The sequence below is a fragment of the Chlorocebus sabaeus genome, chromosome 20, assembly GCF_047675955.1.
Source record: "Chlorocebus sabaeus isolate Y175 chromosome 20, mChlSab1.0.hap1, whole genome shotgun sequence".
NCBI lineage: Eukaryota > Metazoa > Chordata > Mammalia > Primates > Cercopithecidae > Chlorocebus > Chlorocebus sabaeus.
This window is the reverse complement of record NC_132923.1, coordinates 47,733,685-47,805,773: the sequence shown is the minus strand read 5'-3', so window position 1 is coordinate 47,805,773 and position 72,089 is coordinate 47,733,685. Positions and strand designations below refer to the sequence as shown.

Here is a 72,089-nt window from a genome sequence, read left to right as displayed (position 1 = left end):
CTCTGTTCATCTCCTTGGGACTGATTAGGCAGTGGGTGCAGCCCATGGAGAAGCAGGGTGGGGGCATTGACTCACCTGGGAAGTGAGAAGAGCCAGAGTCCTCCCTCCTTCAGCCAAGGGGAGCCCTGAAGGACTATGTTATCCAGTCCAGATACTATGCTTTTCCCATGGTTTTTGCAATCTGCAGACAAGGATATTCCTTGTTGTGCGTACATCATCAGGACCCGGGGTTTCAAGCACAAAACTGGGCAGTTGTTTGGGAAAACACCAAGCTAGCTGCAGGAATTTTTTTTCTTTGTACCCTAGTGGTGTCTGGAACCCTAGCAAGACAGAACCATTCACTCCCCTGGAAAGGAGGCTGAAGCCAGGGAGCTAAGTGGTCTCACTCAGCGGGTCCCACTCCTACAGAGCCCAGCAAGCTAAGAACCACTGGCTTGAAATTCTCACTGCCAGCACAGCAGTCTGAAGCTGACCTGGGAAAATGGAGCCCAGTGGGGACAGGGGCACATCCACCATTAGTGAGGCTTGAGTAGGTGGTTTTTCTCCTGATAGTTCTAAGGAGGCTGGGAATTTGGACTGGGTGTAACTCAACACAGCACTGCAAAGTAGCTATGGCCAGACTGCGTCTCTAGATTCCTCCTCACAGGACAGAGCATCTCTGAAAGAAAGGCAGCAGCCCCAGTCAGGAGTTTATAGATAAAAAACTGCCATCCCCCTGGGACAGAGCACCTGGGGCAAGGGGCAGATGTGGGCACAGCTTCAGCAGATTTAAATGTTCCTGCCTGCTGGCTCTGAAGAGAGCAGCAGATACTGACAAGGAGGGTTCTTCCAGCACAATGCTCAAGCTCTGCTAAGGAACAGACTGCCTCCTCAAGTGGGTCCCTGACTAGGAGAGACCTCCCAACAGGGATTGACAGACGCCTCATACTGGAGAGTTCTGGCAGGCATCAGACCGGTGCCCCCCTGGGGCATAGCTTTTGGAGGAAGGAGCAGGCAGCAATCCTTGCTGTTCTGCAGCCTCTGCTGGTGATACTGGGCAAACAGGGTCTGGAGTGGACCTCTAGCAAACTGCAACAGACTTGCAGAAGAGAGGCCTAATTGTGAGAAGAAAAACTAACAGAAAGCAGTAACATCAACATCAACAAAACCAACCCCCACCCCACAAAACCCAGTCCAAAGGTCACCAGTCTCAAAATCAAAGGTAGACAAATCCACAAAGATGAGGAAAAACCAGCACAAAAATGCTGAAAATTCCAAAAACCAGAATGCCTCTTCTCCTCTAAATGATCCCAACTCCTCTCCAGCAAGAGCACAAAATTGGACAGAGAATGAGTTTGACAAATTAACAGAAGTAGGCTTCAGAAGGTGGATAATAACAAACTCCTGTGGACTAAAGGAGCATGTTCTAACCCAATGCAAGGAAGCTAAGAACCTTGATAAAAGGTTATGGGAACTGCAAGCTAAAATAACCAGTTTAGAGAAGAACATAAATGACCTGATGAAGCTGAAAAACAAAGCACAAGAACTTCCTGAAGCTTACAAAAGTATCAATAGCCAAATCAATAGTGGAAGAAAGGATATCAGAGATTGAAGATTAACTTACTAAAATAAGGTCTGAAGACAAGATTAGAGAAAAAAAAAAGAATAAAAAAGAAGGAACAAAGCCTCCAAGAAATGTGGGACTGTGAAAAGACCAAACCTACGATTGATTGGTGTACCCAAAAGTGATGGGGAGAATGAAACCAAGTTGGAAAACGCACTTCAGGATATAATCCAGGAGAACAGCAAGACAGGCCAACATTCAAATTAAGGGAATATAGAGAACACCACTGCGTACTCCTCGAGAAGAATAACCCCAAGACACATAATCATCAGATTTTCCAAGGTTGAAACACAGAAACACACATTAAGGGCAGCCAGAGAAAAAGGTCAGGTAACCTACAAAGGGAAGCCCATCAGGCTAACAGTGGATCTTTCTACAGAAACCCTACAAGCCTGCAGAGAGTGGGTGCCAATATTCAATATTCTTAAAGAAAAGAATCTTCAACCCCGAATTTCATATCCAGCCAAACTAAGCTTCATATGTGAAGGAGAAATGAAATCCTTTCCAGACAAGCAAATGCTAAAGGATTTTGTCACCACCAGGCCTGCCTTACAAGAGCTCCTGAAGGAAGCACTAAATATGGAAAGGAAAAACTGTTATCAGCCACTGCAAAAACATACCAAAATATAGGGACCATCAACACCATGAAGAAACTGCATCAACTAATGTGCAAAATAACCAGGTAGCATCATAATGACAGGATCAAATTCACACAGAACAATATTAGCCTCAAATGTAAATGGGGTAAATGCCCCAATTAAAAGACACAGACTGGCAAATTGGATAAAGAGTCAAGACCCATTGGTGTGCTGTATTCAGGAGACCCATTGCACATGCAAAGATTCATAGAAGCTCAAAATAAAGGGATGGAGAAAAATTTGCCAAGCAAATGGAAAGAAAAAATAAAAAAGCAAAGATTGCAATCCTAGTCTCTGACCAAACAGACTTAAAACCAACAAAGATCAAAAAAGACAAATAAAGGGATTACATAATGGTAAAGAGATCAATGCAACGAGAAGAGCTAACTATCCTAATATATGTGCACCCAATACAGGAGCACCCAGATTCATAAAACAAGTTGTTACAGACCTAAAAAGAGACTTAGAGTCCCACACAATCATAGTTGGAGACTTTAACAGCCCACTGTCCATATTAGACAGATCAACGAGATTGAAAATTAACAAGAATATTCAGGACTTGAACTCAGCTCGTGACCAAGCAGACCTAATAGACATCTACAGAACTCTCTACTCTAAATCAACAGAATATACATTCTTCTCAGCACCACATAGTACTTATTCTGAAATCAACTACATAATTGGAAGTAAAACGCTCCTCAGCAAATGCAAAATATTGGGAGTCATAACAAACAGTCTCTCAGACCACAGTGCAATCAAATTAGAACTCAGGATTAAGAACCTCATTCAAAACTGCAGAACTACAGGGAAATTCAACAACACGCTCCTGAATAACTAGTGGGTAAATAATGAAATTAAAGCCAAAATAAAGAAGTTCTTTGAAACCAATGAGAATGAAGAGACAACATAGCAGAATCTCTGAGACACAGCTAAAGCAGTGTTAAGAGAGAAATTTATAGCACTAAATGGCCACGTCAGAAAGTGAGAAAGATATAAAATTGACACCCTAACATCATAATTAAAATAACTAGAGAAGCAAGGGCAAACAAATTCAAAAGCTAGCAGAAGGCAAGAAATAACTAATATCACAGCAGAACTGAAGGAGATAGAGACTCAAAAAACCCTTCAAAAATCAATGAATCCAGGAGCTGTTTTTTTCAAAAAGTTAACCAAATAGATAGAAACTAGCCAGATTAATAAAAGAAGAGAGAAGAATCAAAAAGACACAATAAAAAATGATAAAGGGGATATCACCACTGATCCCACAGAAATACAAACTACCATCAGAGAATACTATAAACACCTCTAGACAAATAAACCAGAAAATTTAGAAGAAATGGATACATTCCTGGACACATATACCCTCCCAAGACTAAACCAGGAAGAAGTCAAATCCTTGAATAGACCAATAACAACTTTTGAAATTGAGGCAATAATTAATAGCCTACCAACCAATAAAAGCCCAGGACCAGACAGATTCACAGCTGAATTCTACCAGAGGTACAAAGAGGAGCTGGTACCATTCCTTCTGAAACTATTCCAAACAATAGAAAAAGAGGGACTCCTCCCTAACTTATTTTATGAAGCCAACATCATCCTGATTCCAAAACTTGGCAGAGTCACAACAAAAAAAGAAAATTTCAGGCCAACATCCCTGATGAACATCGATGTGAAAATCTTCAATAAAATACTGGCAAACCAAATCCAGCAGCACATCAAAAAGCTTATCCGCCAAGATTAAGTTGGCTTCATCTCTGTGATGCAAGGCTGGTTCAGCATATGCAAATCAATAAACATAATCCATCACATTAACAGAACCACATAATTATCTCAATAGATGTGGAAAAGGCCTTCAATAAAATTCAACACCCTTTCATGCTAAAACTCTCAATAAACTAGGTATTGATGGAACATATGACAAAATAATAAGAGCTATTTATGACAAATCCATAGCCAACAGCATACTGAACAGGTAAAAGCTAGAAGCATTCCCTTTGCATACTGGCATAAGACAGGGATGCCCTCTCTCACCACTCCTAATTAACATAATATTAGAAGTTCTGGCCAGGGCAATCAGGCAAGAGAAATAAATAAACGGCATTCAAAGAGGAACAGAGGAGGTCAAATTGTCTCTATTTGCAGATGACATGATTGTGTATTTAGAAAACCCCAACATCTCAGCCCAAAATCTCTTTAAGCTGACAAGCAACTTCAGCAAATCTCAGGATACAAAATCATTGTGCAAAAATCACAAGCATTCCTATTCACCAATAATAGACAAGCAGAGCACCAAATCATGAGTGAACTCCCATTCGTAATTGCTACAAAGAGAATGAAGTACCTGGGAATCCAACTTACAAGGGATGTGAAGGACCTCTTCATGGAGAACTATAAACCACTGCTCAAGGAAATAAGAGAGTACACAAACAAATGGAAAAACATTCCATGCTTATGGATAGGAAGAATCAATATCATGAAAATGGCCATACTGCCCAAAGTAAAATTTCAGATTCAGTGCTATTCCCATGAAGCTACTACTGACTTTCTTCACAGAACTAGAAAGACTACTTTAAATTTCATACGGAACCAAAAAAGAGCCTGTATATCCAAGACAATACCAAGCAAAAAGAACAAAGCTGGAGGCATCGCGCTATCTGACTTCAAAGTATACTACAAGGCTATAGTAACTAAAACAGCATATTATGCTACCAAAACACATATATAGACCAATGGAAGAGAACAGAGGCCTCAGAAACAATACCCATAACTGCAACCATCTGATCTTCGACAAACCTGACAAAAGCAAGCAATGGGAAAAGGATTCCCTATTTAATAAATGGCGCTGGGAAAACTGGCTAGCCATATGCAGAAAACTGAAACTGGACCCCTTCCTCAAACCTTACACAAAAATCAACTCAAGATGGATTAATGACTTAAATGTAAAACCCAAAACCATAAAAACCCTAGAAGAAGACCTAGGCCATACCATTCAGGATATAGGCATGGGCAAAGACTTCATGACTAAAACACCAAAAGCAATGGCAACAAAGGCCAAAATTGACAAATGGGATCTAATTAAACTCAAGAGCTCCTGCACAGCTAAACAAACTATCATCAGATTGAACAGGCAACCTACAGAATGGGAGAAAATTTTTGCAACCTGTCCATCTGACAAAGGTCTAGTATCCAGGATCTACAAGGAACTTAAACAAATTTACAAGAAAAAAACAACCCCATCAAAAAGTGGGCAGAGGATATGAACACATACATCTCAAAAGAAGACATTTATGTGGCTAACAAACCTATGAGAAAAGACTCATCATCACTGGTCATTAGAAAAATGCAAATCAAAACCACAATGAGATACCATCTCACGCCAGTTAGAATGGCGATCATTAAAAAGTCAGGAAACAACAGATGCTGGAGAGGATGTAGAGAAATAGGATGCTTTTACACTGTTGGTGGGAGTGTAAATTAGTTCAACTATTGTGGAAGACAGTGTGGTTACTCCTCAAGGATCTAGAACCAGAAATATCATTTGACCCAGCAATTCCATTACTGGGTATATACCAAAAGGATTATAAATTATTCTACTATAAAGACACGTGCACACCTATGTTTACTGCAGCACTATTTACTATAGCAAAGACTTGTAAGCAATCCAAATGCCTATCAATAATAGACTGGATAAAGAAAATGTGGCACATACACATCCTGGAATACTATGCAGACATAAAAAAGCATGAGTTCTTGTTCTTTGCAGGGACATGAATGAAGCTGGAAACCATCATCCTTGGCAAACTAACACAGGAACAGAAAACCAAACACCACATGTTCTCACTCATAAGGGGAGTTGAACAATGAGAACACATGGACACAGGGAGGGGAACATCACACATTGGCCCCTGTTTGGGGGGTGGTAGGCAAGGGAGGGAGAGTATTAGAACAAATACCTAATGCATGCAGAGCTTAAAACCTAGATAATGGCTTGATAGGTGCAGTGAACCACCATGGCACATATATACCTATGTAACAAACTTGCATGTCCTGCACATGTATCCCAGAACTTAAAGTAAAATTTAAAGAAATGCTAAACCTCACTAATCATCAGTGAAATGCAAATCAAAACCACAATGGTATATCATTTCTCCTCAGTTAGAATGGCTATTATAAAAAATGCTAAATACTAATAAAGATGAGGAGAAAAGAGAACTCTTATTAGTGGGAAAGTAAATTAGTAAAGCCATATGAAAAACAGTGTGGACCTTTCTCAAAAAAACTAAAAAGATGGAACTACCATATGATTCAGTTTTTTCCACTATTAAGTCTTTATCCAAAGGGAAGAAGGAAACAATAGACATTGGGGACACCTTGAGGGTGGAGGTTGAGAGGAGGGAGAGGATTGAAAAACTACCTCTTGCGTACCATGCCTATTACCTGGGTGATGAAATAATCTGTACACTAAAATCCCATGACATGCAGTTTAGCTATATAAGAAAACTGCACATAACCTAAAAGAAACCTAAAATAAAAGGTAAAAAGGAAATTTGTATGCAGAAGAAATATATTCACTCCGTGTTTATTGCGGCACTAATCAAAATAGCTGATACTGCATCAACCTAAATATCCATCTGCAAATGAATGCATAAAGACAGTGTAGTGTAGCTATGCAATGGATTAGTATTCAGTCATAAAAAATGAAATCCCGTCATTCATGACAACACGGATGAGCCTACATTATCAAAATGAAATAAGCCAGGCACAGAAAGATAAATACTCATGCATATGAAAGCTAAAATAAATTGAGCTTATGGAAATAGAGATTAGAACTGTGATTATTAGAGGCTGGGAAAGCTAGAGGGGAGAGGACAGTAGGGAGAGGTTGGTTAACAGATACAATATTATAGCTAGATACGGGGAATAAGTTTTAGTGTGCTATATAGTACTGTAGGGTGAATATAGTTAACAATAATTTATTGTATATTTTCAAAATACTAGGAGAGAGGATTTTGAATCTATCTAACACAAAGAAATGATAAATGTTTGAGGTGATGAATGTGAGAAACACACTCACCCGTCCAAACCTAAAGAATGGACTTAGAGGCATGAAGAACAGCGAAAGTGAGACTTTTAATAATGGTGTTGCAAGATCAGGCACCTGGTAGACAGGCACACATGGGGCAGTTACAACAGGTAATTTATCTCCTAGCATGCAAGTCCCTTCCCCATTTCCTTGTTGGTTGAGTACTATGGGGTTAAAATCTTCCCAAACATCGCCTAAGTTTCATTATCCCCCTTATAAGGTTATACTCCTTCCCCTTTCCCACTTAAGTTTCGATTTCCGAATAACAAAACTTTCTTCCCTTTTATGTACTGATGCCTCATCTACATTCTGTTTGCTTATTGTGACCTTCTAGGTGCATGAGCCATGTGGTTTGTTCCATTTACCTGCCAGTACTTAGATTTATTGTGTCTTGAAAATGGGCCATTTAAAATGGTTTCTCACAATGAATATGCCAATTACCCTGATTTGATCATTACACATTATATATATGTGTCAAAATATCACTCTATGTCCCATAGATATGTACAATTATTATGTGTGAACTAAAAAAATACAGCCTGACAGTTGTTCTTATATACACTTAAATTTGTTTCTCAATAATCTATTCTGTTCTATTTTCTGTTTATTCTAGCAAACTCAGCACTACACTAAAATGACTCATTTATATTGTGTTTTAACACTGGAGCTAATTCTTTTCCAATACATTGTTTTGGCTCCTATTATTAACCAATTTTTCTGAGTGAAAATTAGGATCACTTTTTGAAGTTGCACCAGCACTGGATTTGGACTGGATGTGTGTCAAATATACACTGATTTATAGATGCCATTTTTAGTTGACTGTCTTCGTTTTCAATCATGACTTCTTGCTCTATGTATAAAACCCTCTTTTTTAGTCTCATTATTATTCGGTAGTTTTCTACATTTCAATTAAAATTTAAATTTCACAATCAATTTGTTGATGCTTTAACTTTTTTCCTTTAAAATTTTTCTCTAACGAACTTTACATATTACATACACTTTACCGTCATAACCAGTTTTAAGTGTACAGTTCAGTAGTGTTAAGTGTGTTCACATTGCTGTACAACAAACAGCCTAGGACTTTTCCATCTTGTGGAACTGAAACTGTGCACCCAGTAAATCCCCAGCTTCCTAAAATGACCAGCCTCTTTGTGAAAAGATTTCAAGAAGTGACTGCCTTAAACACTTGCTATTGAAAACAACTGCAAAAGAAAGGTGTTTCTCCTCTCTCCCCAGCAAGTTGCATGCACTTGCAGTCATTGTGTTTAAAACAGTATTGTATATGGTCTTGCATAAAGGGTTTCTGGACCAAAGAAAAGCTCTTTGGTCAATCCAAGGCAGCCAGAAATGTTTCCTGTGATTGTGATTGAGATTAAAACTGAAATCAATGAATAGCTACTTACATAATAGGCTTATTTCTAAGACCCACTCCTTTTCTGTTCTTGTAGAACAATAACTTTATCTTAATAAATCTATAGAACTCTTCATAAGAGCCATCTGCTGAGGATTAAATAAACCACTGTACCTGAAGTACCTGAAGTTGCCTTCAGACCCAACATTCTTCCACTGGGGCTACCTCTGTTTCAACTGCCAGGACATTTCATGGCATGTGCAGCTGATGCTCTGCTAAAAATTCACCTAAACCTCAGGGCTCTCAAAATGCCTACTTTGATTTACGCTCATGCCTCTGTTGTGACATATTTTGCCACAAAGTTTCCAAAACAATGGTGTCTGTGCACTATGTGGAACTCCCATAGGTTTTCTGTAGAATTTCCTTTTCACTTGTAGCAGAATGGCTATTTGGATAATGTATTATAAAAATGTAAAAAATAAGGTTCATTGTTTAATATTAATGTCAGGCTCCAAAATTCCTGTTACAGAGGGAAATGTATGTTTTTGGAAACAAACTTGAAATGCCTATTGGAGAAGAGGTATAGCTCCAAGAATTTAAGTATCAGCAGATACCTAAGCAAGAAAAAATGACTGTTAAATTGCTTTGTTAAAAAATTTTGTTGGTTTTGAAAAACAGGATAGTGAGTAGAGGGAAGGGGATAGAATATGGGAGAGGACAGATTGAAACTAGCAAGGTAGAAGTCGGCTGGGCTATTGTGGAGTGAAGGGTTGTGGTTACCCTCAAAATTATGATGGGCAGAGAAATCTTAGGAAGAAAACTTCCAGCACGTACATCTTTAACTAAATCTACTACACTTAAATGTGCTTTCTCAATTGTCTTACATTTGGAAGTGAGGGTAGATGAGGCACCATGTCCAATTCTATCTTATGTTAAACTGCCAACCCCAAACTGAGAGGTCTTCTTCATTATGGTTGGGAAAGTCCTATTGGAAAGGATTTGTCAGTGATGCAGCCTCATCTCAGCTGGCCCTGGAAAACCACCAAATGACATAGGAATATAATGGAAAACTCTGCGTAACCGCAGACACCAGAGTTAGACATAAAAGTGAAAGTACTCAAATGTTCATCAAGAGTTGAGTGATAAATAATTCATGATATATTCATATAATAAATACTATAGAGCAATGAGAATAATTGACCTACAGCTAAACACAAAACTATCTACCAATCTTACATGTTTACTATTGAGTAAAAGATACTGGATACTAAGAAATATGTACGCTAAGATTCCGTTTGCCTAAAGTACCAAAGCAGGATAGTAGTCTTGATGGGTGTAGGAGGAAGTGGTAGAGCATAAAGAGGACTTCATGGCAACTGTTATATTCTGAATTTTCTTTGGGTGCTGGCATTCTGAATATATTTAGTTTGTTCAAATCCACAAAGCTGTATATTTATGATGTGTCCACTTTTCTATATGTGTATTTATGCTTCAAAGTAATTTACTTATCTAACAAAATATAGAAATAAATATAACACAATATGCCAAGGACTATACACTGAAAACTATGCAATATTTCTGAGAGAATAAAAAGGGCTAATACATGATGGAACATGTCATGATTATGGATTGGAAGACTATTTTATGAGTCTAATTTTCCCACAAATATATCTATATATTCAATGTAATCGCCAGACTTTTACATATAGTGAGTTGGTTTATGGTAATGATAGTGAAAGGACAATCTTCTCAATAAATGGTGTTAGGCCTTCTATACACATGTTATAAAGAAATAAAACCTTGTTCTTACCCTCCTGACATTAAAAACAAGTCAATTCCAAGTGGATTATAGATCTAAATGTGAAAGATAAAACAATCAAAGTTTTAGGAAAAAAAAAAGTCAATGACATTATTTCTCCAGATTGGGAAACATGATACAGAACTATAATATTAGTGTAAACAAAAAAGTCAATATGTTTAACTACATTAAAATTGAGAACTGACAAAGACATAAAATTAAGAGATTGAAAAGGCAAATCAAAGATTAAAAACATATTATATACATATAATTAGCGTATGTAGTGCAGTCTTCAAATCAACAAAAAAATAGAAGTAAAAGTCTTAAATAAGTTCATCCAAAACAGGATATCCTAATGAACAGCAAACATGAACAGATGTTCAACTTCCGTAACTGTCTTTTATTCTCAAGGAAAATCAAATTAAACTGTGAATGAAATCTACATATACCCACTAGAATGACTATAATCCAAAAGGCTGACATACCTAAATGATGGCAAGAATATGGAGCATTGGGGAGTCTTAATATTGCTGATGAGAGTATAAATTGTGACAATCATATTAAAAATCTATTTGATATTGTGTACTATGAGGTGAAAAAAATGCATACTATATATTGAATACTTCCACTCCTAAGTATCTTTAGTGAAATATTATTACAGAACCCAAAAGTTTTCACATATATTTTAATATATATTAAGGAAGTCAATTATAAAGCAAAACATCGTGTATGTTTCAGTTTATGTAAAGACAAAAAGCAGACAATAGCCTGTAGTTCACGCCTGTAGTTCCAACACTTTGGGAGGCCGAGGCGGACGGATCACGCCATCATGAGTTTGAGACCAGCCTGGCCAACGTGGTGAAACCCCATCTCTACTAAAGATACAAAAAGTTAGCCAGTGTGGGGGCATGTGCCTATAATTCCAGCTACTCGGGAGGCTGAGGCAGGAGAATCGCTTGAATCTGGGAGGCGAAGGTTGCAGTGAGCCGAGATTGTATCATTGCATTCCAGCCTGGGTGACAGGGCGAGATTCCGTCTAAAAAAAAAAGCAGACCATAACAATCTATGCTCTTCCAAGTCAAGTAAAAGTTTCTATATTAATTTTCTTACATTGCATAAGAAATACCCTCCAAATGTAGTGAACGGAAACATTTATTGTCTCATAGTTTCTAAAGTTCACAAGAATCTAGGAAGATGGGGGATGATTATCTTTGTCATATTGCTGAGACATAAAATAAAATGAGAATGGAGAATTGACCATTCGACCTATCAGCATGGAGCAGGCTGTCATGAGAGGGACTGATTGTGTGGGACGCTTGATACTGAGATTATGGAAGAGGTTTAGTTACTGGTAAGGAAAAGTTTCAGGCTGAAGTGAGATGATAGAAAAGACTTTCAGCTATTAGGAGGTCAAGGAACTGACAGGCTGGGGAGAAGCTTGTCTACCATATCTGAAAGGGCCCAAAGATCAACAGGAGTAGTGGTAAGGAGAGAAAGGGTCAACTGTTAAAATATTCAGTGAATAAAGGGCTTGGGAGATCCAGGATGCCTGGTGCAAGGGAGTTTTGAGTAGTACAGCCTGATGACTTGTGCTTCACTTTATGTGTTTGTTTTGTTGTTGTTTTGTGGTTTTCTGGTTGAGGAGCTAAAGAAAGAGGGTAAGTTATCCAGGAAGCAACAATGAAGAGGAAGAAAGGCATCGAATCTGTCACTTCCAGCTCTGTCAAATTAGGAATATGGAGGAAAAGCATGGTGTCGACACTTGAGAAAGGTGCTGGCATATAGCATATGGAAAGCAACTCTGCCAGTCATCAGCTTTGTGAGTTCTCTATGCCTCATTTCATCATCTTCTCAATAAGCACATCAATACCTAATTCATATTGTTTTGTGAGGCTGAATTGGGATAATGTACATAAAAGTCTTAACACATTATTAAAGGCTCATTTTGAACTTTGAAAATTTAGTGACACTTTCAATTAAGTGTTAAAACATATTTCCCAAACTTAATATTTAAATGTATGCTTCTTCTGAAAATGTTTTCAGAGCACAAAATATGTAATAACGTTATCTTTTATGTTGGTATCATTAGTACTTTGCCTAATGTCTCTTTTGATATTTCACATATATCTATAAAATGTCTGTTCAGGATGAGAGGACATAAAATAAATTACATAGCATTTGGATCTGTATAAAATAAATATGGTCTAAATAAGTATTGTCAGAATACTATGCAGCCATAAAAAGATTGAGATTGTGTCTTTTGCAGCAACATAGATGGAGTTCATTATCCTAAACAAACACAGGAACATAAATCCAAATACCACAAGTTCTCGCTTATAAGTTGGAGCTAAATATTTATTACATAAGGACACAAAGAAAGTAACAACAGACACCAGGGCCTTCTTGAGGGTTGAGGGAGGAGAGTGAGGGTTGAAAACTACCTATCAAGTACTATGCTAATTACCTGGGTGATAAAATCATTTATACACCAAATCCCTGTGACATGAATTTACCTATACAATGCTTGCACATGTACCCCTGAACTTAAAAGTTGTAAAATAAATAAAAATAAATGTTGTCAGACCATGATTTATTGACACAATATACTATTCAAATGACTTAACTGTTTTTGTCTAGTGTTCATACTGTAAGAAAAAGCTAAAGGAAGAGGATAAATGATTTGGAAGCAAAAAATAAGAATAAAGGGCATAAAATCTGTGACTTTGAGCTTTGTCACATCAGGAATATGGAGGAAAAGCATGGTGTCACCACTAGAGGGAGGTGCTGTCATATCACAAATGGAAAGCAACTTTGCCACTCCTCAGCTTTGTGAGCACTCCATGACTTATTTCGTCGTCTTCTCATTGAGCACATCAATATCCAATTCATATAGTTTAGTGAGACTGATATAAGATAAGGTACATAAAAGTCTTAGCCTATTTTGAACATTGAAAATGTAACACTTTCAATTAATTATTTAATATCAAGACACATTTCCCAAACATAGGTAAATATATGCTCTTTCTAAAAATGTTTTCAGAGCATAAAATTTGTTATAATGTGTGAATGTGTGATCTTTTATGTTGTCATCATTAATACGTCACCTAATTTCTGTTTTCATTTTTTTTTTTTTTTGAGACAGGGTCTCACTCTGTTGCCCAGGCTAAAGTACAGTGGTGCAACCACGGCTCACTGCAGCTGGGCTCAAGTGATCCTCCTGCCTCAGTCTCCCTAGTAGCTGGGACCACAGCTGCGTGTTACTACACCCAGCTTTTTTTTGGTTTGTTTGTTTTTTGTATTTTTTTGTGGAGATGGAGTTTCACTACGTTGTCCAAGCTGGTCTCAAACTCCTGGACTCAAGCAATCTACCTGCCTCATCCTCCCAAACTGCTGGGATTACAGGTATGAGCACTGTGTCTGGCCTGTTTTGATATTTCATACACATTTATAAAATGTCTGTTCACGATGACAGGATATACAAAGAACTTACATAGTATTGTGTATCTATGTAGAATAAAAATGGTCTAAATCAATATTGTCAGACCATGGCTTTATAGACATCATCTTCTAGTCAAATGACTCATCTGTTTTTGTCCAGTGCTTGTACTGTTGGAAAAGTGTAGGGGCACAGAATAGTGAACACTTTCATAAATGTTGGAATCATTCTCTATTAGAATTTTATCCTTATATAATATTGGGAGATCAATCTGGATTTGGTCAGGGAAACAAAGCCACCATCAATCATTATGGAAAGAATGTGTTTCATGTAGGAATTTTGAGAATGTAAGACGAACACGACATGGAAGAACTGGAGTGTGAAGGTCTGATAAGGAGACATTTGGTGGGATAAACAGTCACTAAGCACCTCAGCCTGCAGCACCGCTGGGGGTAGGAAAGCTGGAGCTTGTGGAGAAGTCCAAAGGTCCATCTGACATCCCAAGTGGAACTGGATATGTCTATCTGCCGAGCTCCATATCTGAACCTAATGTGTATGAAGCCATAACTACCCAAGAATAATGCCATTGGCTCTGCTTCTGCCTTTCAAATCTCCTGAGAGTTCCCTTGCTCACTAAACTAACCTGTTTACATAGAAAGTATTGGAAGTGGGTTTCTGCAAACTGCCTAGCATTAGACTGGCATAGTGATGCCAAGATGATAACAGATCATGCTGAACAGCTGGTTTTGGTGGTTTCTGAAATAGGTTCAAGGACAAAATTTTCCATTTATTATGTAGAGATTAAGAAATTTATATTTATCATAGTAAATTATAAACTCCAAACTAAGTAAAAAAAATTTCAGGGTGTGGTATTGCTGTCACCTTGGTTATAGCCTGTGAGATGACCTGAAGCAGAGGACACAGCTAAACCACATCTGGACTTTTATGATCTTCAGAAACTTTGATTTGATATTTCAAGTGCCTAAGTTTTCAAATTTTCTGATTTGCAATTTTTCATGCAGCTCACAGATAACCAATGCAGAAACTTTTATCTGACCCTATGGTGTTAGCACCATTATCTGTTTTTTTTTTTTTTTTTGGTCTTTATATAAATTGAATTAAACAGGATATTTTATATTGAGCTTCTTTGGCTCAACATTCTGATTTAATTTCATCTAAGCTGTTGGGTTCTCTGATAATATTTTACTTCCTATACCTAGGACTGCAGTTATTCAAGTATACGATATGCATTTTTCATTTCATGTAGATTATATCAAATATCAACTTTTTGCCTTTTTTTTTTTTTTCAGAGACAAAGTCTCTGTCACCCAGACCCAGGCTGGAGTGCAGTGGCGTGATCATAGGTTACAGAAGATTGGGACTATTGGTTAATTATTTATTTTTTAGATTTTGTAGAGACAGGATCTCACGATGTTGCCCAGGCTGCTTATGAGTTTCTGGCCTTAAGCAATCCACTAGTCTTGGCTCCCCAAAGCATTGGGATTACAGACATGAGCCACTATACCTGGCCAGAATATTAAAAGTTTTTCAATATGATTGTCCCAATTTTTGCCTTTACCAGCAGTGCCATTCTGGTGTGTATCTAGTTTTAATTGTAGGCTTACTTTTAAAAGAATATTTCTAATCACTGATAATTAATGAGGGAGGGTAAGCACATTTTCATGTTATTTGCTTATTTAGATGTCCTGCCTTTGATTTGCCTATTTTGAGATTCTTGCTTGCTTTTCTAATGGGTTTTGTGTTTTCTTTGTTACTTTATTTGGAGATGGCTTCATATATTATGAATTTGAGATTATCTCTATGTAGCTAATGTATTTCTAATCTTTGGTATATCTTTTGATCTGTTAATAGTGTCTTTCCATAAACAGGAGATCTAATTTTAATGTAGTTAAATGGATCACCTTTTGTTTTTTATTAGTATCCTTTGTCCAATATCCTAATCTGAAAAGCATAAACATATGCTTTGATATTTTCATAACATAAACATAAACATTGATAATTTCCAAAAAATTATTTTGTTTTGCTATTGTGATCTACACTCCACCAGGAATTTATTTTTATGATTGCTGGGAAATAGGAATCAGTTTTTATTTCTTTCTCATATGAAAATTACATTGGCCCACCACCATTTATTGAGATTGTCTTTACTTGTAGTTGCAATTATCTCTCCATACATGCTTAAGTCTGTTTCCAGGCTCTCCAGTAAGTTGTTGCATTGACCTAATAGTCTATGTTTCCACTATTGCCATCCTATCTTAACTACTCTGGCTCTTCTGTTTCAAAATTTTCTTGATTATTTTTGGCCTTGCATTTCCGTATACATTTTAGAATGGGTGGCCAATTTCTCCAAAATCCTCACTGAACTTTTGTCTGGCATTGAATTGAATGGCTAACTAGAATAAACAGCATAGAGAAGACCTTAAATGACCTGATGGAGCTGCAAACCATGGCACAAGAACTACGTGACGCATGCACAAGTTTCAGTAACTGATTTGATCAAGTGAAAGAAAGGGTATCCGTGATTGAAGATCAAATGAATGAAATGAAGCAAGAAGAGAAGTTTAGAGAAAAAAGAGAAAAAAGAAACGAACAAAGCCTCCAAGAAATATGGGACTATGTGAAAAGACCAAATCTATGTCTGATTGGTATACCTGAAAGTGACAGGGAGAATGGAACCAAGTTGGAAAACACTATTCAGGATATTATCCACGAGAACTTCCCCAACCTAGCAAAGCAGGCCAACATTCAAATTCAGGAAATAAAGAGACCACCACAAAGGTACTACTCAAGAAGAGCAACTTCAAGACACATAATTGTCAGATTCACCAAAGTTGAAATGAAGGAAAAAATGTTAAGGGCAGCCAGAGAGAGGTCAGGTTACCCACAAAAGGAAGCCCATTAGACTAACAGCGGATCTCTCGGCAGAAGATCCAGAAGAGAGTGGGGGTCAATATTCAACATTCTTAAAGAAAAGATTTTGAACCCAGAATTTCATATTTGGCCAAACTAAGCTTCGTAAGTGTAGGAGAAATAAAATCCTTTACAGACAGACAAATGCTGAGGGATTTTGTCACCACCAGGCCTGCCTTACAAGAGCTTCTGAAGGAAGTACTAAACATGGAAAGAAACAACTGGTACCAGCCCCTGCAAAAACATGCCAAATTGTAAAGACCATCAATGCTAGGAAGAAACTGCATCAAATAATGAGCAAAATAACCAGCTAATATCATAACGACAGGATGAAATTCACACATAACAATATTAACCTTAAATGTAAATGGGCTAAATCCTCCAATTAAAAGACACAGACTGGCAAATTCGATAGAGTCAAGACTCATTAGTGTGCTGTATTCAGGAGACCCATCTCACATGCAGAGACACATATAGGCTTGAAATAAAGGGATGGAGGAAGATCTAGCAAGCAAATGGAAAGCGAAAAAAAAAAAAAAAAAAAAAAAAAAGCAGGGGTTGCAATCCTAGTCTCTGATAAAACAGACTTTAAACCAGTAAAGATCAAAAGAGACAAAGAAGGCCATTACATAATGGTAAAGGGATTAATTCAGCAAGAAGAGCTAACTATCCTAAATATATATGCACCTAATACAGGAGCACCCAGATTCATAAAGCAAGTCCTTAGAGACGTACAGAGAGACTTAGACTCCTACACAATAATAATGGGAGACATTAAAACCCCACTGTCAACATTAGACAGATCCACAAGACAGAAAGTTAACAAGGATATTCAAGAATTGAACTCAGCTCTGCACCAAGCGGACCTAATAGACACCTACAGAACTCTCCACCCCAAATCAACAGAATATACATTCTTCTTAGCACCACATCCCGCTTATTCCAAAATTGACCACATAATTGGAAGTAAAGCACTCCTCAGCAAATGTAAAAGAACAGGAATCACAACAAACTGTCTGTCAGACCACAGTGTAATCAAACTAGAACTCAGGATAAAGAAACTCACTCAAAACTGCTCAACTACAAGGAAACTGAACCACTTTCTCCTGAATAACTACTGGGTACATAAGGAAATGAAGGCAGAAATAAAGATGTTCTTTGAAACCAATGAGAAAAAAGATACAACATACTAGAATCTCTGGGACACATTTAAAGCAGTGTGTAGAGGGAAATTTGTGGCACTAAATGCCCACAAGAGAAAGCAGGAAAGATAAAAAATTGACACCCTAACATCACAATTGAAAGAACTAGAGAAGCAAGAGCAAACACATTCAAAAGCTAGCAGAAGGCAAGAAGTAGCTAAGATCAGAGCAGAACTGAAGGAGATAGAGGCACAAAAAACCCTTCAAAAAATCAGTTAATCCAGAAGCTGGTTTTTTGAAAAGATCAACAAAATTGATAGACTGCTAGCAAGATTCATAAAGAAGAAAAGAGAGAAGAATCAAATAAATGCAATAAAAAATGATAAAGGGGATAACACCACTGATTCCACAGAAATACAAACTACCATCAGAGAATACTATAAACACCCCTATGCAAATAAACTAGAAAATCTAGAAGAAATGGATAAAATCTTGGACACATACACCCTCCCGAGACTAAACCCAGAAGAAGTTAAATTCCTGAATAGACCAATAACAGGCTCTGAAATTGAGGCAATAATTAACAGCCTACCAACCAAAAAAAAAGTCCAGGACCAGATGGATTCACAACCAAACTCTACTAGAGGTACAAAGCAGAGCTGGTACCATTCCTTCTGAAACTATTCCAATCAATAGGAAAAGAGGGAATCCTCCTTAACTCATTTTATGAGGCCAGCATCATCCTGATACCAAAGCCTGGCAGAGATACAACAAAAAAAAAGAATTTTAGACCAATATTCCTGATGAACATTGATGCAAAAATCCTCAATAAAATAGAAGCAAACCAAATCCAGCAGCACATCAAAAAGTTTATCCGCCAAGATCAAGTCAGCTTCATCCCTGGGATGCAAGGCTGGTTCAACATACACAAATTGATAAACATAATCCAGCATATAAACAGAACCAATGACAAAAACCACATGATTATCTCAATAGATACAGAAAGGGCCTTCGACAAAATTCAACAGCCTTCATGCTAAAAACTCTCAATAAACTAGGTATTGATGGGATGTATCTCAAAATAGTAAGAGCTATGTATGACAAACCCACAGCCAATATCATACTGAATGGCCAAAAACTGGAAGCATTCCCCTAGAAAAGTGGCACAAGACAGGGATGCCCTCTCTCACCACTGCTATTCAACATGGTGTTGGAAGTTCTGGCTAGGGTAATCAGGCAGGAGAAAGAAATAAAGGGTATCCAATTAGGAAAAGAGGAAGTCAAATTGTGCCTGTTTGCAGATGACATGATTGTATATTTAGAAAACCCCATCATCTCAGCCCAAAATCTCCTTAAGCTGATAAGCAACTTCAGCAAAGTCTCAGGATACAAAATCAACATGCAAAAATCACAAGCATTCCTGTACACTAATAACAGATAAACAGTCAAATCATGAGTGAACTCCCATTCACAATTGCTTCACAGAGAATAAAATACCTAGGAATTGAACTTACAAGGGATGTGAAGGACCTCTTCAGGGAGAACTGCAAACCACTGATCAATGATGTAAAAGAAGACACAAACAAATGGAAGAACATTCCATGCTCATGGATAGGAAGAATCAATATTGCAAAAATGGCCCTACTGCCCAAGGTAATTTATAGAGTCAATGCCATCCCCATCAAGCTGTCAATGACTTTCTTCACAGAATTGGAAAAAATTACTTTAAAGTTCATATGGAACCAAAAAAGCTGGCATTGCCAAGACAATCCTAAGTCAAAAGAACAAAGCTGGAGACATCACACTACCTGACTTCAAACTATACCACAAGGCTACAGTAACCAAAACAGCATGGTACTGGTACCAAAACAGATATAGACCAATGGAACAGAACAGGGCCCTCAGAAATAATACCACCCATCTACAACCATCTGATCTTTGACAAACCCAACCAAAAAAAAGAAATGGGGAAAGGATTCCCTATTTAATAAGTGGTGCTGGGAAAATTGGCTAGCCATATGTGGAAAGCTGAAACTGGATCCCTTCCTTACACCCTACACAAAAATTAATTCAAGATGGATTAAAGACTTAAATGGTAGACCTAAAACCATAAAAACCCTAGAAGAAAACCTAGGCAATACCGTTCAGGACATAGGCATGGGCAAGGACTTCATGACTAAAACACCAAAAGCAATGGCAACAAAAGACAAAATTGACAAATGGGATCTAATTAAACTAAAGAGCTTCTGCACAGGAAAAGAAACTACCATCAGAGTGAACAGGCAACCTGCAGAATGGGAGAAAATTTTTGCAATCTGCTCATCTGCAAATGGCTAATATCCAGAATCTACAAAGAACTCAAACAGACTTACAAGAAAAAACAAACAACACCATCAAAAAGTAGGTGAAGGATATGAACAGACACTTCTCAAAAGAAGACATTTATGTAGCCAATAGACACATTAAAAAACAGCATGGTACTGGTACTAAAACAGAGATATAGACCAATGGAACAGAACAGAGTCCTCAGAAATAATACCACACATCTACAGCCATCTGATCTTTGACAAACCTGACAAAAACAAGAAATGGGGAAAGGATTCCCTATTTAATAAATGGTGCTGGGAAAATTGGCTAGCCATAAGTAGAAAGCTGAAACTGGATCCTTTCCTTACTCCTTATACGAAAATTAATTCAAGATGGATTAGAGACTTAAATGTTAGACCTAATACCATAAAAACCCTAGAGGAAACCCTAGGTAGTACCATTCAGGACATAGGCATGGGCAAAGACTTCATGTCTAAAACACCAAAAACAACGGCAGCAAAAGCCAAAATTGACAAATGGGATCTAAGTAAACTAAAGAGCTTCTGCACAGCAAAAGAAACTACCATCAGAGTGAACAGGCAACCTACAGAATGGGAGAAAATTTTTGCAATCTACTCATCTGACAAAGGGCTAATATCCAGAACCTACAAAGAACTCAAACAAATTTATGAGAAAAAAACAAACAACCCCATCAAAAAGTGGGCAAAGGATATGAACAGACATTTCTCAAAGGAAGACATTCATACAGTCAACAGACACATGAAAAAATGCTCATCATCACTGGCCATCAGAGAAATGCAAATCAAAACCACAATGAGATACCATCTCACACCAGTTAGAATGGCGATCATTAAAAAGTCAGGAAACAACAGGTGCTGGAGAGGATGTGGAGAAATAGGAACACTTTTACACTGTTGGTGGGATTGTAAACTAGTTCAACCATTATGGAAAACAGTATGGCGATTCCTCAAGGATCTAGAACTAGATGTACCATATGACCCAGCCATCCCATTACTGGGTATATACCCAAAGGATTATAAATCATGCTGCTATAAAGACACATGCACACGTATGTTTATTGCGGCACTATTCACAATAGCAAAGACTTGGAATCAACCCAAATGTCCATCAGTGACAGACTGGATTAAGAAAATGTGGCACATATACACCATGGAATACTATGCAGCCATAAAAAAGGATGAGTTTGTGTCCTTTGTAGGGACATGGATGCAGCTGAAAACCATCATTCTTAGCAAACTATCACAAGAACAGAAAACCAAACACCGCATGTTCTTACTCATAGGTGGGAACTGAACAATGAGATCACTTGGACTTGGGAAGGGGAACATCACACACCGGGGCCTATCATGGGGAGGGGGGAGGGCAGAGGGATGGCATTGGGAGTTATACCTGATGTAAATGACGAGTTGATGGGTGCTGACGAGTTGATGGGTGCAGCACAGCAACATGGCACAAGTATACATATGTAACAAACCTGCACGTTATGCACATGTACCCTAGAACTTAAAGTATAATAATAAAAAAAAATAAATTTAAAAAAATGCTCATTATCACTAGTCATCAGAGAAATGTGAATCAAAACCACAATGAGATACCATCTCACACCCGTTAGAATGGTGATCATTAGAAAGTCAGGAAACAACAGGTGCTGGAGAGGATGTGGAGAAATAGGAACACTTTTACACCGTTGGTGGGACTGTAAACTAGTTCAACCATTGTGGAAGACAGTGTGGTGATTCCTCAAGGATCTAGAACTAGAAGTACCATTTGACCCAGCCATCCCATTACTGGGTATATACCCAAAGGATTATAAATCGTGCTGCTATAAAGACACATGCACACGTATGTTCATTGTGGCACTATTCACAATAGCAAAGACTTGGAACCAACCCAAATGTCCATCAATGATAGACTGGATTAAGAAAACGTGGCACATATACACCATGGAATACTATGCAGCCATAAAAAATGATGAGTTCATGTCCTTTGTAGGGACATGGATGAAGCTGGAAATCATCATTCTGAGCAAACTATGGCAAGGACAGAAAACCAAACACATGTTTTCACTCATAGGTCGGAATTGAACAATGAGAACACTTGGACACAGCATAGGGAACATCACGCACTGGGGCCTGTTGTGCAGTGGGGGGAGGGGGAGGGGATAGCATTAGTAGATATACCTAAAGTATATGACGAGTTAACGGGTGCAGCACACCAACATGGCACATGTATACCTATGTAACAATCCTGCACATTGTGCACATGTACCCTAGAACTTAAAGTATAATTAAAATAAAATAAAAAAGGTTTTTAAGACCATCAGCAGTTTTCACGATTGCCTCAGTTCCTGGCACCAAATTTAAATGGGCTTTTGATGCCTCGCAAATTTGTTCTTTTAATTTTGAAATGTCTAAAATAAGATTATCTTCTCTTCCTTGTAGATGGCATCTAACCATGTCCCAGTGATGCTCAGACTCATTATAGGCTTGGAGTGTAATACAAAAATCTGTCATATTCCAGACATACTGTAACTGAAAAAGATATTCCAAGCTTGTGAGCCTAGCTCTCATCCAAATGATAGTTTAAGATCATTAATTTGGTTTGCCAATTTTTGAACTATTTTGACCTGAGAATTCCACAATTTTGAGGAATTTTTTTTTGCCAATCATGTACATATTCCGCAGTTTGAGCACAGGAGTGTAAAGCAATTCCAGCAGCCGCAGCAGTACCTTTGACTGTAATAAGGCCCATAATGACCGTTATAAGGGTAAAAATAAATCTTTTTGTTTTGGTAAACACTCCCTTAACATTTCTGTGATGATATGAATGGAAGGAGAGACTTCCCAAGGTCTATTGAAGGAAACTGGTATCCAAACTCCTTCTCTAGCCCTCACCAGCAACACAGATGTTTTTACACCAAATGTGCAACCAATACAGGTGAAAAGGTGACAGTTTTGACAGTAATGGTTTGATAATTAGGTCGAATATTAATATTTCTGACCATTAACATAAAAGGAGGCTTGACACAACTCTGAATGGGTATTGTTTGGTTGGAAGAAAACTGATACATAAATTGATGTCTCCCACCTTCTCATATAATATTGTTTTTCCAAACCTGAATATGAGATTGGGCCATCATTAACTTTCATGATTCGGGATGTTTAGGGTCTATGATTGGATTTATCATTTTTGGATGTGGGCTGGCCATACCAAAATTGGTCCAAATCACGGAAAAATGAGCAGGTTTTTCAGTGTAAATGGTGTCATCTCTTTGATAGTATAGTTCTTGGTTTAGTCCTGTCTTGCATCTATCATTCTGATTGGTACAATTAACTGCAAAGGTCCCCTTAGGGGCCCAATCAAAAACAGTTCCATAGGAGTTATTTTGCAGTACCACAGCGTGATCAGCGATGCAGTCCTTCCAAATCAATATTTCTAAATCCTTTGACCAATATTGAGGTTGTTGACACCTCTGTTTTCTGGGCTTACACTGTTCCAATTGAACCAAACTTTGTGAATGATCTGGGCTTCATCCAGAAAATAAATGACAGGATACTGGTCTTTGATTATGACCTGGAATCTTAGCTAGCCAATGTTGTCGGTAGCCTTTTAGGCAACTGATAGCTGGCCCTATGCAAAGAGCGAGGAACTGATAACCCATGGACACATTTATTAACATTCCTTCCTCCTCTGGATGAGAGGGCCCACGAGTATCTGTAGGCTCAGGCATCCAAACACTACTATTAACATAAACCTCAACCAGGGTTTCCAACCATGTGACAGGCCTAATTAAAGGTGGGAAGGGGACATATGCCTAACAGGTATAATTAGCTGCAGTTGCTCCCGCAGGTGGGGGGAGACTTACCACCATTGATACAATCATCAAGGCTGCAAGCAGCATATTATCTGGAGTTTGCATTAGCCTTGTATTCTTTAGGCTTTTTTCAGCTAACTGTGTCAGCTTCTTTAATTGGGCCCAAGTCGGTGGCTCTGCTTTCTTGGTGGTTGATAACTTTATCTGTAAGTTGTAGGTATCTAAACTGGAAGCTCTTTTTTTCCTGGGGAAATAAAAGCAAAACCTCTCCCCCATGTTATCACCTTCCCTATTTCCCATGTTTTATTTGTATTATCTTTCCACCAAATCAGTTTTCGTTCTTGTGGGCTGTTCGTTTTACCAGTAAGATGTTGTTCTGCAGGGGTGATGGTCTAATTTCTATAAATGTTTAAAAAGTTTAAAGTATAGAATACTAGATTAAGTTGCAACTGGGGAGTGTTATACTCCTTACTGTCTTTTCCTTTTTTTTGTTTAACCAATTGAGCTTTGAGTATTCTATTAGTTCTTTCAATTATGGCCTGTCTTTGGGAATTACAGGGAATTCCTGTTGTACGTGTAATTTTTCACTGATTTAAGAATTTTTGAAATGCTTTACTACAGTATTCTGGCCCATTGTCCATTTTAATTTTTTTTTTTTTTGAACTCCCATGACAGCAAAACAAGATAATAAATGTCTTTTAACACGGAAAGTACTTTCTCCTCTCTAGCAGGTTGCCCATATGAAATGTGAATAAGTATCAACTGTCACATGGACAAATGACAATTTTCCAAATGAAGGTACATGCATGGCATCCGTTTGCCATAACATATTAGGACTTAGACCTCTGGGATTAACTCCTGCCTCCTGAGTGGGCAGGTGTAGAATCTGACTGGGTGCAATGTTGTACAATACTTTTTGCCTGTTTTCGTGTGATATCAAATTTATTTTTTAATCCTGTTGCATTTACACAAGTCAAGGCATGAAGTTCTTGTGCTTCCATGAATGCAGATGATAGCAGCAAGTCAGCTTGTTCATTTGCTTTAGCTAAAGGTCATGGTAAATTAGGGTGTGCTAGAATATGAGTAATACAAAATGGGAAATTTCTTTTTCTTACAGTTTGTTGTAACAAATTAAACAGCTGGTTTAACTGATCATCGACACTATATTTGATTAGGGCTGTCACATGGTTGGAACCCCCGGTTGAGGTTTATGTTAATAATAGTGTTTGGATGCCTGAGCTTACAGATACTCGTGGGCCCTCTCATCCAGAGGAGGAAGGAATGTTAATAAATGTGTCCATGGGTTATCAGTTCCCCACTCTTTGCATAGTTCCCTTGGCTGCGGGTGGGAGGTCCCTGGCTTCTTGCACTTCCCAGGTGTGGCGATGCCCCACTCTTCTTCTGTTCGCCCTCAGTTGGTTGGATCCACTGCCTAACCAGTCCCAATGGGATGAACTCGGTACTTCAGTTGAAATGCAGAAATCACCTACCTTCTGCATAGGTCTGGCTGGGAGCTGCAGACCGGTGCTGTTACTATTCGGCCATCTTGGCGCCTCGCCTCAACTGGCACTCTTTAAATAATAAAAATCTTATGAGAATCATCAAACTGTTTGCTGAATTTGATCCATTCTCTCATGAGTACTTGGAAAAATGGCAATGTGTGAAAATAAATATGACAGTTGTATCCAAAATAAATTATGAAGACTTAATTGAAATAGAAATAGGCACATAGAAAGTGAAATGTTAAATAAATAAAGCAGGTTCTAAAAACTACTTCCTTATTAGATTTTATACCGAATTGGATAAATACTGATCATTGGTTCTTATAAGCTAATGTTATTACAAAAAAATCTTGAAATATTTTTTTCCTAACTAAAATTATTTTCCTGACTATATTCAACAAAGTGAAACAAATTCTAGTTGATCATAACATGCCACTGAACAGACTTTGTGGGATTAGTCTGACTCTGTACTATGACAATACAGCTATTATGAAAAGCAAGCATTAAAGATGTGTGCACTCTTTAAAAACATCAGTAAATAAACAGAACGTGCTATATGGAGCTTATTCCTCTTTTATAAGGGAATAAGCTGACCTCATAGTACTCAAAATGTTAAATACTAAGGTATTTTCAAGTTATATTTTCTTTTTAGGTTTGCCATGAAGAAGAGTGTATTATGCACACAGGTCAATGTGCATTTTCTTAATTTTTATTCTTTCTGGATACATAATAGTATGCATTTATGGGTTACATGTGATATTTTGATACAAAAATAAAATATGCAATGATCAAATCAGGATAATTGGGATATCCTTCACCTCAAACATTTATCATTTCTTTGTATTAGAAATATTCCAATTCCACTCTTTTAGTTTTTTGAAATATGGGTACAAAAATATAGTTAGAAGAAATAAGATTAATGTTGTTAAAATAGTTTAAATGAGATGTCTACTTCTTGTGATGATAAAGGGAAGGAAATATAAAATGAGTGGTAGGGGAGGGATATGATGAATGTCAATTCTGCCTTTGATTGAAGTTGCAGGAGCAAATTGTGGTATGTGCCACCAACTCCTGTGTATTAAGTTTTTTGTAGAACTGTAGCTGGTTATGAACTTCAGGACTTGGTAGACTGAATTTAATGTAGGGCGGGCACAGTGATCAGAGTGCTGAAGGGGTGAACTGTGTCAGATGCATCTGATACACTGACTCATCTTCTCAATATCTCCTCTCATCCCAGCTGCGACTGGAATGGAGAGTTCAAAGGAATTCAAGCTGATGGCATCTTGCTTTAGGACAGGTATTGCTTGTCTTTCTGTTCAATCCTAAGCCATTTCTATACCATGGACACTTCCTTTTTAAAATTCTGTATTAAGAGTCTGTTTATTTCAGTGTTAAGGTAAAAGAACCCAGTTATAATAAGTGTTTTTCATATATCTTTTCATCATTTTCACAACAAATATATGAGAAGAATGATGCTTAAAAGGTAAGTAACTTTCTCAGGTGAGGCAACTAGTAGGTTGTAGAATTGATTTTTGAATGCAGATTTCTGTCTTCTTTCTCCACTGTTCTTTCTCACCCTTGTTCCCACTAGTGATCCTACCTTCTTTCTACGGCAGCAATATTTGTTTTAACAAGCCTACATAATTTATAGACCACCCTAATTTTTTTTTTGTCTTTAAAGTAGTGACTTTGTGTGAATATTCCAATATTATTACTATTTACAAAAGAAATTTAGGGCAGCCTTCAGTGTTTGCCTTCCAAGGCAGGTTATGAGCCCTGGGAGAAGAGTTTTACTTCATGTCTTGTCACACTGTATACATCTAAAATTGATAGTGAATTGGTTACTGACAATTATCATAAAGTTTGGTATTGGATAACTAGTGGATAATTTAAAAATATCCTTAATGGATAAAAGATATGACATTTCCATTGACTTTAGGGGAAAAAAAAGTGTCTTAAGGCTATTTAAGGAAAAAGCTTGAAGTGTGATATCATAGAATTTCAGAACTGAAACAGATCTTTGTCTGTCTTCCTTTTTCAGCCCAAAGATACTTTAAGTGGTTTAAAGATAACATACAGATTATCACATTAGAAACACAAAGTTATTCAAGAAAATATTCACCAAAAATTTTTTTTCTGTCTTTACACATTCATAAGACATTTAATTCCAAGATGGAGACTTGATGTCTACCACCAGAGCTAATGAAACTGAAAACAGATTTCTACTTAATGCCCTTGAACTAAAGAAATCTATTTTTTTGTGTGTGTTTTCTTTCTTTTTACTTTAAGTTCTGGAATACATGTGCAGAACCTGCAGTTTTGTTACATAGGTATACATGTGCCATGGTGGTTTGCTGTACCTATCAAGTATTCCATGGTGTATATGTGCCACATTTTCTTTATCCAGTCTATCACTGATGGACATTTGGGTTGGTTCCAAGTCCTTGCTATTGTAAATAGTGCTGCAATAAATATATGTGTGCATGTGTCTTTATGGTAGATTGATTTATAATCCTTTGGGTATATACCCAGTAATCATGGAAACTTTTATTCATCAAGAATTTATTTTGAGAAATGAGATCAGGGAGATGATGAAATATATTTCAGGCTTCACTCTCCCCTTCAGAAATTTCAAGAAGCAACTAACCATAGACTGCAAGATGTTTGTGAAAGTCCCAGTACAGTACTTAGAAACAAGCCTAAAACACCTGAGGGTCGGTAAAACTGAATTAGAAGGGTAAGAAAAATGGCCTCACTTTGACCATGCTGCCCCTCCTATTCCCTCACGTCAGTAAGTACAATACCGCAAAGAGGGAATTCCTTGGGTCCCTTTTTTTTTTTTTTTTTTTTTTTTTTTTTTTTTTTTTTTTTGAGACGGGGTGTCTCTCTGTCGCCCAGGCTGTAGTGCAGTGGCGCGATCTCAGCTCACTGCAAGCTCCGCCTCCCGGGTTCACGCCATTCTCCTGCCTCAGCCTCCCGAGTAGCTGGGACCACAGCTGCCCACCACCTCGCCCCGCTAGTTTTTTGTGTTTTTGGTAGAGATGGGGTTTCACCATGTTAGCCAGGATGGTCTCGATGTCCTGACCTCGTCATCTGCCCACCTCGGCCTCCCAAAGTGCTGGTATTACAGGAGTGAGTTATCGCGTCCAGCCTGGGTCCATGGTTTTTACAGAGGAAAAAGAAAATTGGAGGTGGTCCGTCAGCTTCCCTAGCATTCCGAGAGTTTTTCCAAGAAGCTCACTCCAGTCTAACCACATGGAAAACACTGAGAGTAGCAGTCTTTGGTGGTACCTCTGTGTTCCTGCCAGCTGTGATGCCCAATTGGAGATATCAGCCACCAGCAGAGCCCATGCATAAAGCTGAGCTGCTTGCTTTCAGAAGCACGGTGGGAAGTTCACAGTGACCAGCTTGCAGTCTTTGGTGTACCTCTGTGTTTCTGCCAGCTGTGATGCCCAACTGGAGTTATCGGGAACCAGTGTAGCCCATGCACAAATCTGATTTGGTTGCTTTCAGAAGCCCAGTGGGAAGTTCAAACTGGCTCCAGTCCCTAGATGGCTCCTCTTCAAGCCTGTTATCAGAGCGGATCCTGAAGACCTGCCTAGGCAGGGAGACACCCTCTTCTGTGCATTTTGGTGAAGAATAACAGCTAGTTTTGCTTAACTCAGGAGGCCAAACAGTGGTTCCACTCAGCCAAAAAGCCTTCCCCATGGTCTCACACAAGAGAAAAGATGCCCACCTTCTTACTTAGGAGAAGTGTGTGAGCTATTTTTAAACAAAACTATTAATAGCATCTATAGCTAAAATAAATTATCAAGGGATACATATTACAAAATGATGGAAATTCGGACATCCAAAACAAAATGTGTGTATGGTGGGGTGAGTAAAATTAGAGTTGTTGCATGAAATCAAAGTTGTTATCAGCTTGAAATAGACTGTTATAAGTTAAATGTTTTATATTCATAGTAATCACAAAGCAAAAGTCTATAGTAGACGCACAAAACAAAAACAGAAATGATTCAATACATACCACTACATAAATTCATGAAGACTCAAAGAAAGACAGCAAGAGAGGAAGAAAGAAACAAAAAGTATTTCCAATAATGATGGAGATCTTTATGATTATCCACTTCTACTTAATGAACAGTAAATAAATTTTTTCTTCTTTATTATTTTCTTAAAAAGATTTAAGAGACAGGGTCTTACCATTCCCAAGGCTGGAGTACAGTGACATAATCAGCTTACTGCAGCCTTGAACTCCTGGACTCAAGTGATCCTCCTACCTCAGCCTCCCAAGTAGCTAGGACTACCGGCACACACCTTTGTATCCAGTTATTTTTTTTCTTTGTAGAGAAGGAGTCTTGCTTTGTTGGCCAGGCTAGTGTTGAACTCCTGGTTTCAAGAGATCCTCCCATCCTGGCTTCCCAAAGTATTAGAATAATAGGCATAAGCCACTATGTCCACCCTTCTTATGATTTTCTTAATAACACTTTGTTTTCTCTAGCTTACTTCATTATAAGTATACAGCATATAATACATATATAAAATATGTGTAAATCATTTGTCTATATTATTGGTAAGGCTTCTGGTCAATAGTAGGATATTAGTAGTTAAGTTTTTGGGGAAGTCAAAAGTTATACATAGATTTTTGATTGTGTGGTGAGAAGTTGTCCCTAGCCCTTGTATTGTTGAAGGGTCGACTATATATTCACTCAACATCAAAGCATCTAAATGTATAAAGCAAATATTAAATGATCTGAAGGTAGAGAAAGATTGCAATACAATAACAGTAGAGGACTTTAGTGTTCCACTTTCAACAATGGACAAATCATCCAAACAGAAAATTAATATGGAAACATGGGACTTGAATAATACTTTAGACCAAGTTAACTTAATAAACATATACAGAACATACCACCCAACAGCAACATAACACATATTCTTCGCAATCACACATGGATCATCTCTAAAATAGATCACACATTAGGCTGCAAAATAAGTCTTAACAAATTTAAGAAATTTTAAATCATACCAAGTATCTTTTCTGACAACAATGGTATAAAATTAGAAGTCAATAACAGGAATAATTTCAGAAAATTCCCAAATACATGGAAATCAAACAACATGCTCCTGAACAACCAATGGGTCAATGATCAAATTAAAAGAAAAATTTAAAAAATCTTGAGATGAATAAATATGGAAACACAACATATTAAAGCTTATAGAATCCAGCAAAATTAGTTCTAACAGAAAAGTTTATAGAAACAGAAACTATATATAAAAAAAGATCTATAATAAACAACTCAATGTTACTCCACCAGAAAGTAGAAAAAGCAGAATAAACTAAGCCCAAAGTTAGCTGAAGGAATTAATAAAGACCAGGCAGAAATAAATAAAATAGAAACTAGAAAAACAATATAAAAGATCAATAAAACTAAGAATTGGCTTTTAAAGAAGATAAAGAAAATCAACAAATATTTATCTATGCTAAAAAGAAGACTCAAAATCACAATGAAAGAGGAGACATTACAACTCATAGTACAGAAATACAAGTGATCAGAAAAGACTACCATGAACTATATGCCAAAAAAGTGGATAACCTAGGAAAAATGGATACATTCCTAGACACATGCAACCTACCAAGACTGAATTATGAAGAAATAGAAAACCTTAATAGACCAATAACATGTAAGGATATTCAATCAGCAATAATAAGTTTCCCATCAAAGAAAATCCTAGGATGTGATGTCTTTACTGTTGCAATCTACCAAACATTTAAAGAAGAATTAATACCAATTCTTCTCAAACTCTTCCAAAATATTGAAGGGAAGGGAATACTTTTAAACTCTTTTTACAAGTCCAGCATTACCCTGATACCACAGTTGAACAGGGATATTACAAGAGAAGAAAATTATAGGCCAATATCCTTGATGAATACACACGTAAAAGTCCTCAACACAATATAAACAAACCAAATTCAACAACACATTAAAAGTATCATGCAACACGACCAAGTGGGATTTATCCCTGAGAAGTAAGGATGGTTCCATATATGTAAAACAATAAATGTGATACATCTTATCAACACAATGAAAGACAAAAGCCATATGATCATTTTATTAAATGCAGAAAAAGTATTTGATAAAATTCAGCTTCCTTTCATAATGAAATTCTCAATAAAGTAGGTATAGAAATAATGTAACTCTATACAATAAAGAACATATTAGTATACCATAATCCTGTAGCTTACATTATACTCAAGGAAGAAAAATTAAAAGCCTTTTATCTGAGATCTTGCACAAAACAAGGATGCTTATTTTCACCATTTGTATTCAACACAGTATTGGATGACTTTGCTAGAGCAATTAGGAAAGAGAAAGAAATAAAAAACATCAAAATAGGAAAGAATAAAGTGAGATTTTTGCTGTTTGCTAATTATTCTATGTATATATAACCCCAAAAACTTCAGCAAGAAACTATCAGAAGTAATAAATAAATACATTAAAGTTTCAGAATACAAAATCAACATCCAAGAATTAGGTAGCATTTCTATATATTATCATCAAACTATCTGAAAAAGAAACCAAGAAAACCATCTCACTTATGATAGCTACAAAAATAAAATAAAATAAAACAAAATACTTGGAAATAAATTTAACAAAGGAGGTGAAAGACTTGTACACTAAAACCTTAAAAAATGTTGATAAAATAAATTGAAGACATAAATAAATGGAAAGATACTCCATATTCATGGACTGGAAGAATTAGTATGTTTAAAATGTCCAGATTGCTACCCAAAGCAATGTATGGGTTCATTGCAATTCTTATCAAAATTCCAATGTCTATTTCACAAAAATAGAAAAAAAATCCTAAAATTTACACTGAGTTACAAAAAACTCCCAAATAGCCAAGGAAATCATGATTATAAGAAATCTGGAGGCATCATACTACCTGATTTCAAACTATACTACAAAGCTATTGTTATTAAAACAGTATGGTACTGGCCTAAAAATAGACACTTTGCTCAATGGAACAGAATAGAGGATCCAGAAATGAACCTACCCATGTACAGTCAATTGATTTTCAACAAAGGTGATGGGAATACACAGTTGAAAAAGAAAAATTTCTTCAATAAAGAGTGTTGGGAAAGCTGAATATCCACATGCAGAGGGACAAAATTGGACCCTTATCTCACACTATCTAACAATGAACTTAAAAGGAGTAAAGACTTAAATATAAAACCTGAAATTGAAAAATGACTAGAAGAAAACATGTGGGACAAATGATATGACATTGATTAGAACAATGAAGTCTTTATTTTACCCAGAAAATTCAGGCAACAAAAACAAAAATAGACAAATAAGACTACATCAAACTAAAAGCTTCTATACATAAAGTGAAACAACAAACAGGGTGAACAAACAACCTATGGATTGGGAGGAAATATTTGGAAAGCATGTATCTGATAACAGCTTAGTACCCAAAACATATAAGACAATCAAACAACTCACTAGCAAGAAAATAAATAACCCAATTTTAAAAATGGGCAAGGAACCTAAATAGACATTTCTCAAAAGAAGACATACATATGGCCAAGAGATACATGAAATAATGCTCACCATCACTAATCATCAGAAAAATGCAAATCAAAACCACAATAAGATATCACCTCACACCTGTCAGAATGGCTATTATCAAAAAGATGAAAGATAACAATTGTTGGTGATGATATGGAGTAAAGGGAACCCTGATACACTATTGGTGGGAATGCAAATTAGTACAGCCATTACAAAAATGATGTGGATGTTTCTAAAAAAAAATAAAAAAATACAATTACCATATGGTGCAGCAATCCCACTTTTGAGTCTATATCTAAAGAAATTGAAATCAGTACATTGAAGAGATGTCTGCACTTCCATGTTGATTGCAGCATTTATTCACAGTAGCCAAGTTGTGGAATCTCCCTAAGTGCCTATCAACAGATGGATGGATAAAGAAAATGTGGTATATATACACAACGGAATATTATCCAACCTTAAAAAGAAGTCATTTCTGCCATTTGAGACAACATGGATGGAACTTGGCAAAATAAGCCAAGCAAAGAATGACAAATACCACACATTCCCACCTGTATGTGGACTCTGAAACAATTGGATTAATAGAAGCAGAGAGTAGAATGGTGGTTACCAGAATGTGATGGTGGGAGAAATGGAGAGATGATGGCTAAAGGATAAAGAATTTAATTTGGACAGGAGCAATTAGGTTTTGTGTGTGTGTGTGTGTGTGTGTGTGTTTAATTTGTTGCACTGCATGGTCAATAATGGTATATTGCATATTTCAAACTTGCTAGATGAGTAAATTTCAAACGTTCTTACCACAAAAATGTTAATTAATTTAATTATTCCACATCATATTAATGAACATAACATTACTTAGCACTTTATAAATATGTACAATTATACTTTGTCAATTTACAATAAGATAAAATTTTTTTGATTAAAAAATTTAAAGAACTTATTTTAATGTCAGGTATGTATAATAGATTTTTTTTTATATATAATAGCTAGGTAGTTGTTCTTATTTGTCTTGAAATGTTTTCTGGACCATCCATTTAGTCCCATTGTCTGCTGATTTTTATTATACTCAGTGCTATACTTTAAAATGATTATAATTTACATTTTATTGTGTTATCTGGTACTATAATTTTTTCAAATACATCGTGATATGGTTTGGCTCTGTGTCCCCACCCAAATCTCATCTTGTAGCTCCCATAATTCCCATGTATTGTGGGAGGGACCTGGTGGGAGATGATTGAATTATGGGGGCAGGTCTTTCCCATGTTGTTCTTGTGACAGTAAATGGGTCTCATGAAATCTGATGGTTTTAAAAATGGGAGTTGCCCTGCACAAGTTCTCTTTGCCTGACACCATCCATGTAAGATGTGATTTGCTCCTCCTTGCCTTCTGCCATGACTGTGAGGCTTCCCCAGCCACGTGGAATTATAAGTCCAATTAAACCTCTTTCTTTTGTAAATTTGCCCTGTCTTGGGTATGTCTTTATCAGCAGCATGGAAACAGACCAATGTACATTATTTTGGCTCATCCTTCCATTTTTGAATGGAAACTAGGATCATATTGTGAAGTTCCTACAAAATTTTCATTGGCATTGTATTGGATACAGTAGGCCAATAAAAATTGATCAATAGATATTTAATATTTTTACTTCTTTGCTTTCACTTTAGATCGTGGTGTGTTGCTCCATTTATTCTAAACCCTCTTTTTAGTATTGGCAGGTTTTCTATGTTTCTATTCAAGTTCACATTTTATGATCAGTTTATAGATGTATTTAAAAATTTTAAATTTATATTTGATTGAACCTTTCCAGTGAATTTTTTAAACTAGATATTGTTGTTCTATAACAGAATGCCTTCAACTGGGAGCCTAAGGCAGATTCTGTCATGTAGAGTTCCATGAGCATATGTAGTATTCTTAAATGAATTAAATTTGCATAATTTTTGGCATGACATTACCGTTCAGTTCAATTCTCTGTTATCTTACAGATAGTCCACCATTCTAGTGTATTGAACTTTTCTGGCCTCACAGAGTGGTGAGTTTTCAGTCCTCACATAACTGGCATCCATTAGGACAAACCTTGCTGTGGGTCAGTTACCAATAAAACCAGATGAGTATCTCCTTCCATTTACATTTTTGTTCTAAGAGCTTGGGTTTCATGCAGAGAACATTTTTTTTTTCTAGTGTTCTTCCTGCTGGAGAGCAAAGATGACTGGGTCTATATTTGGAGAGGGTCAGCTTTCAGGTTGGAAGCAGCAGACATGAGGTTCACAGGTATTACCTTCTTACAGACTGTCACTCATCTCATGAAGTCATCTTGTTACAGCAGCTTGGCCCCTGATTTCTTGGCTCTTGTGTAAATAGAAATTAACACCAGACCAAACAGAAATTTTTATCAGGCAACATTTAATAGGCTTGCAGCCTGAGCAAGGCAAGTGAGCAACATACAGGAAAGGGATCCCTGTTGCCAGCTCTCCAAAGGGCTTAGCTCTTGTCATTTAAGGAAGCTGAGGAGAAAAATGAGTGATATGTAGGCTTGTTGAGGTGGGGAATTTTTAGCACCAAAGATGACTCGGTCCTTCAGAAGCCACTCTGAGGAACATTTGTCTCGAATAAAACTTCATTTTAGAGGCACCTTCAAAAAGAGGATAAAATTTCTCTAGCCCAATGGTTAGCACTTTTGGTTGAAAGGCAGCAGTCTCCAAATGCAAGTCTGAATAAAAATCTGCTTCACTAACAAATTCATTAGTCAAAGCCAATGAGCAATTTGAAAAATATCAAGTAGTAACAAATGACTAATTTTATTAGTAAATCCTTCTCTTCCTTGCCTACATCTACCTCCCTATATGCAGCTTTCTCTATTCCCCCTTATATTTCTGATTTCTCTGCTTCAACACCTTCTCATACTCCTTCCTCCTCTTACTCAGACCTCCAGCTTTTCCCAGCAACTCTCCTGAAACCCCCAAATGCCAAGGACCTCTGATACAGGTCACATTTGACAGTTTACTTTAACAGTAAACAGGCTTCCAAAGGTACTCGCGTTGGGGAGGTCTTGTAATTCATGGCAACATCCTGTCCCTGAGTAAAAAATATTAACATGAAGAGTTCTCGTCCCTTCTTCTAAACTTTCCTGTATGTTCCTATAAAAGCATTCCAACTTGTAACAGACTCTGTAACACTCCCAACTGTGTTGGTGTGTCTTCCAGGATTTATCCTCATATTTGTCTTCCAATAAACTTTCATCAAATTATTTGTCTCAACAGCCTTATTTTGGTGGATACTTCTAAAGATTCTTTCTTCTCATGATCCAGGTATGAAGGGACCTATAAAGTTTAAATCTTGTACTGAATTAAGCTGAATTAAGAACTCTAATAAAAGATTTCCCTAAACTCAAATAAGATTGGCAAATATTCGTAGAAGAATTTAGAATTCTTTTGGGTGAACATGACCCACGGTTACCTGATTGCTATAGATGGAATGTTTATGTTCCCCCAAACTCGACTGTTGAAGCCCTAACTTCCAGTGTGACAGTATTTGGAGATGGGCTCTTTGGGATGTAATTAGGGTTAAATTAGCTTATGAAGGTAAGGACCTCCTCATGGAATTAATAACCTTATTAGAAGAAGAGATTTTTCTCTTCTTGTCTGTGATAAAGCAAAGAGGAAAGGCCAGGTGAGGACACAGTAAGTAGGCAGCCATCTGCAACCCAAGGAGAGAACACTTCCCACCCTCTAAAACTGTGAGAAAATAAATTTCTGTTGTTTAAGCCACCCAGTATATGGCATTTTTTTCTGACAGCCCTAGTGTTGCAGGACTTTTCCTTAGTTCAGCTAAAGACGGGGTTCTTGTCCATCCCATGGACATGAAAATTTAGGCTTCCAGGCGGTTTAAAGGGTGAATGAAGCAGGGTTTTATTGGGTGAAAAGGAAAAAAAGAGGGGAAACGGGGATTTTCGCAAGGCCAGAGTCCCTCTGCTAGAGGGCTTCCCACCAGGCACTTTGAATCTCAGGTTCCGCCCAGGAAGAGGAGGGGCCAGACTAGGGCTCTTCTCTGCGGCAATCGAACTGAATTTCCCGAGGCTCCACCTCAGTGGGCAGGCTGATTGGAGTTTCTCCAAGACCCCCTCCCACCTGACTGTCTCACTAGCATTCTAACACACTGACCTATGTGTGACCTGTATCAACTTGTAGTGATGTTGGTTGAAATCTGAAATGCTAAATCCTGGATGACAAAAGCTGGTTATACTTTCCTGGAAAGGGAGCTACGGAATCCTTCTTTCCACAATAAATCTGAGGGTCAAAAAAAAATTTTTTTTAAGGCTCTAAGAGTAGGTTGAAGTCTCCTAAAAGCCAGACCTGAAACATTTCCAGCAAAAATTAATTGGACCATAATTCAGTCATGCAAACTGATGAAACTACAGGAGATTTTCGGAATAGACTAGAAAATACCCTCCAACATTTGTAAGCTAAGGAAGATGTTAATGTAATAGCTACTCTTTCATCTCATTTCGCCAATGGAGTTAAGCCTGAAATTGAAGACCAAATTTGAAAACTAATTAGAATGGAAATAGCCCCTTTATCTGCAGTACAATACTTGGCACAGCATTTTGAAAGGGCTTTAGAACAAAAATGAAGCAGATTCCAAAATAAACTTGTAGCACTACTAATCCAACAGCTAGGTTACCCATTTTATAACCAGTGACTTGTTGACAAGGACACGTTTGGATATTGTTAATAGGACACAGGAAAGAAGATTGTCCCATCTTACAAGAGGAAAACAAAAACAGAAAAATTCCTAATTCCGTTCAATGAATGTTCTCACAAAAACCAGACAAAGAAAAACCATCCAGGCCGGGCGCGGTGGCTCAAGCCTGTAATCCCAGCACTTTGGGAGGCCGAGACGGGTGGACGACGAGGTCAGGAGATCGAGACCATCCTGGCGAACACAGTGAAACCCCGTCTCTACTAAAACTACAAAAAACTAACCCGGCGAGGTGCCTGGCGCCTATAGTCCCAGCTACTCGGGAGGCTGAGGCAGGAGAATGGGTGAACCCGGGAGGCGGAGCTTGCAGTGAGCTGAGATCGCGCCACTGCACTCCAGCCTGGGCGACAGAGCGAGACTCCGTCTCAAAAAAAAAAAAAAAAAGAAAAAGAAAAAAGAAAAACCATCCAATATTCTGCCTTATGCTAAACACTCGCAGTAAATACAATACTAATATAGATGGTCAACTTCATCAATTCCTGGTAAATAAGGTTGCTACTCTTTCTACATGAAACCCTGCCATCTTTGCTCAACCTTTTCTTTGGAGTAAGCGTATTACACAGGTGGTATTTCAAATACTCCACAGATTTTCTCTGTATCTCAGCCCTTAACTGTAACTATTGGGGTTTGACTGCAAAAACATTCCTTCCTATCTTGCATGTTTAATAGGAAGATATTTACTTTGCAAATGGATCTGCAATATTAAATGTGCTCCAAAAGGACTATTTTTTAAGGTTGCAGAGAACACTTCTATTCATAATCAAGTTGTGTCTGCTCAAGATGCAATTTTGCCTTCTCCATTATATTTGATACATATCCCAGATAAAGATCTTGACCTTATATCTGGCTGAATCTTTGTGTTTTTATTTCACCCCTACAGTGTCCTGGAGCTTTCCAAGTTACCTTCAGAGAACAGATAATTAGAAGGAAAGATAACAATCAACCTCTGTAATAGACTAGACAAACTGAACCTGAAAGTACTGAATGCAAAGCAGTGAATTAAAACTATAAAGAATTTTCTGGGCGCTGTGCTAGTGGTTGCGTTAGCATCTTCAAATTTTATTTTTGGAAGAAATCTTAGATACCTTTTGTTGTTGTTGTTGTTTTTAAAAGCCCATCATGTCATGTGAAATATAATCTCACTTACTTCAGGTTTGAGTGACATTTTGAAAAGCCAAGGATGAGGAGGAATCATATTGTTTTTAAGTCTAACTTCCTCAAATATTTGACACACTCATATTGGAACAGGTTAGTCACTTAGAGATGCGGCAAGTGAAGGAAAGGACGTGTCTTATATACCGGTGAGTATCTAGCGCCAAAGCCAGATACAAGGATGTAGCCTTCCATATGTATTTTGATTGAAAGAATGAAACTGGGAGTGGAGCATGAAGGTCAGAGATGATATTCTTATTAAAGGCTTTTGAGATATATTAACATATTTGCTTCCATCCCTTCACCACCTCCCAAAACAGGTGGAATAAGGCTTTTTAAGATTAACTAAATTGAGAGATGGAAAATGGCATTCTGTTTTCATAAGTTTATAAATATCACTGAGATGAAATATATTTTCATGTAGTAATTTTTAAATCATACTTTCACCTTATAACACATAAGTTTCATTGCAGCATTGAAGTCCGGGTTAGTGTTATAATAAAAAGTATATTGCATTCAGGCTGGGTGCAGTGGCTCATGCCTGTAATCCCAGTGCTTTGGGAGGCTGTGGCAGGCAGATCACTTGAGGTCAGGAGTTCCAGACCAGGCTGGCCAACATGGGGAAACCCCATCTCTACTAAAAATACAAAAATTATCTGGGCATGGTGGTGTGTGCCTGTAATCCCAGCCACTTGGGAGGCAGAGGCAGGAGAATCACTTCAACCTGGGAGGCAGAAGTTGCAGTGAACTGAGATCGTGCCACTACACTCCAGCCTAGGTGACAGAGTGAGATTTTGTCTCAAAAAAAAAAAAAAGTATATTATAGTTAGTGCTGATTATGTGGCAGCATTGTGTTAAATTCTTTGTAGGTATTATTTATGAAATTTAATGTATTCCTTAGTACAAGCTTGTTGATGTAAGTATTATCATCCTCATTTTACAGCAAATATACTACTAAGACTTTTAACCACATTTTATGACAGCTCATAATGCCACAAGGTTCTGATACTTGGTTCAAATGATAACTCACTTTGTTAAAAAAAGAAGGTTAAATTATGTTTAATAACTGCTCCTTGTTCTTCAAAGTAGACTAGAAAAGAAAGTGGACTAGAATTATCTGGAACTGTGTATCTCTGCCTTTCCCCTCCAACTCTGAAAGTTTTATTATTCGTTTTCTAAAAGAATAGTACTGAAAGATTGTGTAAGTCTTACACCAAGTTGCATCTGGGGCATGTAAGATGAGCTAAAGAGACTGATCACAATAGCTTAGCAGCAGAGAATTCTTTTGAGAGAGTTATTGGTGTGCACTGATATCCACCCTCTCTTTATCACTGCTCATTTTCCCCATAGGGCAATGAGAGGTGCTGCTTTCTTACTATCTTTACAAACTAAGTAGCATTGGGTGCTTAAAGATCCTCTTGAAAAGCTGATATGTGCTCTTTGGGGTTTGGAGACACTAGTACTGGTGCCCAATTCATGCCTAAAACCATCTAAAAGTGATAGTCTGGGGTGGAATGGTTTGTGGCAAAGTAGGAAAGAAAAGAGAGTTGGGGGCATCCTGTTCCTACAGTGTATGGCTAAACTGGTGCGCATGAGTTTTTCTCCAGGGTAGAATCACTGGGGTGTTCTGGACTTGGGTCATATTCCTGCCCAAGATGTCAACAAGTCAAGGTGCATTGATCTCAACATCAACAATATATTGAATGAGTGGATCTCTAGAAGAGAGAATTTGAGGAAAGGAATCAGAAGTGGACTACAATAGGGACGTGCTATTGGGAGGTCCTGGCAGGGGGGGATCAGCAAAGAACCCAAATCATCCTTAAGGACTTAAGCCACCACCAGAAGGTGCCGACATCAGATCAGTCATGTATCATGTAAGGTTTCTTTTCCTTAATTCCCTGCACTCCAGTGTTACAACTTGAAGGTATCATAAACATGAGCTAGTGTACGCAGTGGGAGGTAGAGTTGGAAATGAAAATAAAAAGCCATACTCCTTTTTCACTGTGTGCCTGTAAGGCTGAATCAGGCCTTGGCTGTGTGACTGAGTGGGATCTGAGGGGGAGCAAGATACAAGGGGAGAAACTTTAAATCAAATCTCTCAGAGAGAGTTTTAAAAATTTAGGTCAAATAGTATTTATTTTTATTTAGAAAAAGAGACCATTTATCTGAGAGTGACTAATGAACAAATAGGAAAAAAATGTTATGATTACATAAAAGAGGAATTATAAGAAAGAATAAAGTTGCTTTTTGCTTGCACAGAACTAGATACAAAATATTAACTGTTTAAAATGTAAAAACAATAACTAATTTGAGGCATAAACAAGATAAATCTTAAATACAAATGAACTAATATGTTATATTGTGTTCCCATGGTTGGGGAATAGGCAGTATCTATTCTATAGTCCTATTAAGGCTTTCTTAAGTATCATTGTTGAAAACTAAGAATATCTTAAAGAATATTAACAAAGTGCATGACATGAAATGACAGTGGAAAAATTAAAAGAACACTGAAAAATAATGACAAAGAGAAAAAGATGAGAAGAGTGTGTATCTGATGTATGCAAAAAATACTAATGCTAGTCTTATGTTATTCCTACTGTAAGATTTATCTCCATACATCTACATGGAAAAACTGGTTGACTTAAACATAGAGGAAAATGTCCTACATTATTAATTTCTTCCTCTAAAAGTAGAAGACAAAAATACTCTAATTCTCAGACTTTCCCATGGGTAGGCATATGATTTCGATTCTTCCCTGCAGGTTGACTTTTGTGAGGCTTAGCTGGAGATGTGAGCAACTCAAAGATGCAACTTTTCATGGGGTAGGGGAGTGTTTGTTTACTGAAAATGTGAAGATGGCGGCATCCATTTACTCATAGCTGACACTGCAGAAGGTTCCAGCATTTCATCCGGAGATCATGGTGCTGGGTCATGGTAGCTGTGTTGTTTTCCTGTGAGATGCCTTTACAATGGTAGTATTATCCTTGGTGGAATAGCTGTAGAGTATGGCTCCCTCACAATTCTGGAGTATCTGTGTGCAACCTAATGATCTTAAAAATTAAATTACTTTTTACTTAAATTGCTGAGCAGATTGTTATTTGCTATGAAGAACTCTGAATAATACACATCCTGAAACAATTGTAGTAGGATAATGTTTTGTATTAATGAATTATTCTTGATTTTTCTATCTGTCATTTATTTTTCCCTAGCAAGGCATTTACCCTGAGTAGTTTTGAGGATATAATGTCATAGCAGAGGGGCAGAGAGAAAAATGAAGTCAAATTTTAGGCTTTATAGGATTATAGTCCTGGTACTCAAAAGAATGGAAAGTAATTTGAGTTTGAGTTAAAACTTTCCTTCTGTGTGTAGAAGTTATTTTCTAACTTCAGGAAAGGGAAAAGACTAAGAAAGGGAAACTGGAGAAGAGAGATCTAGGTGGCCTGGGAATGGGGCAGTAATTACCTAGAGGGTTTATATGGACAGAGAAGGTGGAGCCTCTACTCATATATGCATTCTGCACAGAGGCAACCACTTTCTCTGCCAGTGCCCACAGATCATGCAGCCTCCACCCAAATGAGAACTGTGCACTCTCTGTACTTTAAAGCCTAGTTAGGAGTCCCAGATCTCCTTTATTTGCAGCCAGCATACCATACAAAGACCACTTGGAAGGAGTGATGCTCAACTGTGCCCCATGGCTTGTTTGGTCTCATCAGATTTTCATCATATTCACCACACTTCAGCCCTATCCTGGGACCATAGTAAATCCCCGAATAAGAGCATGGGACTGAATATACAGAAGGGTGGTACCTATCAGAGAAAAAAAAAAAAACTACCTGGAACAGAAACTGCTTGATATCTCATTGGAAAATGCATCCCAGTTACACAATATCTCGCTTGAGTCCTTGTGTGTGATTTCAAATATGGGATTTAGTTAAAGATCATATTAAAAGTTAGTACTATAAATAAGCATGAGTTGAATTGCTCTGTAGGTAAAACATTGACCTCATACTTAACCTTTACTTTGCAATGTTTATGGTTCAAGAAAAATGTATGCATCATGATTTTGAGTTAAGTTTAATGGCAGTTGTTTGACACTCTGAAGTTGCTCATTCAACTTGTTTCTTGGGGAGAGGGAGCTGGACAGGCAAATTTTGTTCCTTGTACTTTTAGAGTATGTGACACACTGGTTGCTGTGATTTGCTTCTCATCTGGATATCCTGTATCTCTTTCTGAATTCTCTGGCTCTCATTCTTGAATCCCTCCTTGAGAAGGCGTTCCTGTTCCTAAAAGGGAAAGTGGAGACTAAGTCTATCCAGCTTAACACATTTCCACCAAATTAGTTTCCCTTTTGGTACTTATATTGATCCTTCAAGAATTTTTGATACTTGCTTTTGAAATGCTTTCTTCCCTTAATTTCCATTCTATCGCTCTCTTCTGAGTCTCCTATATCTGTAATAATTTTTCTATGAATTTTTAGCTTCAAAAATGTTGTTGTCCTACAGTTTCTAAAATATTAGTGACCCAGCATTTCATTCCTTGGTCCCTTCACCCTTCACACACATGCAACACAGTCTTTTGGAAAAACCATAACTTTCTCTTGTTCTTTTTTGTTGTTGTTGTTCATTTCTGATCTATATAGTATGGACTCTTACATATATATCTAGGAAGGTATGAAAGATAGGTGATTTCCAGTTGGTAGGTTACTACATAACTCAAGAGTAGGGCAAGTGTTTGATCACGGAATTTAGTACCAGTCTCCAAAATTCAGAGGTAACAGAAATAAACTGAGGAGATCAGGGCTTACAGTGGCCCATAGGGTATTTCTGGGCAAACATAAATGTGGAAAAGAGCCCAGAGAAGAAGGAAGTGTTGGCACCATCAGCACTTAACCAGTGTGCTTAAGTGGGTAGATGGTTAGGGAATCTTTCTTTCTTTTTCTTTTGAGATGGAATTTTACTCTTGTTGCCCAAGCTGGAGTGCAATGGCCCCATCTCGGCTCACTGCAGCCTCTGTCTCCTGGGTTCAAGCGATTCTCCCACCTCAGCCTCCTGCGTAGCTGGGATTACAGGCAGGCACCACCATGCCCAGCTTATTTTGTATTTTTAATAGAGATGGGGTTTCTCCATGTTAGTCAGGCTGGTCTTGAACTCCCGAGCTGAGGTGATCCGCCCCCCTCAGCCTCCCTAAGTGCTAGGATTACAGGTGTGAGCCACTGCACCTGACCTGGTTAGGGAATCTTTGTACTCATAACAGTGCTTCCAGACATAAAGTCATAGCAGGCATGACAGAAACAAAATCCCTATGGATCCCTCTCAGTAGGAAAGATGGGCTAGATATTTCTCCAGGTACTCTGATGCAGAAAAGTTACTTATTGCTCATGAAATTATAATTACTTCATTTAGCAAATGAGAAACTAATAGTTCCCCTGCCATTAGAGGAAAGTTTGATCACATAATGTAAAATACTTGTGCAGTGCCTAGCAATGTTTGTTGGTGATAGCATAATAAAGAATTCCATGTGATTGTAGCCTGCAAGTAAACAGTCTTTACTAACCAGAGATGACTGGCATAAAAACAGTTAGGGAATGAAAAATGTAGTAGTGTCTGGGCTAGGAAGTTTTTTGGGAGGCATTAGGTTCTCAGCTTTACACTTCGTTTTCAATAGGGGGCACTGGAAGAGAAAATTGAGATGATGCAATTGAATACCTGAAGTTTAAGAGCGAGGGTCTTCTCTTGCTCTGCCATTAACTGGGCCCTGTCCCTCTCCATCTTCTCAGTCAATTGTTTCACATGTTCCTGATAACTCTTCTCTTTCTGTTCCATCATCTGCTCATTCTTCTTTTGTATTTCCTCCAACATTTTCTTTGCAGCTTCTGCAGATTCAGCCTTTATATGTTCCACTGTGGAAGAAAAATAAACAGAAAAAAATATGAATATTCAATTGTAGGTGTTCCCTTTTCCTTTCCCTCTTTTTTGTTTGTCTTATCCTTACATCATTGATAAAACTTCTTGTAATTTTGCCCTGGGTAACCAGAAAACCAATGATCATGCAGATTAGTTAAGAAAACTCTCATAAAACTATGAATGATACTTGCTATTCTTTCTCTACAATAATAATTTCAGGTGGACCAATGTTGCTAACTAACATTTTGAGGGCTTTCCAACCATGTAGAGTGTTTTCAGCTGTTCTCACCTTCAATCGCTTTTTCCTTTTCTGAGAGTGACTGGTCAGTCTGTAGAAGTGCATCAGCCACATCCTCCTTGGACTCCAAGTATTTTTTCAGCACCTCTTCGGCCTAGTTATACAGAGAAAGGTAGAATGAAGAAAGAGTGATGATGGGTCAGAGCAAAACCCTGCAATACATCTGTTAATTCAATTTAATTTTAGCACTCATGTAACAATTCACTTTATAATTCCAATAGTATTTCAGATTTAGTAGGTCTGAAATGCAACTCTGGATCTCCCTTCAAACCTATTCCTTCCCAATGACCCCAATTTTAGTAATTAATAACTCTGTTCATCTAACTATATCCTGGATATCTTTCTTGTCTCACATATCCTGTAAACAATCATCTGCAAATTATGTTAGCTTTAGCTTCAAAATACAGCCAGAACCCATCACTTGTCACCTGCTTCGTCCAAACACCCTAGTCCAAGACAGCATCACCTCCAGCCTGAACAATTGTTAAAGTTTCTGGTCTCTCTGCTTCCACTCTTTTTTCCCTACAGTCCGTTCTTCTCAGAGCAGCCAGAGTTTTGCTATATTATTTAAAGAAAAATCTTACCACTCGTATACTCAAAGCCCTCTATTAACTTTCTAGTTCATCAAAAAATATTTCAAACTTCTTTCACTGGACTTCAACATACTCCCCTGTCTGGCTTCTGGTATCTGACCACTCCTCTGAACACATCTGTCACCAGTCGCTCCTTGGTTCACCACCAGGCAGCACATTAGCTTTCTTGCTATTCTTAGGACACAAACCAATTTATTTATCTGGATCATTTCTGTTATTGAAAGTTCTTTTTTCCTAGAGTCCATTTGGCTCACTCTTTAACTTCTTTGAAGATTCTGCTGAAACTTGACCTCATCTGAGAGGCCTTCAGTAAGAACATACACATAAAATTGGTGCACTTTTCCTTCCTTTTCTATACCTGTATCCTGCTTTTTCTTCAGAGTGCTTTTTGTCACTGTGACAGGGACTGCTAGAGTCGTTCTAAATTTCTATTCTCCTCTGTATACTTTGTAACAGACTGTGATTTTTTTTTCCAGCTGGGCAGGTCATGATAAAATACTGTCTTTTCTTTTCTTTTTCTCTTTTTATTCTTTTTGAGACGGAGTCTCGCTCTGTCACCTGGGCTGGAGTGCAATGGCGTGATCACGGCTCATTGCAACCTCTGCCTTCCGGGTTCAAGTGATTCTCCTGCCTCAGCCTCCTGAGTAGCTGGAATTATAGGTGTGCACCACCATGACTGGCTAATTTTTGTATTTTTTTAGTAGAGACGGGTTTTCACTATGTTGGCCAGGCTGGTCTTGAACTCCTGACCTCAGGTGATCTACCCACCTCGGCCTCCCGAAGTGCTGGGAATATAGGTGTGAACCACCGTACCAGGCCAATACTCTCTTTTCTACTCAACCTCCCTTATAGCTGAGGTGCCCATATGGCCAGACTAAATTCTGGCCAATAACATATACTCAGAAGTGTTACATAGTACATCTTGAAAATCTCTTTAAAGAAAGTTGACTCACAGCCCTTTTACTCTTTTGTTTTTCCTCTTTTACCACATCTGTAATGTGGAACCAAAGGCTGAATTTCTATGATCCATCTTAGAGCAGAAATTGACCTTGAAGATCGAGGCCATACGCTAAGGGGCTGAAGCAGAACAAGGGATCTAGATGAATGTGAAGTCATCATAGCAGCATTCAGCTCTCTCTTCCTGATTTCTCACATACATACAAGAAAGAAAGAAACTTCTACCTTTTAAAGCCACCGTTGTTTTTCATTTTGAGTAACATATAGCCAAAGCTATATGTTACTAATTCTAACTGATGTAACCTGAGTGTACCAGCATAGAAGAATTACTAAAAGCATAGAAGAATTGCTAAGAGAATAGATTCTGCTACCTGCACTTGCATCCAAGCCGTATCATTCACTATTTGTGTGATATTGGTAAGTCCTTGCACTTCCCTGACCCCGGGCTGCGAAGCTTGTGGCTCCAAAAGAGAACCTTTCCTTCCTCTTGAGGAGAGGAAAGAGAAGAGTGGGAAGGACTTTGTCTTGCATCTTGCACACCAGCTCAGCCACAGCAGGACAGGGTGTCAGTCGGAGTCACAAGGCCCCTGTTCCAGGCCCTCCTGGATGACATTTCTAGACACACCCTAGGCCAAGGGTAATCTGCTACTTTGAAGAGAAGAATCCAGTCCTGGCAGGATCCATCACCTGCTAATTGAAGAGCCTTTGCACCCTGAATAACCAGCAGCAATACCCAGGTAATATGTTGAGGGCCTTGAGAGAGACTCTGAGACTTGCTGCTTCAGGTGAGACTGAAGCACATTCTCAGCTGTAGTGGCTACGGGGCGAGACTCCTTCCGCTTCAGAAAAGTGGAGGGAAAAGTACGGGGGACAGTGTCTTGTACTTTAGGTAGCAGCTCATCTGCATGGGGGGCAGAGCACCAGGCAGCCTCTCAAGGTACCTGATTTCAGGACTTTAATCTTGGATGGTATTTCTGGACCTGCTCTGAGCCAGACAGGAGCCCTCTCTTCTGAAGGGAGAGTCCCAGGCCAGGCAGTATTTACCACAAGCTGATGAAAAAGCCCTTGGGTCTTAAGACAATATTGGTGGTAGTCTGACAGTACTTTCCATGGGCCTGTGGTGGCTGTGGCCACGGGGTGAGGCTCTGCGCTGCCTTTGGAAAGGAGAGGGAAGAGTGGCAAGGACTGTGTCTTGTGGCTTGAGTGCCAGCTCAGCTGCAGTACAATAGGACACCAGGTAGATTTCTAAGGTTTTTGACTGTAGTCTTTGGCTCCTGGATGACATCTCTGGACATGCTAGGGGCCTGAGAAAACTCACTGCCCTGAAGGGAAGGACACAGGCCTGGCTGGTTTTGCCACCTGCCGATTGTAGAGTCGCAGGTTCTTGAGTGAATGTAAGTGGTAGTCAGGGAGTTACGATAGCAGGCCTCAGGAAGGACCCAGTGTTGTGCTGGCTTCAGGTCTGACCTAGCACAGTGCTAGTTGTGGCGGCCACAGGGGTGCCTGTGACACTTCACACCGAGCTCCGTTTGGCTGAGAACAGAGAGAGAAAGACTTCATTTGTTTGGGAGAAAGTAAGAGAAGAGAACAAGACTCTGCCTAGTACACCAGAGAATTCTGGATCTTGCCCAAGACCATCAAGGCAGTACCTCTATGAGTCTGTAAGAATCACAGTGTTACTGGACTTGGGGCGCCCCCATAGCAGATACACCTTAGATCATGATACCTAAGTCCTTTTGAATATCTGGAAAGCCTTCCCCAAAGGACAGGTACAAATAAGCACAGACTGTGAAGATTACAATAAATACCTAACTCTTCAATGACCAGACACAGATGAACAAGTATCAAGACCATCCAGGAACATGACCTCTCCAAATGGACTACATAAGGCATCAGGGACAAATTCTGGAGAAACAAATATGTCACCTTTCAGGCAGAGAATTCAAAATAGTTGTTGTATTAGTCCATTCTCACACTGAAAAAGACATAGGTAATTTATAAACGAAAAGAGATTTAATGGATTCACAGTTCCATGTGGCTGGGGAGGTCTCATAGTCATGGTAGAAGGTGAAAGGCATGTATTACATGGTGGCAGACAAGGGAGAATGAGAGCCAAGTGAAAGGGGCTTCCCCCCTTATAAAATCATCAGGTGTCATGAGACTTATTCACTGCCACAAGAACAGTATGGGGAAAACTACCGCTATGATTTAATGATCTCCCACCAGGTCCCTCCCACAACACATGAGAATTATGGGAGCTACAGTTCAAGATGAGATTTGGGTGGGGACACTGCCAAACCATATCATTCTGCCCCTGGTTCCTCCCACCAGATCCCTCCCACAGCACATAGGAATTATGGGAGCTATAACTGAAGATAAGATTCGGGTGCGGAAACAGCCAAACCATATCATTCCACCCCTGGTCCCTCCCGAATCTCATGTCCTCACATTCAAAGCCAATCATGCCTTCCCAACAATCCCCCAAAGCCTTAACTCATTCCAGCATTAACTTTAAAGTCCACAGTCCAAAGTCTCATCTGAGACAAGGCAAGTCCCTTCTGCCTATGAGCGTATCAAATCAAAACTAAGTTAACCACTTTGTAGATACAATGGGAGTTACAGGCATTGGATAAATATACCCATTCCAAAGGGCAGAAATTGGCCAAAACAAAGAGCCTAAAGGCCCCATGCAAGTCCAAAATCCAGCAAGGCAGTCAAATCTTAAAGTTCCAAAATGATCTCCTTTGACTCTATGTCTCATATCCATTTCATACTGATGAAAGAGGCAGATTCTCATGGTCTTGGGGAGCTCCACCTCTGTGGCTTTGTGGGGTATAGCCCCTTCCTGGCTGATTTCATGGAATGGCATTGAGTGTGTGCAGCTCTTCCAGGCACATAATGCAAGTTGTTGGTTGATCTACCATTCTGGGGTCTGGAGGATGGTGGCCCTCTTCTCATAGCTCCACTAGGCAGTGCACCAGTGGGGCCTCTGTGTCGAGGCTTCAACCCCACATCTCCCTTCTGCACTGCCCTAGCAGAAGTTCTCCATGTAGGGCCCATCCCTGCAGCAAACTTCTTCCTTGACATCCAGCCATTTTCACACTTCCTCTGAAATAGAGGTGGAGATTCCCAAACCTCAATTCTTGACTTCTGTGCACTTGCAGGCTCAACACCATGTGGAAGCTGCCAAGGCTTGGGGCTTGTACCCGCTGAAGCCATGGCTGGAACTGTACCTTGGCCCCTTTTAGCCACGGCTGGAGTGGCTGGGACACAGGACACCAAGTCCCTAGACTGCACATAGCAGAGAGGCCATGGGCCTGGCCCACAAAACCATTTTTCCCTCCTAGGCCTCTTGGCTTGTAATGGGAGAGGCTGCCATGAAGACCTCGGATATTCCCTGGAGACATTTTCTGGATTGCCTTGGTGATTAAGATTCAGCTCCTTGTACTTATGCAAATTTCTGCAGCTGGCTTGAATTTCTCCTCAGAAAATGAGTTTTTCTTTTCTATTGCATTGTCAGACTGCAAATTTTCTGAACTTTCATACTCTGCTTCTTTTTTAAAAATAGAATGCTTTCAACAGTACCCAAGTCACCTCTTAAATGCTTTGATGCTTAGAAATTTCTTCCATCAGATACTCTAAATCACCTCTCTCAAGTTCAAAATTCCACAAATCTCTAGGACAGGGACAAAATGCTGCCAGTCTCTTTGATAAAGCATAACAAAAGTCACCTTTGCTCCACTTCCCAATGAGTTCCTCATCTCAATCTGAGACTGCCTCAGCCTGGATTTCACTGTCAGCATTTTGGTCAAAGCCATTTAACAAGTCTCTAGGAAGTTCCAAACTTTGCCACATTTTCCTGTCTTCTTCTGAGCCTTCAAACTGTTCCAACCTCTGCCTGTTACCCAGTTCTAAAGTTGCTTCCACATTTTTGGGTATCTTCACAGCAGTGCCCCACTCTACTGATACCAATTTACTGTGTTAGTCTCTTTTCACACTGCTGATAAAGACATACCTAAGACTGGGTAATTTATAAAGGATATGTAATGGACTCATGGTTTCATGTGGCTGGGGAGGCCTCATAATCATGCCAGAAAGTGAAAGACACGTCTTACATGGTGGCAGACAAGGGAGAATGAGAGCCAAGCAGAAGGGTTTTTCCTTATAAAACTATCAGATCTTGTGAGACTTATTCCTGACCACAAGAACAGTATGGGGGGAAACTGCCCCCATGATTCAATTATCTCCCACCAGTTCCCTCCCACAACACAGGGGAATATGGGTTACAATTGAAGATGAGATTTGGGTGGGGATACAGTCAAACCAAATCAGTTGTTTTGAGAAAATTCAAAGAAATTCAAGATAACACAGAGAAGAAATTCATAATTCTATCAGATAAATTTAAAAAACAGATTGAAATAGTTTAAAAGAACCAAGTAGAAATTCTAGAGCTGAAAAATGCAATTGGTATAGTGAAGAATGCATCAGTCTTTTAATAGTAGAATTCATCAAGCAGAAGAAAGAATTAGTGAACTTGAAGGCAGGCTATTTTTAGAGGATACAAAAGAAAAATAATAAAAAAAATGAAGCACACCTATAGGATCTAGACAATAGCCTTGAAAGGACTAATCTACGAGTTATTGACCTTGAAGAGAAGGTAGAGAAAGAGATAAAGGTAGAAAGTTATTCAAAGGAATAATAACAGAGAATTTCTCAAATCTAGAGAAAAACATCAATATCCAAGTACAAGAATGATATAGAATATAAAGTAGATTTAATCCAAAGAAGGGTTTAACCTCAAGGCATTTAATAATAAAACACCCAAAGGTCAAGGATAAAGAAAGGATCCTAAAAGTAGAAGAGAAAAGGGACAAATAACATACAATGGAACTCTAATATGTTTGGCAACAGAGTTTTCAGTGGAAAACTTACAGGCCAGGACAGAGAGGCATGACATATTTCAAGTGCTGAAGGAAAAAATCCTTTTACCCTAGAATGGTATAGCAGGTGAAAATATGCTTCAAACAAGAAGGAGAAATAAAGACTTTCCTACAGAAACGAAAGCTGAGTGATTTCATTGACACCAGACCTGTCCTACAAGAAATGCAAAAGGGAGTACTTCAGTCATAAGAAAAGGACATTAACAAGCAATAAGAAAACATCTGAAAGTCAAGACTCACTGATAATAGTAAGTACACAGAAAAACACAGAATAATATAACACTGTAACTGTGGCATGTAAATTCCTTTTATCTTGAGTAAAAAAACTAAGGGATAAACCAATCAAAATTAATAATTAATATACCTTTTAAAACATACACAATACAATAAAATATAAATAGAAAACAAAGTTGCAAAGTGGGGGTATGAAGTTAAAGTGTAGAATTTTAATTCATTTTTTGCTTGTTTGTTTGTTTATGCAAATAGTGTTAACTTGTTATCAGCTTAAAAAAATGGGCTATAAGATGGTATTTGCAAGCCTCCTGGTGACCTCAAACCAAAACAGATACAACAGATACACAAAAAGTAAAAAGCAAGAAACTAAATCACATCAGCAGAGAAAATCAATTTCACTAAAAGGAAGACAGGAAGGAATAAAACAAGGAGGAGAAGACCACAAAACAACCAGAAAACAAATAACAAAACATTACTTATCAATAGTAATGTTGAATGTAAATAGACTAAACTCTCCAATCAAAAGACACAGACTGGCTGAATGGATTAAAAAAAACAAAGATCCAATGATTTGTTGCCTACCTCACCTATAAAGACATACATAGACTGAAAATAAAGGAATGGGAAAAGATATTCTATGCCAATGGAAACCAAAAGTAGCAGGAGTATTCAGTCATACTTAGACAAAATAGATTACAGGACAAAAACCATAAGAAGAGACAAAGAAGGTCACTGTATAATGATAGAAAGGTCAATTCAGAATGAAGATATGACAAATTTAAATATATGTGCACCCAATACTGCAGGACCCAGATATGTAAAGGAAATATCATTAGAGCTAAGGAAAGAGACTCCAATACAATAATACCTGGAGACTTCAACACCCCACTTTCAATATTGGATAGATCTTCCAAACATAAAATCAACAAGAAAACATTGAATTTAATCCACACTATAGACCAAATGGACCTACTAGATATTTACAGAACATTTCATCTAGTGGCTGCAGAATACACATTCTTTTCCTCAGCACATGGATGATTCTCAAGGATATCCCATATGTTAGGTCATAAAACAAGTCTTATAACATTCAGAAAAACTGGAATGATATCAAACATCTTCTCTGACCACAAGGAAATAAAACTAGAAATCAATAATAAGCGGAATTTTGAAAAGTATACAAGCACATGGAAATTAAACCATATGTTCCAGAACAACCAGTGGGTAAATGAAGAAATTAAGAAGAAAATTGAAAAATTTCCTAAAACAAATGCTAATGGAAATTCGACATACCTAAACCTATGGAATATAGCAAAAGGAGTACTAAGAGGAAGATTGTGACTATAATTGCCAACATAAAAAAGAAAAACTTCAAGTAAACAAGCTAATAATGCTTCTTAAATAACTAGAAAAGCAAGAGCAAATCAAACTCAAAGTTAGTAGAAGAAAATAAATAATAAAGATCAGAGCAGAAATAAATGAAATTGAAATTAAAAAACAATACAGAACATCAATGAAACAAAAGTTTTTTGAAAAGTGTTTTGGTTCTTTCAAAAAGTTAGACAAAATTGACAAACTTTTAGCCAGACTAATAAAAGAAGAGAGAAGGCCCAATAAATAAAATTAGAGATGAAAAAGAAGACATTACGACTGACACCCAAAAAACTCAAAGCATCACTAGTAATTACAATGAGCAACTATATTCCAATAAATTGGAAAATCTAGAATAAATGGATACATTTCTAGCAACATGCACTCTACCAAGATTGAATCTTGAAGAAATTCAAAACCTGAACAGACCACTAACAAGTAACAATACTGACATCATAACAAAACGTTTTCCAGTACAGAAAAAGCACAGAACCTGACGGCTTCACTGCTGATTTCTACCAAACATATAAAGAAGAACTAATATCAATCCTACTCAAATCATTCTGAAAAATAGAGGAGAGAAGACTTCCAAACTCATTCTATGAAGACAGTATTACCCTGATACCAAAACCAGACAAAGACAAATCTTAAATAACTAAAAGTAGAATTACCATTTGATCCAGCAATCCCACCACTGGGTATCTACCCAGAGGAAATAAGTCATTACACAAAAAAGACACCTGCACACACATGCATGTTTATAGCAGCATGATTCACAATTGTAAAAATGTGGAATGAGCCCAAATGCCCATCAATTAATGAGTGGATAAAAAATTGTTTTGTATATATATAAAACATATAATATACACACATACACACACTATGGAATACTACTCAGCCATAAAAAGGAAAAAAAACAATGACATCCATAGCAACCTGGATAGAATTGGAGACTATTATTCTAAGTGAAGTAACTCAGGAATGGAAAACCAAACATCCTATGTTCTAACACATAAATTGGAGATAAGCTATTATATGAGGCCACAAAGGCATAAGAATGATAAAATGGACTTTGGGGACTTGTGGGAAAGGGTGGGAGGGGGGCGAGGGATAAAAGACTACACGTTGGGTATAGTGTACACCAAAATCTCAGAAATCACCACTAAAGAACTTATTCATGTAACCTGTTCCCCAAAAACCTATTGAAATGAAATAATTTTAAAAACTCTACAATATCTCTAATGAAAATAGATGCAAAAATCCTCAGTAAAGTACTAGCAAACCAAATTCAACAATACATTAAAAGGATCACTCATCATGACCAAGTGGGATTCATCCCTGGGGTGCTCAACATATGCAAATCAATCAATGTGTTAAATTCTATCAACAGAATGGACAAAAACCATATGATCATTTCAATTGATGCTGACAAAGCATTTGATAAAATTCAATATCCTTTCATTAATAAAACATTAAAAAAACTGGGTATAGGTGGAACATACCTCAACATAATAAAATCCATATATGACAGTCTCACAGCTATTATCACACTGAATGGGAAGAATAACAAAAATACTTTCCTCTAACATCTGGAATACATCAAAGATGCCCACAGTTACTACTGTTATTTGCCACACTATTGGAAGTACTAGCGAGAGCAATCAGTAAAGAGAAAGAAATAAAGGGCATCCAAATTGGAAATAAAGAAGACAAACTATTCTTTATTGCAGATGATATCTTATATTTGGAAAAATCTAAATATTCCACACCAAAAAACTATTAGAACTGATAAACAAAAATAAGATCCTGTTATTTGCAAGAACATGGAACTGGAGGTCATTATGCTAAATGAAATAAGCCAGGCACAGAAAGAGAACCATCTCATGTTCTCACTTATTTGCAGGATTTGAAAATCAAAACAATTGAATTCATGAAGATAGAGAGTAGAAGGATGGTTGTCAGAGACTGAGATGGGTAGTGGGATGGTGTGGGGAGGGAGGTGGGAATGGTTAACAGGTAAAAACAAGTAGAAAGAATGAATAAAATCAAGTATAGCACAACATACTTGATAGCATAAAACTTGGTGGCACAAAAGGGTGACTAATAATTTTTGTCACCCTTTTGTCAATAATAATTTAATTGCACACTTTAAGATAACTAAAAAAGTATAACTGGATTGTTTGTAACACAAAGGATAAATACCTGAGTCGACAAATACCTCATTTTCCATGATGTGATTATTGTGCATTTCATACTTATATCAAAACATCTCATGTACCTGTCAGTATATACACCTACTATGTACCCACAAAAGTAAAAAAATAAAAAAAATACAAATTTGGGATATTAGTAATACATATTTTATAGAATTGCTCTGAGTATTAAATGAATTAGGCTCTCAGCACAGCTCCTGGAACACAGTAAGTGCAACATAAATGTTAACTGTTGTTATTATTTGTTTATAAGCTATAATTTGCTAATTGCCTGTGTGTACTTTGACAGAGATTGGTCTTTTTTTAACTGCTGTATCTCCAGCAACTTGACAAGTTCCTGGCATACAGTTAGGTCAAAATAAATAATTGTTGAAGGACTAGATGAATAAATAAATGAATCAGTTTAATAAACCTTTTTTGAGGGTTACATCTGTGCTTCTGAGGAGGAATTCCTATTATGGTGGGCTCTCTTATTGAATGAATCAGTAAATGGAAAAATGAAAGGCAGAGCCCGTAGGCACCAGTCACAGTGCCATTTACCTTCTTCCCAGTAGGCTTTAAAAGCATCCCCTCAGTGAGTTCCAAGAAATGGTACCCACTGTGTAGTTTACCTGTATCCCCTTCCTTGGCACCTGGTAGTACTTCTTCTTCAGCTCCTGCTGCTTCTGAATAAAGAGACGGTAACCTCCTGGTTGAGAAAATGTTCCCTGCTTGACATCTTCTTCTAAAGGGCCAAATATATCCTGAAGTAAAGCCATGCAACAATCTGATGATGCTTTCGAATTCTGCTTACAAAAGTCATCTCGCCTCACTTCCAACTGGGCCTGTGAAGTGACAAAACAGCACAGATGTTTCAATAAAGCCATGAGGAGGATGTTAACTATGTAGAGACTGGAAAATGCTTCTCCTGCAGAAATTGTGGCCTCTAAATAGAGCCATGCTCCTCACCTTGCTGTTAGATCCTAGAATATCCCTAAGTTGTGCTTATTGCAGAAATTGATCTGCTTCTCTGTTTGTGATTTCCTAAAGCTCCTTTCTCCTAGTTTTCCTGCTTCAGAGAATGATTCTCAAAGCACATACACATTTCATATGAAACTTTTATCTTTCCAAGTCTCTCATTTCAGGAATAGTTCTGAGCACAAACACTGGAGTCAGGCAGCCTGCCTAGAGTTCCCAGATCCACTACACTGTGGCTTGTGACACTCAATCTTTGTGAACCGAGGATTCCTTGTCTGTATAGCAGAGAAGCAATACCCATCACATAGGTTTCTCTTCAGGGTTATATGAGGTGATGTAAACTATTAAGCCCAGGGATTTTTTAGAAGTGCTCAGTAAGGAGTACATGATTATTTAGTACATTCTTTAATATGAGAATATTTTTGTGTATTTTCTCAACATAGGGCTAATGAAAGTAATGAAGATTGTACCGTAGTTATTTTCAGTATTTAGAAAGTCTCATAGAACAGCACATATATCTACATTAAATCACTCAACATAACTTAACTACGAAGCTTTCTCTTTCCTCCTTAGGTTGGAAGGGTGACAATTGCTGACATTGGCTATCTAGCTTCACCAGAACCTCCGAATGTAGCAATGTATCATTTATAAGATGGTGCCTTCCTAGCTAGGGAAAGGACTTCCACTTGTCAAGTGGCGATTCTGCATGCAAAAATACTCTGTTCGCTTGGAATGAGGCAGACATTAAAAGCTGTTTTAAATTTAAAAATTTTCTCTAATAAAATTTATATAATTAATTTCTCTTTTTTGGCTTTCTGAATATTTTACCATTGGCTCATATTTAACAAAACAACAAATTATTAGGGTTATTTAAAAATAATTTAGTCCCCACTGATAATTACCAGGGAACATAAAAGCAATGTAATTTTTAATTTAAAAGGACAAAATAAGTTAAAATAGTCTTTAATAATGCAGTCGTGCAATCTACTTACTTTCTTAAAATATGGGACCCAGATAGGAAAAACTAACAAAAGTAAATTTTTGTAAAAAATTAGGTGTCATTTCTTTAAAGGTCTAAGTCTTTTTTTTTTTTTTTTTTTTGAGACGGAGTCTTGCTCTGTCACCCAGGCTGGAGTGCAGTGGTCAGATCTCGGCTCACTGCAAGCTCCGCCTCCCGGGTTCACGCCATTCTCCTGCCTCAGCCTCCCGAATAGCTGGGACTACAGGCGCCCGCCACCTCGCCCGGCTAGTTTTTTGTATTTTTTAGTAGAGACGGGGTTTCACCGTGTTAGCCAGGATGGTCTCGATCTCCTGACCTCGTGATCCGCCCGTCTCGGCCTCCCAAAGGTCTAAGTCTTTTAATAATTATTTCAAATATGTACATATAACTGAGTGTAACTATTTTGGGGTCTAGAAAGAATTATTTTCCCAAGAAGGGCCCATATTTTTCTGCCTCTCATGACCTAGAACACCAAATATACCCCTAATTTCCTCTGGAAGGTTTGGTCCACATCCTTGAAAGAGTTCTTCATGAAGACTTCAATGGCCTCTCTCTCACTGTCCCTGTGCAGGTCCAGCAGCTCCTGGAGGGTTTCTGTGGGCAGCTGCACCTTCTGGCCCATCTGTTGTTCATAGTGGGCAATAGCCTTTTCCACTGCGGCTGAGTTCTCTATCTGGGCCAAAGCCAGGACTGCGTTCTCCATGCAGGGCAGATCCCCACTGCTGATGGCATTGACATAGGTCAGCACCAGGCTCTCTAGACCTGCAAAAGGGAATTTTTTTAAAAATGTGACTATCAGTTGGTGGGACAGAGTATTTTGTGTGCTTTTCAAGTGAGTTTCACAAATAATAGTTTTACATAAGTTTTGGATAAAGAATAGTAATGGAATAATTTGTTAACCCGAGTCACAGAGGAAATTGAAGTTGCTCTTTCCTATTTCCTTCACCTAAAAGGAAGACACTGAAATGAATAAGTTAGGATATTTTGGGGCTGAGATAATAGGTCAATGTGTTTTCTTACCTTTCCTTTCTTTCACCTGTCCCTTTATTCCCTTTCTCTCTTCACTCCTAATTTATGAAAAAAGTCAATGATAAAACTTAGCCTTTTTATTTTTATTAATTTTAGTGGTGCAGACCACTAGTCTGTTGTCTGGCTTAAGGTAAACATGTCTTCTTAGATATTCTCTCATCAGAACTACAGATAGGGTAATCAACTCATTGAGTTTGCCAGGGCTTTGCTGGGTGTAGCAATGACAGTCTCACATGCCAGGAAAACCTCATCTTAGGCAAACTGGAGTGGTTGGTCACACAATAAGAGCTGATTCTTTTTGACTGCATCCTGTACCTTCTCATCTCTCTGTAGTTTTAAGTACCATATGTATGGATAGCTGGTGTATTTCATTTCCTGCTTTGACATTTCTTTTAGGCTTTGGATTAAAAATAAGTTTTGCACCTTATTTTTAATTCCTATTTTATATCTCTTACTGTATAAATCAGAAGAAACTCAATATTAAATAATCTAAATGTAAAAACTTCATCCACTCTGAAAAACTATTTCTCCTCCTGATACTACTATCTCACTAAATAACACAGCCATTCAAGCAATTGCTAAACTTGAAACTCTGGAGACAGGCTTGGCATTTCCTTCTTATTCCCCTCATAAATCCATATTCCCTCTATCAATGGGTCTTTTGGATTTAATATCCAAAGTATGTTTGGATCTTGTCAATTTTCACCATTTTCACTGCCATAATCTGAGACTCACCCAATGTCCATTTATTGCTCAACCACTGGAAATAGCATCCATCTCTCATTTCCTACCTTTCACCACTCCAACAAATTATCTACAAAATATTCCAAAAGATATGTATAAACATAAGTTAGATAACCTTACCTCACTGCCAAAAATTCTTCAAGATCTTCCCTAGAGCTTAGATAAACTCTAGTCTCCTCAAAGTCCTCTGCCAGTCCTTTCAAGACCTGACCCCTTTATACCTTTCCAATTAGGATACCACTCTTATTCAGTCTACTCTTGTTCCAATCACCTGTCTTTCTTCTATTTTCATTTAAAAAATTGAGATGGAATTCTGTCCTGTCACCCAAGCTGAAGTGCAGGGCATGATCATAGCTAACCATAGTCTTGAACTCCTGTGCTCACACTGGGCCCTCCTGCCTCAGCCTCCTGAGTAGCCAGGACTCCGGGCAAGTACCACTGCACTTGACTGATTTTTAATTTTTTCATAATGATGAGGTCTTGCTATTTTGCCCAGGCTGGTCGTAAACTCCCAGGCTCAAGGAATTCTCCCACCTTGGTCTCCCAAAGTGCTGGGATTACAGGCATAAGCCTCCTGTGTTCTATTTTCTTGAAGTTGTAAAGTTCTTTCCTGCCCTGGGCATTTCCACATTACATTATTTGCTGTAAGGTTATTCCTCTATGTGCTTTGGTTAGCTCTTAATCATTTATTTTATATACATATAAAGTGTATATATGTATTTGAGACAGAGTCTCACTCTGTCTCCCAGGATGGAGTATGGTGGTGCAGTCTCGGCTCACTGCAACCTCTGCCTCCCAGGCTCAAGTGATCCTTCAGACTCAGCCACCTGAGTAGCTGGGATTACAGGTGTGAGCCACTATGCCTGATTAATTTTTGTGTTTTTAGTAGCGACAGGGTTTCACCATTTTGCCCAGGTTGGTCTCAAACTCCTGAGCTCAAAGTGATTCACCCACGTCAGCCTCCCAAAGTGCTGGGATTACAGGCATTAGCCCCAGTGCCCTGCTAACTCAATCATTTTTAAATTCTCATCTTACATGTGACTTTCACAGATGAGCACTCTCTCACACTCTAAATTATATCTCCCTGTCTCTCCCTTTACTCTTTCATAGCAGCCTATTATTTTTATGCATTGTGTTAATCAGTATTTATCATTATACCTTTTTTTTTTTTTTTTTTTTTTTACTTTTTACAAAAGTATCTTTCACTCCTATTATGCTGGAATGAGGATAAAAGTCACATTCCTTTTATCCATCTTTATACCCAGTGGTTGGTACATTACATTACAGACATTCCCTAAATATTTTAGAATTGCTGAACAAGAGAATTGTACTGCAATTAGTAGCAAAGTCTCACTTACATACAGTATTTGCTTTTTTCTTTGTTGCTCAGTATATATATCCTGGATGTTTATTTGATAAAGAGGGAGCTGAGAAGCTGGTGGCGAAGTTTACCATAGCAGAATTCAATTCTAGTTCTTTTCTTTTTTTCTCCTTGCAAGGAATATGAGATGATACTATAGTTTTAGTATTCATGTAAAATTTATATTATGATTTTCATGGTGTATTTTCCTTGCCATCAATAGACTATGCATTTGTCAGAAGTGACCCTTATGCTTTCCATTTTATCCTCTACAATGGGCAGAAGGAGAAAGTCCAGGTAGGAAGTGGGTAGAGAAAGTGACTCACGAGGCCCATTGACTGGAATGCCACCTGAAAGAGTCTTGACATTGGAATGGCTGAGGATGTAGGAACAAAATTCTGCAACTTGTTCTATGAAATCAGGGTTCAGCTCTTCCTCCTTTAGCTGTTCCAGGCGAGCAAGGTACTTCTTCTGAGCGGGACAATCGAAGATGAAGCACTTCCTGTTGGGGAAGAACTTTCGGATGCACAACCGAGGATCATTAAAGCTTTTACTTTTTTTATCAGTACCTACAGGAATGAAAATTAGAGGTAGTAAAACTTCACATTAATTACTTCAAATATGATCTTTCAATTTTATAATTTTCACAAAGCCTATGTGAGGAGGAAATTAATTAGGAAGAAGAAATAAAAAATTAAAGGGGTAGAGAAAGGAAAGTCTCCAAGAAGAGGTAGGTAATGCAATTTAAAATTGATTCCAAATGATATAGTCAAGCAATGTCTCCATTTCCTCTAGCAGAACAGTCAGGAAAATACAGTTCAAAATTTTAATTTTTAGCACTACACATAAATGGTTATTTTGATATTATTTTCTCTCTATTTATTACCCAACCAACCATCAGACCCACTAACCTTTTCTTAGCTTTAGCGAAAGCTCCAGGTAGTCATCGGCAGTGATGGGTTCTCCATCTACTTCCAGTTCCAAGGTGAAATCTCTGAGAGTCCACACAAATGCTGGAAAAAAACTCACAAAGTCAGCTGAGTCTTCTACAGAATTGTTACCAGGTGAGGAGTTTGCCTTGATTCGATCTGTCAGCTCTGTCACATAGCTGAGACGCTAAATTAAGAAAACTACAGAAAATGCCACTTTTTATACTACATTTTATCCTAATGCTTACCTAAAATAATTTGGCTTCTTTTTATTAGCTCATTCATTCATTCACAAACATTTATTTACAGAAGTCATTCACTCACAAACATTTATTGAGCACCTACTATGAACCAAGCACTGTCCTAGGGACTAAAAATGCTGTAATGAATGAGACAATGCTACCATTACAGAGCTTACATTCTAATGATGGAGACAAACAATGAACAGGTAAACAAAAATATAATAAATTATCAGGTATTGATAACAATTGTCTTGAAGGAAAATGAACTGGGCAACTAGATCCTAGTGTATTTTTAGAAACTAGCAACCAAAAGACACTCATCTAACACTCTAGTGTCTCCCAAATCTGCCAATAAGGAAGGCAGAGAATAACTGTGTGTATCTGCATGTGGTGCTGGTTTATGTAGTTTTCCAGGTAAATTATCTCTGACATTGTAGTTGAGCAATGATCTGAATGAATTGAAGAAACCAGTCATGTACAAATCCATTGGAGAAACATTGCAGACAGAGATCACAGACCTTGCAAGCCCCTTAGATAGGAAATCACTGAGTGTGTGAAACATATATCAAGAAATCCAGTGTGGTAGGGCAGAAGGTTAAAATAAGTAGAGGTTGGGATGTGCAAGCTCTGTAAACCAAAGTAAGAAGTTTGAAATTTAACAGAAAGTTAATGGGAAGGCATTGGTGGGTTTTAAGTGAAGAGAGGATATAGTATGATTTTTTTTTAATCATACTGGCTGGCATTGCATCTGTGAGTGAAGTGCATATGCAAAATAAAACAAACAAACAAACAAAACTGAAACAAAAAACAATTAGGTAGTTGAAAAGATAACCAAGATGAGAGGCAATGGAAACTTAGAGTTATCATGGAGGAAGTAGTGAGAATTGGCTAGTCTAGAGAAATTACTTTAATAGTGGAGCTGAAGGAATTCGGTGATTAATAATTTCCAAAACATAAGAAAGGGAATCATCCAAGATGATTCCTAAACTTTTGATCTGAGCACTTCTGTGAATGATGTGGGAATTTATTGTGATTGGAAAGACTGGGAAGGAGTTGTTTTGGACAGGAAAATTAAGTTTTGTTCTGTATATTTTAGGCTCAAGATGTCTCTTACACATCTGAATGGAGATGTCGCATCAGAAGCTGGATACAAAAGTTTGAATTTGCTCATGCTTGGGAATACAGATTTGATGGTGATTAACATATTGGTGCTACTGAAAGCCTTGAAGCTGGATGTGATCATCTGGGGACTGAAAGTAGAAAAAGAAAAGAGGCACAAGAACTTAAGAGTTATAATATTTAGAGGCTAAAAGGAGAAAGAGTATGGAGTAAAGTAATCTGAAAAATTAGGAAGGTGAAAAATTAGGAAACTGTGGTATTCTAATAGGAACCAATTTCAAGTGAAACAAGCATTTCAGAAAGGTGGAGGGGATCAAATTTATGAAATGCTCCTAGAGAAAAAAAAGGCTTATGGAGGATTGGAAGATCAAATGAGGTGAGAACTGTGCATTACATATAGGAATATGAAGGTGATCTTGATGAAATCTAATTCAGTATAATGCTTGAAACTAAGCTAATGGAAATGGTGAGGTCATTGATAATGAACTAGGTTAAGTAATGTGTGAGAGTGGAGAATAACAATAAGAGTGGAGAGTTCCAATAAGGTGATGGAACCGAGTACACCAGGGTGTTAAATAGTTGTCTATTGGTTGCTATTCTCTAAAAAGACACCAGGAGCTAAAATCTTTAATGAATAAAGGATGTACTTATTGGAACATTGCTAGATAATTGCAGCAAAGCATAGTGGTGTTGTCTGAGGGCATATGTATCAAAGAAGATTCTCTTTTTAATGGTAAAAGAATGAGAAAGTGTCCATAACTCTAATATGGAGCAAGGAGGATACCTAACTCATCTCTTACACTTATGATATGCAAGGTATGGGATAAAAAATAGTCATCACATTAGACCAATGGAGAGGTCTGTAGGAGAAATAGTATCTATAGTGTATAGCTAGGTATCAGAAGGCAACACTTAGAGCAGATGATAAGAATATAGAGAGTTGCAAAAGTGAGACAATGAATTCTAGAGGGCATTGAGGGTTTGGACAGGGATAGGAGATTAAGTCAGATAGAAGATATACAGAGTCTTGGGTGGCTGAGTGTCTAAGGATACATGTAACTGGGAAGACTTGAAGTTCTGGTGGAGATTGAGATAGAATGAGATGTTCAGCATAATGAGATTTATTAAAGAGAGGACTTATGAATTCTTCAGTACCTGTCTGTCTGCCTCTGTACTTGGTGAAAAAATCAAGCTGTTATTTTCTAGGTTTAGTGCTGTTCTGTACCACAAAAAAGGATACTGAAGTTGGTCCATGGCCTGCTGGTTGATGGTTCCCATGCTATTGTACACGAAGGTGCTGCTCAGGAGGATGGCCAGGGCGAAGATCCAGGAGTCATTCTCATTGTCACCCTGTAAGTCATTGTAGAAGCCACACAGAAGAGTGACTAGCAGAATGTATAGTCAATTCAGATAGCTGAAGACTGACTGAACTCCAGCTCTGTCTCTCATTAGTTGTGAAAACTTAGGTAACTCACTTCCTTATGTAGTATTTTTTTCCACCTGTAGAATAAATTTTATTTATGATGTATAATTTAAGGTATTATATATAAATGTATGCGTCAGTGGGAAACACATGAGCACTTGGTAGCAGAAGCTATTTTGATCAGCTACTAAAATTCAAACTGGTATCCTAAACTTAATTTATGACCCTATTCCATTTCCATGGCACATCATGGTAAGACATTTTTTACACAGTAGTTAAAATAAGCTCCTCTAATAAGAACTTTCTATGTCTAAGATTTATGAGTAGTAATATATTATCCTTAATGAACAAAGATGTTATTAGATTTTACACTTTGCTTCTCTTTCTACTGGTGCTCCCGTGGATGTGAACGTTTTTACTACCTTTATGGGATCCCGCTGTAAAAAGTCAGACATGTTTGTAAAATGTCTACTGAGGTTTATAAACACCTTCAGCAGCCTCACCAAAACATTTTACTCTAATATGAAAGAAAATGACTGAAAACATTGTTAGCCATTATTTCATAGGTTTACCCATAATTAATCAATTGAACTTACTGTGCACTCTGAAGGCTTATACCACATAAACTAAAAAAAAATATATTAATGTAATTAACTAGAGTCCTAAATCCAGGAGTAGGAGTGATAGTGCAAAGAGGGTTATTGACCTGACCTGGTTTATGTAGATTTTAATCGACCTAAGTGAAATTTTTAAAATATTTATTTTTTTTACCTTCTCTATATCTCCCAGGCCCTCCGTGTCGAGCAGAACTAGGGTGTGTTCTGGCTTCTTGGGATGAGGCACACACCACATCCAGATTCCCTTGGTGTGAGACCTCACTGTGGAGCCCAGAGAGAAGCCTGCAAAAGAAGGAGAGGATAAAAGGGAAAAGAGATTACTTAGTAGGTGTTTCTGGAAATTGAGATAATAGTTAACATAATTGAAGTTAAAAATACAACTGGCATGAATCTTAATTACAATCCTGGAAATAGGAAAATTAGATATCTAATACACACTGAAACATTCATTTTTTCTTAAAGTTCATTGAAAGCTTGCTGTCACTACATGAGCACTTTAATAAATATTTTATAAGTCATTATTATAGAAGTTAATTTTCTTTATTAACATTGTATTCCTTCCAGAAAGGGACACTTATACTCTAAGTATAGAATAAAAGTAAAGTGGGAAGAAAGAGTCAATTGACTGTAATCCTCCAAATTCAGTGTAAAGAGCCCATTAACGGACTGAAAGTTAGCTTTCAACATTCATTCTCGTCTCTAACTTTCTATTCTCACATCCCTAGGCTGGATGTTCTCAGTGTGTATGGACAGAAGGGGCTTAGAGCTTTCCTGGTGCCACTCACCGTTTTTCTTCCCAGCCAGCTTGTTCATCAGGTAGGATTTTCCTGTGCGATAGAGGCCCACAATTGCCACCACCACCACAGGCTGCGTGATTGCAGATAGGATCTTCAGAGCTTCTGGATTCACCACCAGCTGCCCTTTAGTGTTATCAATGAGGCTCAATGGGCCCGGCAAATCGATCTCTGGAGCCATGTCCAGGGTGTTGTTCCCTTGTGTGCAAGGAAAAAGATGAAATGGAAAGCAATTTTTAGGTAGCTAGCTATACTGAACTTTACAACATGGATTAAATTTTTGTTTTCTAGGCTTGAACTTTTTTTATATCATTTTTTAAAGCCCGGTTTCTCTTTAAGTCTGTCTTACAAATTGGTCCACTGGCTTTCTTTAAAAATAACTTTATTTTGAAATAGACTTACAGAAAAGATGTACAACGGGTATGGAAAGCTCCCATATATCATTTCCCCTAATGTTAAAATTTTACATAACCGTAGAACAAGGATTTTAACATTGATACAATGATAACTAATCTCATTGATACAATGATAACTAATCTACACTCCTTATTCACATTCCACCAGTTTCCCACTAATGTCCTTCTGCTCCATGATCCAGTCCAGGATTCCTCATTGCATTTAGTCATTATGTTTCTGTATTTTCCTTGAATCTTTGATGGTTCCTTATTCTTTCCTTGTCTTTCATGTCCTTGACATTTTAAAAGTTGACTGGCCTATGATTTTGTAGAATATCCCTCAGTTTGGGTTTTTTGATGTTTCCTTATTACTAGATTGAAGTTAGGCATTTTTTTTTGCAAATGTCACAGAAGTGATGTTCTGCCATTTTCAGTGTCTTGTATTAAGGGATTCATGATGTTGACATGACTTTTTCTGGTGCTGTGACCTTAACTTTGATCACTTGGTTAAGGTGTTCTCTGCCAGATTTCTCTACCACAAAGTATTAAGTACCATTTTGTCACTAAAAGGTACCATTTGGAGAGACAGTTGGAAGACTATGCAAATAAAGTTTCATCATACTTTCATAATTTTTTCAGTCACTATTTTTAGCATCCATTGATAATTCTTGCTTATAACTTACTGTGATGTTTGACTAAAGGTAATTTTCTATTCTCATCATTCCTTCTACATTTATTAGAGTTCTAATGTGAGCAAGAACTTCCCTTTCTCCTCTATTTATATTATTTACTTATTTAATCATTCAGTTGTATCAGTGTAGACCTATAGACATTTATTTTATCATATGGGTAACACTTTACTATCGCTATTTATCTCGTTGCTCAACTCATCCCAGATTAGTTCACTGAGAGCTCCTTCAAGCTAGAGCCCAGGTTCTTTGGACATGCTTCCATCATATTTTCAGTGCTTCTTCCCTTCTGGCATTACAATATATGCCAGGCTTATCTAATATTGTTTCTGATTCAGCCTTAGAATCGACCATTTCTCCCAAGGGCTCTGGTTGCTTTCATTGGATAATGGTACATAGACACCAAGATTATCACACTAGGTGTAGTCATTACTTCTAGGCCCTCTCAGGGGGAAAGTTAAGAAATCTGTTTGTGTACTGGCACATGAAAACACACATCTACATTTATTTCCCATCTTTCCATTTCTATATATAAGCTTGAGTTTCTTCCGATATTTCTAATTCCAATTCAACAAAACAAAATGTATTCATGCTTTCCCCTTGTTTTTAAAACATTTTCTCTGAGTATGTCATTATACATAATAAATTCAGTTATTTGCTCAATTCTAGTACATATAATTGGTTTTAAAGTTGCTAACTCATAAGTCTTCGAATGATAAATTTGCTAACTACAGTGCATTATTAGTTAACAGTTCTTCTTGTCTTTGGTCTTACATATACAGTCAAAACACCGTATTCCAAAGTTTCTTAGACTACCTTTTCTTTCTCTGTTCTCTTTGGTGCGGTTAAATTATTTATTTGTAAATTACTTAGGTTCATTTGTTGGTTGATTTTAAGTATGTATTTATTTTGAGTATACGAAATATCATAGTGCTGAAAGTCAGAGCTTTACAACAAGCTGTAGTCAGAGAAGTGTCACTTTCCTTCATCCCATTCCAGCTGTCTTTCTATTCTTTCCACTTGATGCCCACTTATCCTCCATAGATATCCAATCTTGTTAGTTTCTAGTTGACCTTTCTTGGACATTCTTTTCATTAATGAGCATAGACATGTATATTTTCTTATTCACACTTTCTAACATAGAGATCACATCATATAGAAATATGGGAATCTCTTCGTATCAGTTCATAGGAAGATTTCTCAATTCTTTTCACAGGCATCTACTCCATTTATGTGGACATACCACAATTTATTCAACCATTCTTTTAGGTATAGACATTTAGATTGTTTCTAATATTTAGCAATTACAAACAGTGCTACAATGAAAACCTCTGCTAACTTTGTGAGTGTGTATTTTTATATTGCTATAGGAGTAACTTTAGGATAGTGTTCTATAAGTGAGATTTCCGGGTCAAAAGGTAAGAGCATTGTATTTTGTTGATATTGCCAAGTTCCTCTCCAGAAGGAGGTACAAAGGTTGAATTCCCACTAGATCATCTTGTATCTCATTGTTCAGAAAAAGAATTTTTTTCTAGATATGTCACATTTTCTGAATTAATTACAAAATTTTCTTTGGAAACTTTTCACTTTCACATTTAGATCTTTGGACTGAGCAAAGCTGAGCTCGCTGAGCTCACGTACATAGTAATAGGAACTTTTACCTGGGGAATCTTGTGTCATACATATCTCCACACTTTGAAACACAGATACCATTCTAACCCAGCCTTGCTCCTGATTTCTTCCAAGCCCCTCTGTGGACAGGGTTTGGTCAGATTGTGGGACTCAGGTTACCCAATGGCTTCTTCCTGTCACTATACAGGAAGCCCTTTGAGCTATAGCAGGACATCACAGGTTCTTAATATTTGCTGTGAATCAGCATTCACCTGTTATTCACTCAAGCTTGATATCTCAAATCTAACATGTAGAAAATCTGTTGATTTTTTACTCAATTATGTTACCAGATTTTAACCTCTCTGTGTTTTAAGATTGATTCTTTATTACCTGCATGTATATCAGTTTGCATATTGCTTTCAATTATTTCAGGTAATGAGGCCAGCATCAGGAAACATTCTCTGATGAACCAGGGCTTGTTTTTTTCTGACTTCTCTTTCATGTAAAGCAGTATATACACAATTGTAGGAAAAGCCTGTTTAACCAGGCCTTGACAATTTGACAATTTTGTAAATTTAAAATGAGTGACAAGCCTTCCTGTAGTAAATCTTAATTTGTGTTTTTGCCTTGAATATCTTAATCCCTGTTACTTAAAATGATCATGATATAAAATTTATAATTTCTTTGATGTGCCATCATAGACTGTAAGCATTACAGCTTTCCTTCTTCTATAATAAAGAGTGCTTTGTTTATAACATGGAGTTGATTACTTCTGACTTGCTCTGATGAAGGCTTATATCTCATTATCTATTTCCCCTCTCTTCAGGGGACAATGGCAAAAAAGCTATTTATTTTTCTGTGATCAGGACTCGTTTTCTCTTACAGCAATGGCCCATAGAGACTTCTGGCAAGACTTCTGTTTCATTTTATAGCATGATGTATACCACCTTAAAATGGAAATCAATCAACGACTGACTCGGAAAAGTAGCTGCACAAAGATTGTATAAGCTCCCTAATTATGATAACTTGTTCCCTCTCTTTGCAGATCCCGAGTTGCCTACCTGCATTTACCTAGAGCTATAAAAGTGGCAATAATGAATGTGATGGAGCCCTAACTTTATTAAGCAGATGCTAATAATGATAAAGTTAGTTTAAGATGGTGTCAAGAAAGAAATAACAATTTAAAAACATTCCCGTCTCTCTATGTAGGCTCCACCTCTGCTGGAGCCTATTTCACAGCAGGAGCAGAGGGCACTAAGGAACCTGCAGCCACTTGATAGGGCCAGGATTTTATGTGGACTTATGTCCCACAGCTGGCTCAGCTGCGGCCTATTGTGGCAATGGTCAGTTTAGATAAAACTGATGAACCCTGGTAAACATTTTCCCATCCCTGCCCCAGTCTTACCCGGATCAGAGATCCTTTAGCGTTGGAAATAAGGTTGTTTCAATGTGAAAGTCGAATTCTTTTCCTCCTCTCTTTTCTTCTGAGTTTGGCTGCACTGCTTTCTCCCTCTTTTTTCTCTCACAGTAACTGTGGACTGTTACTTTACCCCTCCAATGTCCTGGGGCTTCCCAGGTTTTCTTCAGAGACCTGACGGGAGACAAGGAAAAGAGGTAACCTCTGCAAATAAATGGGCTAATATGAAACTGAAAGTATCAACTAAAGCAGTGACTCATTCACCATGAAAAGAATTGTTGACAGCTGTGCTAGTAAGAGGGTTTGTCATGATTTCTCAACCAGGAATTTCCCATTTTATTATTGGGAAAGATCTTGGAGACTGCTTGCAATATTAAGTTTTAAAAACCCTTACATTGGGTCATTTAAAATAGTGCTATTTATCTCATGTTTGTGGGTGAGTTTGAGAAGCATGTGGATGAGAAAGCCTCATATAATATTTTCTTCGGTCCAATTACCTTGAATATTAGCTTGAGCACTGTTAAGTGCCCTGAGGGAATATCCATGTCTTACATACCTTTGAATTATCAGCACCTAACCCAGGTCCTGACACTTAACGTTTAATAAATAATAAATAATGATGAAGGTAACTCTCATTTATTGCACACTTGATACAGACACAGTGATAACTTCTTTATATAAATCAGACCATTTTATTCTTATTTTGTATTTGTTTATTTTTTAGAGACAAGTTCTTTCTGTGTTGTCCAAGCTGGAGTGCAATGACATAATCATAGTTCATTCTAATCTCAAACTTCTGGGCTTAAGTTATCCTTTTGCCTCAGCCTTCTTGATAGGTGGGACTACCAATGAGACATCATACCAGCTTGTGTGTGTGTGTGTGTGTGTGCGCGCACGCGCGCACGCGTGTCAGGGGGGTAGATATGAAGTCTCACTATGTTGTAAGGCTGATCTCCAACTCCTGGTCTCAAGTGATTGTCCTGCCTTGCCCTCCCAAAGTCCTGGGATTACAGGTTTGAACCACGGCACCCATTTCCCCTTGCATTCTACAATAATTTCACTACAATGTTACCAAGAAATTTAACAACTTGTTTTTTTTTTTTTTTTTTTTTTGAGACGGAGTCTCGCTCTGTCGCCCAGGTTGGAGTGCAGTGGCGCAATCTCGGCTCACTGCAAGCTCCGCCTCCCGGGTTCACGCCATTCTCCTGCCTCAGCCTCCCGAGGAGCTGGGACTACAGGCGCCCGCCACTGCGCCCCGCTAATTTTTTCTATTTTTAGTAGAGACGGGGTTTCACCATGGTCTCGATCTCCTAACCTTGTGATCCGCCCGCCTCGGCCTCCCAAAGTGCTGGGATTACAGGCGTGAGCCACCGCGCCCGGCCAACAACTTGTTAATATTACAGAGCTACCAAGTAAGATTTGAACCCAAGTCTTCCTCTAAAACCCATACCATCAACCACTTCACTAAAATACCTCTGTGTTTGGTGAGTGAACAACAATAACGTTTCTTATTTATCTATTACTTTCTAGGCCAGATTATTTACATATATTATTTAAACAACACAATTCTGCTTCAAAATATGGGGTGTTTGTTATTCCCCTTGTCCAAGGAGGAAAAAGAGAAAGAGATTAAGTAGTGTTTAACTAAAGCCATTGAGCAACTTCAAACTAGCAAGTCATTACGTGAGATTCTAACTTGAAAAATCAATTTAATTAATATCACATTATATCTCTGTTCCATGCTGTCTCTAAAAGAAAGAGAAAAAAAATAAACAATGAGAGAGGAGAGTAGGATCGTGTGTGTGTGTGTGTGTGTGTGTGTGTGTGTGTGTGAATATTGGTGACATTGAAAGTGAAAGTAGAGCAGGGTTATTTCAAAATAGAAGTAATTCTAGGAAATCAGCTGCTTTTTCTCTTCTCAACAATAAAATCTATTGTTTATGTCAGGGAACCATAAAATAGCACCAGGAACAATTGAATCTTTGTGTTAAGGGTAAATGAAGATGAATACTTGTTTATTAGCTAGAGGAGCCCTTTTTTTCCTAAGTTTCTGGCCCTTCCTTCACTATGCTGAACATTGTAATTGCCCTGTGAGTCAAAGGCAGTGACTTCATTCCGTGGTGATT

General features: G+C 37.8%; 1 protein-coding gene and 1 long non-coding RNA gene across 3 annotated transcripts; one reads left to right on the top strand and one right to left on the bottom strand.

The window, feature by feature from the left end:
- Nucleotides 1-43,186: 43,186 nt before the first annotated feature.
- Nucleotides 43,187-70,201, bottom strand: GBP2 (guanylate binding protein 2). Of its 2 annotated transcripts, none has more exons than XM_038002634.2 (11): nucleotides 69,952-70,201; nucleotides 65,843-66,049; nucleotides 65,212-65,339; nucleotides 64,258-64,367; nucleotides 61,639-61,835; nucleotides 61,078-61,296; nucleotides 58,076-58,356; nucleotides 56,249-56,461; nucleotides 45,321-45,423; nucleotides 44,834-45,027; nucleotides 43,187-43,411 (listed from the first exon to the last, which is right to left on the bottom strand). In XM_038002634.2, the coding sequence occupies exons 2-11, from the start codon at nucleotides 66,030-66,032 to the stop codon at nucleotides 43,295-43,297; spliced, it is 1,752 nt and encodes a 583-aa protein (XP_037858562.1). In that variant the 5' UTR covers nucleotides 66,033-66,049; nucleotides 69,952-70,201; the 3' UTR covers nucleotides 43,187-43,294. The 2 variants fall into 2 exon arrangements, with proteins under 2 accessions (XP_037858562.1, XP_007976231.1); XM_007978040.3 differs by having other exon boundaries at nucleotides 61,054-61,296; nucleotides 69,952-70,200.
- Nucleotides 61,684-65,338, top strand: LOC140709501 (uncharacterized). Its single transcript, XR_012090036.1, has 4 exons — nucleotides 61,684-61,791; nucleotides 62,995-63,091; nucleotides 64,224-64,369; nucleotides 65,230-65,338. It is a non-coding gene; the product is annotated as an uncharacterized lncRNA (long non-coding RNA).
- Nucleotides 70,202-72,089: the final 1,888 nt, after the last annotated feature.

Excerpts from the sequence above, each read along its gene's own strand:
- GBP2 (XM_007978040.3), bottom strand. The coding sequence starts at position 66,032 with ATGGCTCCAGAGATCGATTTGCCGGGCCCATTGAGCCTCATTGATAAC. Across the intron at positions 64,368-65,211 it reads GCCTGGGAGATATAGAGAAG|GGTGACAATGAGAATGACTC; the intron begins GTAAAAAAAATA and ends AATGACTTACAG. Across the intron at positions 61,297-61,638 it reads TTCGCTAAAGCTAAGAAAAG|GTACTGATAAAAAAAGTAAA; the intron begins GTTAGTGGGTCT and ends TCATTCCTGTAG.